Here is a 72,089-nt window from a genome sequence, read left to right on the forward strand (position 1 = left end):
GTAACTTACCCAAGGTTCTAGAACCTCGTTAAGGGCCAGAAAAGTGCATACAGACATACATGTGTTTGATTATCAAGCCCACTAAGCTATATTGAGTGCTTTAAATGTAACGTGATATGGAAGGGTCCCTAATTACTTCAGTGATCATACTGAGTCCCTGCAGTGGCCTGGCTGCACAAGGAAGCACATCATTGTAATATGAAAACACTGACAAAATGATCACTTAATGCTTAGTCCTCGACATCGGCATTTATTTCTGCTCACTTTTGGTTGCTAAGTATCACAGAATTGATACTTACATTGCAAATGCAATGTAGTTCACTTGTGAGAGTTAATTTGCTGAATGGTTAATGATGGAGGAAGTCAAAGTCAACAGCAGTGATTTCATGAGAGGGAGCCTCTTCAAGACAATAGTTTGTATATCTGAAAACGAAACTAAGAGAGGCCCTTGGGAAAATCACTGTCTTTATGATTCTGCGGCAGAAGTCACTGTTGAATTTTGTTCTAAGAAATAACCTACTGATGCATCGTATCCCAAATTTCTTTTCTATAATATAAGACAAATTTAGATTCAGCTAATTTTTTAACTTTTCAAGACTTAGTCCTAATAAAATCTCTTAAAATAACTTTTTTCTTTTTTACTGTTTGTTTTAAATGTCTGATTCAGTTTTAAGTGGATTCTCTTAAAGTAGTAGTTTTCTGGTGCCAGTCCTCTTCATATTATAAGGACCTTATGAAATGGCAGTGATAAAAAAAGGAAGAATGAAGGGATTACTGATGGGCAAGTGGCAGTCAACAAAAAAAGGGACGACTTTCCTGGTCCACAGATAGAAAGTAATGTCCTGCTTTTCCTCACTTCAAGATTCTTGGGCTCACTTAATCCAAGACACCCATGAAGATGCCACACTCTCTAGCTCCATGCCCTGCTCTCCTCACTGCATCTGTGGGGACATAGGTGAGGCATCATATGGCAAGTCTGACTGTCCATGTGAAACTAGACTGCAGTCCACTAAGCTCAGTGCAAATCCCAACTTTACAAGACTCACCTCATCCATTTCCAGCTTTACCCAGTTTCCTGATGATCTCTACTTTTTTTTTTTCTCCCCAGAAGACAAGGGTTTATAATCTGGAAGAATTTTGGCTTCTAAGAATTCATTTTAAAAAGGCACCACTGTATCCAAATCCTTCCCAATATAAAAACCAATATAAAACTAAATGGTTTTGAGGGCCCCTGGGTGGCTCAGTTGGTTAAGCACCCAACTCTTGACTTCAGCTCAGGTCTTGTGTTGGGCTCCGTGCTGACAGAGCACGGAGCCTTCTTGGGATTCTCTCTCTCTTGCTCTCTACCCCTCCCCCGCTTATGTGTGCGCATTTGTGTGCACACTCTCTCTTTTGCTCCAAATAAACATTAAAAAGAAGACATAGTATACATATATAATGGAATATCATTCAGCTATAAAAAAGGGAAATCTTACCACTGGAACAACATGGATGGAGCTAGAGAGTATAACACTAAGACTTTCAGAGAAAAACAAGTACCATATGATCTCACTCATTTGTGGAATTTAAGAAACAAAACAAATGAGCAAAGGGGGAGGGATCCCTAGACTCTTAACTATAGAGAACAAACTGATGGTTGCCAGAAGGGGGTGGAGTGGGGGGAAACAGGGGAGGGGGACTGAAGAGTACACTTACCATGATGAGAAAAAAAAAATACAACTAAATGGTTTGGGTTCCTGCAAATATCCTTCAATCATAGGTTCAGCAAAGGGCTATTTTGAGAATGATTTAATGGGATTTATAATATAAAACCTCAAATGCATATTAACTTAACCAGGATGACTCTGGAAACAGATTGTGGTGGTTGTGCTTTTTCTAGTGACCATAATGTCCACTTCCAAGAATCTAATAAGATAATGCCAGAAAGAAACCCAAGAAGGTGTGTGCTCAGGAGATGGAGTCTTAAGTTGGTAAACTGTGTCAGCAATCAGAACACACTAAGTGAGTTTTTCATCTTGCAAAACTGTTATCCTCCGTAGGGCTCTTGGCCTGCTCCTAAAGAGACAGCAGTTCTGCGACACTTTCAAATAGCTCCTTCCTTCTGAAAAGCAAAAAGTCTTCTTCCTCACTGAGAAAAATCGAGAGCCGGTGATGGACACATCACAGTAGAGATTCTTTTTTCTATGTACAAAGGATATAGATGCTCAGTAGTGCACAGTCAAAATTAATACTTAAGTACATACAAGGGCCCTTCTGGAATTCGGCAACCTGAAACTGGGGAACGGGGCTGAGCAGAAGTGGGATGGGGGGGAAGAGGAGGCAAGACAACAGGTCTGGACTTCTGACTATGATTCCCAAAGACGTTTAACACGGGAATGGTTTTCTACACAAAGTTTTCTAGCACTGATCCCAAGGGCAGCATAAGGATGCTGCTGCAGAGATTAACAAAGGCTGCTGATAAGGATATTCTCTCTTTTATGACAAACCAGAAGGCGAAGATGCAAGCGGACCATGCCCAGCAACGCTGCAGTTCCATTCACAGTCCTCAGAAGCAGCGAAGGCCGTGCTTCGGGAGCTCGGGATGGAATGCTTGTTTTGGAGCACGTCCAGTGGAGAGCATTTGGTTTCCTCCATTTAACCAGGTCACCCAGGCATGGAATGCGCAGCTCTGCCAGACAGAGAGCGTTTGGGATGCCTGAGAAACAACAGCTTGTCTGGGCTACTGATGCGAAGAGAGGCCACGGTTTCCTTTTTCTCTGCTCTGAATGGCGGCCTTGACGTCACAACAGTGAGGAACCACTGGAGGGAGGGCTAACAAGGCACAAAGCCAAGAGCGCCCTGCTCCATTTGCAGGGTGGCTTTAATCTCATTCTGGGGTCTCCTCTGGCCCCAGAGCGTCAACATGAGCAGAGATAAATGATTGGAGGTAAAAATAAAGGCAGTCTCTGCGCTGATGAAACAGGCCTCTGGCCACGCTCCTCACCACCTTCCAGAAACCTGGAGAACTTAACAGTTCCTGAGTTAAACGTGTTTTGGACAGAGGAGACTTCTCAGGGGAGTGTCCGCAGTGATTTTGCTGAGGGTTCGGCCATCCGCACTTTCCCTCCAGAGCTAAACTTCCGGTATTTCAAAACCGAGCTCTTCTAGGAGGGACTGGAGTGCTAGGTCCTAGGAGATGCATGGAGCTTGTAAGAGCGGGCAGACAGTCTCTGCAAGAGACTGGTCTTGTTTTCTGGGATAAAAACACCCTTTAAGGGATTTTATAATTTGAGTTCAAGCAATCAAACATGCTCATTAGTACCTACCTGCAGGTGTCTGAACAAATGGCAAGCACTGTTTCAGACGCTGCCAGGTTCAACTCACCACTACTTAAAGTGAGTGGTCTGTGTTAGTCCTCAGAGCTATCTGAAAAGCATGATCTTTCATGTTTCAACCTTAGTACCAAAATTATAATTCATATTTAGCTAGGTGAGTGTTGGATCATTTATTTCCATTATAAATGCAAGGCTAGCTACAGACATACCAGGCAACGCATGGACAACAGTCTTCTGTTGTCACACGCTTGCCCTAAGTTCAGTCCGCTGCCTCGGGAGCACTGTCACCAAACCCAAGCCCTAGCCTAAACTCACATGGCATGGGGCCCTCTGGGACAGATGAAGCTGGAAAACCAAGGGCTGAGGTTGCCTGTGAGGGTGTGAGTGCACACGCACGCATGTGAGATGTGTGGCAAAGCATGACGTGGACAGCAATGGGATACCTGCTCCCGTGACTTTTGTGCTCACATTTGGAAAAGTTCAGCAGAAGAAACAACATTCCTGAGCTACTTGTCCTTTTTAAATCAGCTATTTCTTTTCTTCCTTTTTAAAAATTTTATAGTTTATTTATTTATGAGACAGAGACAGAACATGAGTGGGAGAGGGGCAGAGAGGGAGGGAGACACACAATCTGAAACAGGCTCCAGGCTCTGAGCTAGCTGTCAGCACAGAGCCTGATGCGGGGCTTGAACCCACGAACCACGAGATCATAGCCTGAGCCGAAGTCGGACGCTTAACTGACTGAGCCACCCAGGTGCCCCATTTCTCTTCTTAATTAAATGAGTACTCCCAATGTGGTCATAAGGTCAATCTTGCTTTAAGAGAATAATCTGCTACAAAAATTTGCTTACTACTTTCAAAGATAAAAGAGGGTACAAGTCTGATTCCAAACTCTCTTTTAAGACCCCCCTACACCAATGCCACCCTTCTGCCTAAAGGCTGTCCTGATCAATCCTCACCCTTGACAGGTGTCTGAGGCTACTCTGGTGTCAGATGATCTTACCTGGGTAGACAACAAACTCTATGTTTTGTTCCTACTGTTAAAAAAATCTCCCAAGTTACGTTCAGTGATTAAATAATGGAAAAATAATGGAGAAGATGCAGCAAAAATTGTTTAATACATTTTCTTTCAAATGCTGGTTACACTCAAGAGGTGAAACTTATTCTAGCTCTACCTGTGTTTTTATTTTATAAGAGCTTTTTATGGTTTAAGAACTATAATTAAATTTCTCCGACTGATTTATGAAACTTAAGCTTTCAAGAAGACAATGAAGGGATTTCTCAAACTTAAGGAAGACAATTTATTTTTGTCTAATGTAAGAGATGAGGGAATGAGAGGGAAATTTTTTTTCCATCCGGATCTTAACTAGAATTTTCTAATGTTCAGATTTCTGGTTATAAACCATAGTAAACAATCAGTCATTCATTAAGGAGCAACTATTGAAAAGGCGATATTTAAAAGAGGAAAAAATAAAACATGATGTTGATTAAAACCCTATGCACGTCTTCACTTCAAGGCAAACGCTGCGCCCATCTGGGTATTTAGAAGGTGCCAAATATCATTGGGATCTAGATTTTAATTCATGTCATAAAAAAAGCACTGCATTTAATTTGCTCAAAACAGACCTAGAACCTCATGGAAATGATGGTGGTGATAAGGAAAGTGAAGTGAACTATTATTAAAATGAGGTGTTCCATTTTTCAATTATTTAAAAATACAGGATCGATCACAAACGTGAACAAACTTTCAGTGATCTAGTGTCCCACTACTATTGCTCCTGTTAGGAAATATTCAAAAATTAGTCGGTTTAAAAATTCTGGCTCTGTTTAGTTGGGAGGTGGGGGGGGTAAACATTTGTCCCCAGGGGACTCCAAGGCAGGCCTAAGAATTAATAGACTGTAGACCCATTACCTGAACTGAAGGCACTGTTTTCTGCTTATGTTAGTGGGGAGTGAGGGCTGGGAAGAACCGGGGTCCACATCCCTCTTCCAAGTGACAGGAAACTGGAAATGCGCAGGGTCAGCAGCCCCCAGCACACGTGCAAAGGTACCCGTGTTTAGAAGGGGATGTCTGTGCTGGACGACCTGTTGTCCAGGGCGGCCACCCTCAGGGACGGTGGCTTCCTTACGTCCATCCACGCTCTCTTGCCCATTGAGTCTGGCATGAACAGCAGATCTGATCCCTGTTTTCAGTCTAAGAGCATTGACAGGATTGTTGTATGAATTTTCTTCAGAAAAGACAGCTACTGTACACACCACAGAAATGACCCCTGCTTTTTCCAATTTCTCTTTGAAAATAGTAGAGAGTGTGTATATCCTAGGTCTAACTATATTTGTGAAAGAAAATTTAAAAAGATTTTTCTCCTCCACTCTATCACAGCTCAACCAACATCATCATCTGATCCTATAATGTGCATGTGAAAAGCTAAGTTTCCACATACTGTCACTTGTGCTTATTAGAAAAAACTCTGTAAGTGTCTATGTACCAATGTACGTTTACATCTGTGTATCAATGTATCTGCCTATGTATTCTTTACCTATAGGAAAACAAACTCCTAATACTAATCTCTAACAGTGTTTCTTTACTAGCTACTTTATAAAACCAAGGTCTTTATGCTTACAAATCTACCCTCTAATAGGTTAACAACAGATCAGCTCTGTCCTTATCCTGAGGTTCTGAATCTGTTCACAGAGAGTGACATTCCAGTGTTCTCTAGATTTGTCACCATACATGGTCTTGTCCTTCATGGCACGTCATAACCTGCAGCTGCCTTTGCGTGCTCGCATGCCACTTGCTGCATCCACTAGCTTGCAAACCCCATGAAGGAGTAATGTCTGTGTTATCTTTCTATCAACACTGTGGATGGATGGAAGGTGGGAAGGGAAGAGGGAGGGAAGAAGAAAGAAGTTTTAGGGAAGGAAGGGAAGGGATGGGACAGGATGGAAAGGGAGGGGGGAGGGGAGGGGAAGGGAGGGGAAAGGGGAGGGAAGGCAAGGCAAGGCAAGGGAAGGGGGAAGGAGGGAAGACATATCTCAACAGGAGCCATGCTGGTTCCACCGTCAGTAAACAGAAGGAGGACTTTCACAGTTTCATCAGATTTTACATTCATTGATTTTTAAAGTCTTTGTAACTATTACCTCATCAAATCTCATAACCCCAAGGGATCTTTTAGCATTAAAGTAAAATGATTTTTTATGACACAGAAGCACAGAAGTGAGGAATTTGCTCCTACATCTTTTATGTTGTGTCTATACAACAGCCACTTAAAGCAGGACGGTCTGCTTACTGACCTTTCAAGTTACCTGTTTGTAAATACAGAGCCATTTCTCCAAGTGGATAGTTTAAGAATTGTGTGTGATAAAGGTCCAGCATTTCTTCCCTTTTTATTTACTCTACATACTTGAAAACGCAAAACCCCACTTTTAACTTTGGATAGATTTATGTGCAGGAATAACTAGTTCTCCAGAAACTCTTCTCAGGGCATGTTGGGTGGCTCAGTAGGTTGAGCATCCAGCTCTTGGTTTCAGCTCAGGTCATGACCTCATGGCTCGTGGCATCAAGCATCGGGCTCTCTGCTGACAGCTTGGAGCCGGCTTCAGATTCTCTCTCTCCCTCCCTCTCTGTCTTTCTCCTACTCTTTCTCTCACTTTCTCTCTCTCAAAATAAATAAACATTAAAAAAAAAAGAAAAGACGGGGCACCTGGGTGGCTTAGTCGGTTGAGCGTCCGACTTTCGCTTAGGTCATGATCTTGCAGTTCGTGGGTTCGAGCCCCGCGTCAGGCTCTGTGCTGACTGCCAGCTCAGAGCCTGGAGCCTGTTTCAGTCTGTGACTCCCTCTCTCTCTGACCCTCCCCTGCTCATGCTGTCTCTCTCCTAGAAATAAATAAAAATATTAAAAAAAAGAAAAGAAAAAATCAATACTGTCACTCAGAAAATATAGAAATTAAAAAAAAAGAAGGAAAGAAAGCCTTCCCATTTTTACCACTCACATAAGACCTCAGACAATAAGCAAACCATTTGCCAACAATAAGCAGGGTCTCTGGGGTCAGGACAACCTAAAACTTGACAGCTAGGAAGGCGAGTGTGTCACTAAGAGGATTCTTGTGAACCCTGATCACCTGGCTCCAAGAGGGAGCCTCCAAAGTGCTCCTCTTTGTACAGCAAACCCCAAGTGGCCAGTGTGATCCATGCAGGACAGGTAAGGACTTGCCCAGGCTCACACAGCCCCAGGTCTCAAAGGCTGCGCATGCCTCCCTGTGGGCCTCACTGCTCAGTCTTTGCAGGTGACACGGGCTGCAGGAAGTGGGGGCAAAATCATGTGCACCGTAGAGAAAGTATCAACGCTGACTTTTTCTAATGGAAAGGAAAAGTCCAAACAGACCAGTAAGGTTTGAAGCATCTTGCCCAGGAACAGTCAGTGACAGAAGATGCAACCTGCTGAGCTGAGGACAGTCCTCATCTGGTCTGCTTTTGCCACGATTGCCTGAAGCCCTTCTGTTGAGACAGAGATGGACATAACCTTCTGTCACCCACCTGGGAATCGTGAGAATTACAAGAAATAAGGCGTGCTTTTTGTACCTCAGTATGTGGGTCTCCTGTGGTAATCTCCCTTGTGAAAAATATATTCAATCCCAGCTCCCATCTGAACGCAGTCAGACTAACCTTGGAAACTCAGCTTTCATCTTGCTGAAACCTTTCTCTCAGGTGCTTCTCAATCAATTTATCAAAATCTACCTTTAGCTGAGGGTCCAGAGTATGTCTAGCAGTCTTCTGATGACAAAATAAATCCCCCCTTCACTCTCTGCATTCAAGTCATTTATAACTCAGATGCTCCTCTCCCTCCCTCCTCCTGGATGCCTACACCTTTTCCTTGACGGATGCGGCTCTAGAAAATACCATGCATTCACAAACACAGGAAGCTAACAGTACGGCACACAGCAAGAAAGGCAGAGAGATCTCTCTTCTGACAGCTAGGCGAATTCACCTGGGTCCTGACTCTACCAGCAGTGTGCCAGGAAGGTAACCTTCACCATCACGCCCTCCTGTGAGCAATCGGCTGTGACCTGCTGACTCTGCGGGTAGGACACTGTGCATTCCAGCTTCCTGTGCAAGAGTATTTCCTGGTCCAGCTGCAGCCTGTGGCTGTAGCAGAGGTCTTAACCCCTGTAGCAAGCCCCGGAGGGAGATGCAATTGAAGCCAACAATCTATGATCTAACCCTAGTGACAATGTGGTTTTGTCAAAGGCCCTCAGAGCAAATCGTGTTTTCCCTGGCTGGGGCTCGGTTTCCTTGCTTTAAAAAGGATTCTTAGTATTTATTGCAGTAAAATTAAGCACTTTCATAGTTCTGCCAGATCCCCCTGGAGAAACAGGTTTATTAATACCAAACAAATGTGATGCCTGAAAGGCAGGAGACCCAGATTCCAGTCTCTGGCCCACTACTGACTCACTGGGTGGCTGCAGGCAAATCACTTAAATCAAGTAGACATCACATTCGACAGGCACAGAATGGACACTCGGTAGGTGGGTGGTGCTCTGTGAGGTCTGAGGCCAGGGTCAATGGTGAAGCTAAGTCAGTATAGACAAAGCCCCGTGCTAGGAGCCACTGCCTGGAGTGCCATGCTGTCGCTGGGTTCTAAGTAGCCACCCTGAAAGATGACCCTAAAATTTTTTACATTTTGAAGCTGAAGGAACTGGGTGAAACTTATTTCAAAGAGGGGCAGTCTCACATAGTAACTGAGAGCCACAGTTTTTAGGAGCCAATTCCAGGGATTTGATTCTTGGGTCCATAATTTATGAGCTTTAGTTTTCTCTTCTGTAAAACAGGAATGAATAGTATCTATTGGTCACATGTAGTTGTGAAGATTAGATGAGTTATTACTTGTACTCAGGAAGTGAATATTAGGTCATAGCCAAAAGTTAACAAGGCATAAAAATCAAGTATAGTTAAGCGTGCATTTTTCCGTATTACAAAGCAAATTTATATATACAGTTTCATTTGCCCCTCACGCGACCTCTGTGAGCGACGTAATAATAACAGCCCCTAACCTTCATGCGGCCATTCAGTTTGCAGAATGCTTACCCTATTTTCTCTGAAGCTCCTATTCACATTCATTCTCTTACAAGTCACACTTTAGCAAAGAGACCAGGCAGACTGGGGAAAAAAAAAAAGAAGCTTTAAGAAAAAACAAAATCTCTTAAGTAATATTGCAATGGAGATTCTAGAACAGCTGGGGAAGTAACGATTTCAATACCATCCATGTGCTGGCATCTCTAGCTCAGACCTCTCTCCTGAATTACAGGCTTCCACATCCACCGTGTGTCTACCCGGCATCTCCATGAGGATTGTGACAGAGGTCTCAAAGTCAATGTGTCCTAAACAGGACTCCTTGTTTTGCTTTCCTGACCCCCCCCCCCCACAAGACAACGGGTGGGCCAGGATACAGGGAGGTGCACTGGTATGCTGCAGCAGTGTATATGAAGAACAAGCTCCCCCCCAACAACATGAGTGAATTTTATAAACATGATATGAAGGAAAAACGTAAGCTGCAAAAGAAAAAAACTGTACATATTTACCTGTCTCAAAACACCTGCAGCAATGCACGTTTATGTGATAAAATATATATTTGTTCAGAAAACTCAAGAGAATACTAAATACAAATTTCAGAACTGTGAGGAAGCCAGAGAATGGTCGGAATGAAGTAGACATCCAAAAGTATCTGAAATGTTCTAATTCTTTTTTTATTTTTTTATGTTTTATTTATTTCTGAGAGAGAGAGACAGCGTGAACAGGGGAGGGTCAGAGAGAGGGAGACACAGAATCTAAAGCAGGCTCCAGGCTCTGAGCTGTCAGCACAGAGCCCGACGTGGGCTGAACCCACGAACCGCGAGATAATGACCTGAGCCGAAGTCGGACACCCAACTGACTTGGGACCCCTGAAATGTTCTAATTCTTCAAGTGGGTGGCGGTTCACTGGAGCTCATTATTATTATTATTATTTTTTTTGGAGCTTACCTATAGGTGTTACATATAATCTTCTGTGTATATAAAATAATCAACCAATCAAAAAGAAATACAATTTATAAAACTGAATTGTGCTGAAAGTTACATTTCAAAATGACAAGCTAAGCAGTGCAGGGAAGTCAATCTTGCTACCACTACAAAGAAATTAATGTATACTAATAACGTTGGTTATGGAATAGAATTACTTGATCAAGGATGACTAAAATGCACATGTAGTAGGTGGATCAAATGCCAAGGGGAAAACGTTCTGACCAGGTTTACAGGTCAGAACAAATTTATTCATCAGAAATATTTTCTGTATTTTGCTAGGCTTGTCTTCCTCGAAACAAAATGGATCGGCATTATTTGTTTAGCGTTACCTGTGGTGAGCAGACAATCCACAGTCGCTAAGGATAAGAACGTCTAGCTGACCTGCCCACACTCGAGGCTGAGGTTTGTGTAGGAGAAGCTCAGAACCCCACCTGTTGAAGGCCCAGGATCTTAGATTTACTCCTCTTTTCTGCATCAGCACTGACAGCAAACGAAGTTTGTTGCAGCTAGACTTAAAATACACTTTCTTCTTTCTAATACATCTACCTTACAAGTCTTAAGTGAATAGCAGTATCAGAGTCTATTTTAGAAGGAAGTGACCAAGCTCAGAGCAACACGAAGCATGATGTGCCTTGTTTATCTATCTGTTCAAACAGGCTTAAGAGGCCTGCACATTTCTTGTCCTTTTCAAATATGAGCTGGGTCTATTTGAGTGGCCAGGGAGGAGACAGTAGTTGGATTTCGATTTGGCATGGGTTTAGGGGAAGAAATGTCTTTGTAGCTGGTCCTAAATATTACAGTAACTTGGACCAAGTTAGTCTCCAAGGGAGAAGTCACCACATGTTATAACAGGAGCCACTGGGCTTGGCAAGGAAGGCAATGAAAGAGTTGCAATTAAAGCAACGCCATTTCTCAAGGCGCCTGCGTGGCTCAGTCGGTTAAGCGGCTGACTTTGGCTCGGGTCATGATCTCACAGTTTGTGAGTTCGAGCCCCACGTTGGGCTCTGTGCTGACAGCTCAGAGCTTGGAGCCTACTTCAGATTCTATGTCTCCCTCTCTCTAACCCTCTCCCACTTGGACTTGCCTTTCTCTCACTCTCTCTCTCAAAAACAAACATTTAAAAAATCTGTAATTTGAGGATAATATTAGATCCTATCTCACTGGGTAGTTGTATGGATAAAAATCACAAACAGCTATAAAGCAATTAGATTAGTACCCAACGTATAGAAAATATTCCAGAAGTGTTAGCAACAATTATGTATGGCAAACCCAGTAACTTTATGATCTTGCTAATGAAAACAGGAAAGCCAAATAGCAAGACAACAACTACTACACTAGAGAAAAACAAGTTCTTTCTTTGTCTCTCCCATCAAGTTTATGTATCACACTGAGTACCCCACATCTTTTCTACAATTCACTTTCCTCACCTATACAACAAATTATATATAAATAAAAGTGTATATATGTATACATACATATGTGTATATATGTACATGTATGCATACATACATATATGTATATATGTACATGCAGCCACATATACACCAAGAATACCTAGAGAGACCTGATGCAGTTTTTTGCTAATATCAACAGCAGCTGAGCAATTTCAATTTCTGTATCTTCCTATCTATAATAAAGGTTCTCCAGAGAAACAGAAGCAAATAGGATGTGCACATGTGTGTGTAAGTATGTCCTGACTCAGTGTGCCTGTATAGTGGAGAAAGAGATGGAGAATGATGGAGATTATTTTAAAGAACTGATTTAGGAGATTATGGGGGTTGGCAAACCCGAAATCTGCAATCAGCCTGGTGACCCAGGAAAAAGCGGTGCTGCTGTCCAAGCTGGAAGGCTGTCTAGAGACAGAATTCCTTCTTCCTTACTGGTGGGGGTGGAGGGATGTTGGGGGCCAATCTTTTTCTCTTAAGGCTGTCACAACTGGATGAGGCTAATTACAGACAATCATTTGCTTTACTCAGAGTCTATGGCCTTAAATGTTTAACATCATCTAAAACTAAGTGACATCTATCTACACTGGCGACAGGCACACTGGGGTTTCACCAGATCGCTGGGTACCATGACCTGGCTAAAGCTAACACATAAAATTGACCATCATACTATCCTTGCAAAAGAGATGATGTTCAGCTGGTTCTTTCCTGTGGGAAAGTTCTCTAAAATACACAACAACCTCACTCTCTTGAGATTAGATTAGAGGCAAGACATTGTGACAAGGTCCCCACTTCTGTGGAGGTGAACTCTAAGTCTGAATAAAACCTACAAAGGAGATGCAGAAGATGATGGCCTCTGGACAGCAGGAGGAGTCAGGGGAATGAAGGCACTCCAGTCACAGAGGGGACCAAGCCTTTAGAATGAGAGCTGCCAACTCAGTGCCCGTAACAGCCAGGCACATAACACAGATGAGGGACACCATCGGGAAGGGCACGGTGCACGCCACATCCCAAAGAGCTGCCCCTCAGCTGCTTCTGGGCCAGCTCCAGGTCCAGCACTCTTCCCGCAAGAGCCCATGGCCGCCGCCTGGCTCAGTGCAAGGGCCACTGACTCCAAGTCAGGAGAAGGGGGCTCTGTTTCCCAGGAAGACCGCTCGTCAGCTGCATTACCTGGAGTAGGTTTCCCACAACCCTCCGGGCCTCTTTCTCACTTATATTACAGAATTACCAAGAACATTCAGGGAAAAGTGCCTACGATGTGATGGCACATGTGTGCATGTTATATGTTACATACAACATATATGATCAATTACTATAACATATATATTTAAAAAAATTTTTTTTAAATGTTTTATTTATTTCTAGGAGAGAGAGCGAGCGAGCGTGAGCAGGGGTAGGGTCAGAAAGAGGGAGTCACAAACTCTGAAACAGGCTCCAGGCTCCGAACTGGCAGTCAGCACAGAGCCTGACGCGGGGCTCGAACCCACGAACCGCGAGATCATGACCTAAGCGAAAGTCGGATGCTTAACCGACTACGCCACCCAGGCGCCCCTATTATAACATATATTTTGTTTCCTTCTTTGCTTCTTTTTCACCTTTGTGTATCACTTACTGTGCCCGAGGCACTGCTTTACAACCCATTTACTCGTCACGACAGCCCTATGAGGCAGGTACTCGTGCTACAAAGGAAGCAGGAAAGGGTGAATAGTTTGACCAGCAACACCACACACAGTAGAGAATCCTAGAAGACTGTCAAAGAAATAACAAAATAACAAGACTCATCATTAGATGCCACAGTAGATTCACTCCTCAAGCTACCGTACACCTATTTCTCTTTTCTTCTGACCAAAAATGTGTTGCATCTGGGGGTTATACTTGCCTGTACTCACAGATTCCCTTAAGCTCCTTAAGTCAGCGAACGACTCCAGGCCCGCCAACCGGAAGGCCCCTCCCCAGTCCTTTCCTCTTGAGCCCTGCGTTAGCTGCAGCTGTTCAACACCTCCTTCTTTGGCACTGACCTCCTTCGGCCTTCCGAACTCGGAACCTCCCTGTTTTCCTCTTTAATAACGCCTCCCTGATCTCCCGCCACCACTAAACTCCTCTCAGAGGTCTGGCCCTGGGTCCCACTCACTTTGTCTTTGCGCCCTTGCTGGTCTTTGCTCACCAATGCGGTCACACGGCCTGTGGCAATCACATGTTCAGGGCCCAGCCTCCGTGCCGCCCCAGCCGACCTACACGCTGACCCTCTCTGCTTCAAGTCTGGTCGACAACCTCTGTGAACTCCACCTCCACGTGAAAAACGTGTCCAGCCCAGGACAGAGTCTCTTAGTTCCTCAACACCCTCCTCTCCCGCAGCCTCCGTCCCCACTTCACCCGCCTGCTCCCATGACCTCGCTCTCTTGTCCAACCTTGAGCGGCTGCACCTGTGCAATAACACCTCGGGACGTCCCGCTCTCTGCCGCAACCCCATCCTTCAGCTCTCCATTACTTAGGATACCAGTTACTTAGGATTCTAGATACTCAGGATAACCAAACCTAACGATCCTCGACCGTAAATCTGACCCTCCCACTGTGTCCCCTCAAAAAGTACCAGCAACAACACAGCTAGCTGCCCGTCAGAAACTTGCATGTTGACCTTTGTTCCTCTGGGCCATTTCCTAACCTAGCTGCTGCCCACCTCACTAACCTTCCCTGGTACACTCCTCCCCTCGTTCCGGCCATATTGTGTCCGGTTCTTCAGATGGGCTGTGTTTCTCTCTTGCCTCTGGCCTAGTATGTTCTAGTTCCCCTGCCTTGAATATGCCTTTTTCCACTTTCTCTTGGCACTCACCATCGAGTGTCATGTTAAGTAGTACAACCTCTTCAGAGACCTTCTGTGTCTCCAGACTTTGTTAGATTCTCCTCAGTGGCTTTTCCCATGGCAGGTCTGCACATCCGCCTGCGTTACACTCAGCCCACAGGGCAGCGTCTCACTCACTAGCCTGCAGTTCTGTGATCAAGACTACGGCCTGCTTGCTTCCCACTGTATTCCAGCCATGCAGCCCGGGTCCAGAGGACACTCGACTGAATAAACAAACATGCAGGTGATTCTTAAGCTCTGGTCTTCCCGACTTTGTCCTGGAGATTTGGTTCTGCATCTCCAGTCACCTGACGGACATCTCCCCAGCATCTATACTGAAGTTGTACAAAATAACACAGATCACCTTCTCTCTCATGTCTGCTTTCTTCCCAACCCAGCAGAGAGAACCAGGCGTGGAAATCAGGGTCGCCTGTGATTCCCTGTTCTATACCCTATTAGCTTCTGTACAACTTTAGACAGATCTTTCTCTGAGCCTTGGTTTTCTACATCTCTGAAATAAGGACAGAAATACCAACCTTATAGAATTAGGGTACAACTGAATGAGATGATCTATGTGAAATGCCTGGTGAATGGCAGAGAAGTAAGAAACAGAGCCTGAGTTCTACAATCTGGAGTTATTCTGCTTCCACCCTCCCCACCAGCTAATCTCTGTTACCCAGGTAAAGCCCACCTCTTGAACCTGTCTAGTTTACTCCATTCCAGTTGTCCCCCCTCATCTGGACCCTCCCCCTCTGTCCTGGACTGTCTCACCAGCTCACATGGCTTCTGCTCGTATTCTCTCACTGGCCAACCGTCACCCTGCCCACCCGCCCACATTGACATCAGACAAGGCTTCCTCCAGGAGAGATCCCACTGTTACTCTCCTGACCAGAACACTGCTACTGCTCCCCGGTGGCTTAGGATTAAGTTTAAAGCATTTCGTTGTTGGACATACACGGTCCTCCCAGATCTGGCCTCAAGGGACCTTGGCTGTCTTATCTTCTCATTAGTCACTTTTACACACACGGTTGCTTGGCAACAACAAATCAGTTACTGCTTACTGGGTACACTGGAATTTCCCAATGCTCTCTCTGCCTTTGCTTGGCTTTCCTTGGACTGGGACACGCTCCCTCTGAGTCTTCTTCAAATGTCCAGCTCAAATGCTCCTTAATCCATAAATCCTTTCTTGATCATCCTGGCCACAGACCAGCTTTCTTTTCTGTAAACGCGGGGCATGTTTAGTTAGCTCTCTATATTCATGCATTTATCTCTCGCTCTCTGTTCATTCTGTCACCTGTGCACAAAATCTTACTCTGAGCTCTATGAGGGCAGCCTTACGGCGATGCCCACACTGCCATGTTCAGAAAAGCACCCAGGAAGTGGTGGCTATATGTACAGCCCTACAGAGTCCTCCTGGGTAGCACCAGAATCCAGGGCCTATAGCTTATCAGCTCAGCTTCTGATCAGCTTCCAGAACTGTGCCCGGCATAGAGTGACACTTCATTAAGTAACTGTTAAATGAACTTATCCACAGGAAGCTCTACTCTTGGATACAGGACAGAAATTCTGTCCCCATGGCAGGAAAAATGAGACAGGACGTGAGGAAGCCTCTTCTCTCCCACGATACACTTACAGATGCTGCAAGCTTCATGTCTCCTACAAGCTGTACAGCTCATCTCGGCAGTAACCATGGCTCATCCACAGTATCTTGAGTATTTCAGAAGCACCCGATTTTAACATGTAAATAAGAACCATTCTTCAAAACAGTCTCCTTTGGAGAATAACAGAATTATTCTTACCATGTCCAAAAAACCTTTTAGACCTCCCCTTTTATATAGCCACAACATCTTCTGGTTTAAAAAAAAATAGGCTTGCTACAGAATGAAACACTTTTTCTCAAAAGGCTTTCAAATGGCTGAGAAGTTATTTCAGAAATAAATTCCAAGCTCGTCATCCTTAAAATAGAAAAGTTTTTTCCCCCAGGGCTTTCATTTCCAAAATCCTATTATGTAATGTCCTTTATAAGTCATTTGTACAATTCTCATTTTTCCACCAAACCTGATTTTAACCCCCTCTGTGGGTCCTCGCAATGCCACGTGTGCCTCTGTTACAGTCCTTGTCAGTAAGTAGTGTTACCTCCTTATACATCACTTATTCCACCCAACTGTGTCTTCCTGGAGGGCCAGGTCCGTGGTGCACCCATTTCTGACTCTGCAGAATGCAGTAGGTGCCTCAGTAAAGGTTTACATGAATCAATGACACAAGTCAGTTATGTGATCTTAAGTCTGTTCATCAGACCTAATTACTGTCTCCTTACTATCCTCAAAGGACAGAGAATTTCTGCCACAGTGGGTAATAAAAAAAAAAAAAAGGAGGGAAGGCCCTTAAGGCAATAGCAAACAAAACATTCTAAGTGTGTCTCTGGCAAAGACGGCATCACTGTAGTAGAGGCTTAAATTCTTCCCAGCTGACACGAACTTTAGGGAGGCAACATTCATTTGCATGTCTGTGTGTCTTCTGCTAGTGCGTTAAAATATTAATCATGTTACTTCAAAGTCAGTTTATAGGTGTGATTCATTTAATTTGTTTAACTTAGATCCCCTGAAATAAACACAAGATGGGTTAAAACCAAATTGGTTTTCAATCACACCTTAGAGACGACAGTTAGCGAAGTACCTTGCTGAGTATCTAAAATTGTGACATAAAAAAGATGAAAAGACCTGCCTCTTTGGCTCTGTGTACCCGTCAGCAACTGGGAAATGGTCTACTTTTCATGATCATCCAATCATGCAGACTGAGGTCACTGTCTGCAGAACGTACATGTTGCTCTTCCCAGACTCAACAACAGAAGTACATCGACGAGAAAACTCATTATAAGTTGATGACAAATGTGGGGAAAAAAACCTTTAAATAAAATTACAGACATGACTCTCATATTTGGGCTTTCCAAACATTGAGGGCTTAAGAGACACCACAGTTCCTTGTCACAGAAAGTTCTAAAAACCAGCATATTCTGGGAAGCCCAAATCTACTGCCTGGGCAGCTAAACAGAGTGTGTCAGGACTGAATCTTTTTAAATAACAGTTGACACTCTGCTTAAGTACATAAGAACGGAAACCAGAAACCACTGCAGATTTTAGAATTTTTCAGTTATATTAAAGTTTTTATCGAAGACAAAATGTTATTTCATATTCTCTTAACTATTTCTGAAAGCAGCACATATTTCTTCCAGGTGGAAACTGAGGCAAGAAAGCTCAATCATTTGTTTAGAGCCCCTACATTTCAAAAGCAATTAAAAGCCATGACCCCAAACCAAATTCTCCAGTAATCTATTCTCATGAGAAAGGGGCTAAAAGGCTCACTGCCTAACTAAAGGATAAATACGGTGAATTATTTCAATGACTGGCCCAGTAAGCCTTAGCAGACCACTCAGTACCACAGAAATGTGTCAACACCCTCGTCCACAACCTCCCTTGGGATGACATGTGTATACAGGGGCAACAGGTAGCCCTGATTCTGCTAAGAACAGTATTTCTGTACATCCCCGCCGGATAGTCACAATGCTGCCATCTTCTGATTACGTCCAGTGAAGTGTAAAAAGTTTTTTCACGAAAAAAGCAGAATCAGTAAAACTAATAAAAATCCCTACTTTTCTGCCAGGAGTGCCCTCAGTAACAGGAGCAAAGACACAGACCCAGAAATTACAACACTCCCAGACAATTCAAGCAGAATTCTAAATGGATAATGGATAAGCACACGTTATAAACTTTTTTTTTTTTTTTTTTTTGCAAGTGCCTTGCATGCTTATGTTACTATTCAGTCTGAGATAGACAGATCATCAATGACCTTCTGGGTCACTGCCTAGGGAGAAAGCAGACTATTAAAAAGAGTGGGAGAAAAAACTAAAAGGGGGGTGGCTTCCTTCCACCACAGGCCCCCTACTGCCCTGAATGAAAGAAGACAGATGGCAGGCACCTTCGCCTTTAATTAGGAGGGCAGCTCAGAGGCGGACGGCCCGGCTCACTTGGCACTAACTTTAACAAACCATTTCGAGGGTAATGCTCTGCTCATTCACCCTTGTTTCAAACTGTTCTCAATCTTTAATTTACAAACCAAATCTCAGTAAGTTTAATTGTGACAAACTACAGCTCCGAGTATAGCATTCTACAAAAAGGTGTTTAAAGGAAGTTTGCTGAATAATCCGTAGACATTCATATAAGGAGCCCCGAGTGTTTTAAATGAAAAACAGACACCCCACGTCCTACCCACCACCACGTTGAGAGTAAATGTGAATTCCCATGGTACAGGAGCCCTAACTTAGATCCACACAGCATCCCATGCTAGACTGAGAAATCAGACTCCTGATTTCCACTCTCCCAAGGACACAACATGGTTACACGGCCTCCTTCTACCTTCAAAGCGTTACTGTTGGAGTTGAGAGAAGTCCAGAAAACTCTACGGGGAAAAACAGTCCATTTTATGAGGAGGGGTAATCTAATTACAAATCACAAACTATTCTACATTTCCATTTGTTCTTCATTTTCAAAACCACAGAGCATTGTATTAATTTATCGAGCCATGCCACAGCCCTGGAGCTAGGATCAGATAAAACACAAACAAACAGAAATGGAAGACAGGGGTCAAGTGTCAGAATGAGGCTGGTGTCCTAAAATCTCCCACACAGGTGGTGATGTCTCTTAATTTCTGAAAGCCACACCTTTTCTATAAATCCACATGACATGAACCTTTCTAACATGAAGGAAAACATCAGTTTCTTTGACAAGTTTAGGTCTTTGTACATTTTATCCCATTCTTATAGAAAGACTGTGGGGGTTTTTTTCAACATCACCAAATAATTTATCTTCTTCAGCCCCTTTCCATTTCCCAACAGGTTTTTAAGTTACAGCCTCTTGTTCAGGCCCTGCTCCCAGCCAGTGTCTGCAGTTCCTACAGGGAGACACTCTGCTTTCACCTAAGTCCCATACAGGCACCCTTTCTGCTTCCCAGTGGAAATAAGGACAGTGAACTGGGGCTGTTTTGCTAGATGTGCCGCTGGCTGCACTATGTAAAGAAAGCTTTGCCTGTGTCGTTGTCCTTTAATTAACGGCAAGGTTCTTGGACTGTTTAAAAAAACAACAACAACAACGTTTTGTTTTCTCATTGATAATAAATTTCAATCTCTTGCTATCTCCAGCAAGGAAGCCAGCACACTAGACATACGAAGAGAGACAGAAAAGATTTAAAAAGCAAGTGGCTATCTAACAAACTTTATATCCTACTTCCCAATGGCGGGGGGGGGGGGAGGGGGAAAACTTGGCGTTTGCCACATACAGAGTGTCTAATATAATGTTAGCAAGAGAAAACATGTAGGAGCGACTGACTAACAAAGAAACAAACAAAACTTACTTTGTTTTCCAGCACAGTAGGCAGTTCGGGGATGAGATGAGGGTAATTCCTTCCTCGAGGCCCCTGCTTTCACTTTGAAAGCTGTGTTTATGCCGACATCCAGATCTGCTGTGGAACACTCCAAAACGCCTGCACTTCTCGGGATGCCCCAAGTTCACAGTTCAATCTCAAAAGCCCCGGGGACCAGGAACCCCCAGGACAGATCGCGGCGACCTCTGGGCACCACGTGGCATCGCTGCTGTTGTTAGCACACACACGCCCAGGACACCCACTTGTTACCTCAGGAACCAGGCCACCAGCAGAAAGCTGTGCCGACGAGTGTCCAGAGTCTCCAGCCTCTGGTATTCTCAGGTTCAAGGTTGGAAAATGCATTAAGACGAGAACCACGCAGTCAGCAGTATTCCGTGCCATTAACTTTCTGGTACTTAAATGCCTGTCTAGAGAAGAGCAGAAGGCACAAAATTACCAGGAATATTTTACTAGTGATTGTGATTGGCGGGCGCTGTACGCTGGGTCATAGCTTGTTCTCTAAAACTGCATTTAAAAATCCTAGATTGGGGTTATTTTCATTTCCTCTGTAAAAACCATAGAAAACCATTTTTTTTAAAAAGGGAAAAAGTGTCATGTTGTTTAAAAATGTAACCCTTACTAGACCTCATCTGGTTAATTTTTTAAAACCCAAAAAGTAAAACAAACAAACAAAAAGCATATAAATTTGGTTTGTTTTGAAAAATTACTTCATCCACGTACTGTCCAGCTCATAAAAACAAACCTTCTTCCAGCAAAACTGGGACACTTTGACCTTGTTTACTGCAGCGTTTTGAAACCACTGGCTCGTAACTCCTGACATCACTGGACGTGCATTAGCACCTTCATTGCTGTCGGGGGCACATGCTGTGATCTCCAGTCGCCCCTGCTTGAACAAATACTCCCCAGGACAGGAAGGATCCCGGCCTCAGTGTTAAACCCCCAGAGCTCACATGATACCTTCTGTGTTCACCGCTCTGGTCACTTTTACAAGAAAACAAAAGCATCGACCACCAGCTAACTCTCTTAGGTCCCAGCTTCCACACCTAGTACGGATCGTTTTGTCTTCTGACCCTCCGCCTACCCCTTTCTCGCCAGTCACCACAATGGCAAGGATTTCTGCCACAGAGCTTTACGAATAGAAGATCATGACCTACTTTCTCCTGATAGAAGGTTCCCACAGACTATTTCCTAGAGGATACTTTATTTGAGTCAATTTCAGAGTTCCGAAGAGTATTACTGCGTTTTTAATTTTGACAAAGTCGGATTATCCCTTTCTTTTTTCCTTTTGTGGAATATGCTTCTGGTGGTGTATCTGAGTATTGCATTTTTAAAGAAATAATTTTCTCCTGTATGTCTGACACATTCCCCCTTCTGTGTTCCTCAATTTTATTTTAGATGCATCCAAATCGAACCAAAGGACAGCTGTAATCCCTAGAGCAAATCACCATTAAATCTGGGGGAATGTCTCCCATAATCCACCTCTTTAAATAAAACTAAATTCTAGTCCCATAGTGATAGTGCAGTTTTACAGAGGAGTAACTAAAACCCCAGTTTAACCTGAGTCAACCGGTGACATCCTTGTTCTTTTCCTGAAACAGCTTAACAAAACACCAAGTCCTCAAATGGTAGTCACCAAGAAATAAAGAACACGAAATACGTATTTGAGCAATTATGACCCGTTTGGCAGAGAGAAGTAAAAAAGAAAAAATCCATAGTTAATAAAATTAATTAACTCTAGCTAAAGAACTACTTAAAAGACCCTTCAAATGTCATGCTGTTACTATGACAACTTCAAAACTGCTGTGAGAAAATGTGAAGGATTTTAAGATCCATGATAAAACAAGTGTCGTCCAGCCTTCTGGAAATTACTTTCATTTCTATCAGACAGCAGCAAGACTAAATGGCCATTTACAATTCTGAAACATCAGATCGTTACCTTTTGAGAGATGCAGTACCCTTCACTCAGATCATGAAAAGAGTAATAAGCAAATGAACAGCTCTCTCAGTAATGGGAACCATTTTGATTTCAGTCCTGCAACTACACCACTCCCACGGTCTATCCAGTTGCTACATTATTTTTATAATGAAAGCAAAGTCCGATTCAATGTGAAAAGGACGGGACACACACACAAAATCCCTAACCGTCTCTCATTTCCAAGTACAGATAGGCAGGAACACATTCACTCTAATTTTTTAAGCATCAATAAAGAAACAGAGAAAGAAAATATCTTTCCCTTAAAATTCCTGCTTTGGGGCATTTAGACTGATTTACATTTTATGTAATCTTGATGGCTCAATCAGGAAGTAAAAATTTTAAGTGCCTGTGTTACTGACGGGAAGGATCATGTGACCCGTGGCAAAGAAAATTATGCAGCATAAGAGCACACTAAGAAAAATAAACTTAACAGGGCTTTAAAAATACTGTCTTTCGGATTCATTGAGCCATGAATACAGTATGGCTTTTGAGAAGTAATAATCTGTTTGGAAGCCTTGAAAATAAGGCCTCGGGACATTTGGAAAAATATCATGAGATCAAAGCAATGTACAGTGAGACGGGAAAGTTTAATTAGTAAAGGAACAGTTTCTGTGAAGATCATATCCATTCAAGGTTTATTTTAAAGGCTATTTTTCTATGTTATTTGAAGATCAGGCAATAATTGTAATTGAACAACACATCATCAGCTGCAGCTGTGTATAAGTACATAGGCTTTACTTATTAATATATAGTGTTCTGGGTTCCTGGAGCACAAAGGAGAAAGCTGTCTGGATTCATCCAGTCCTACAGATTTCAAGCTGTCAACTGTGTTTTCTTACAGCAAATACATCCTCCGGAGGAAAAAGCCAGGGCACTGAAATTTTCATCTGCAGCACTGAAACTAGTAAAAGATCACTGGTAAATAGTATCTGAATTACCTTATCTGCTAAAAAAGTTATGCTACACAAATAAGACCATGTTCGCTTGCTCTGGAAATCAATGGACTGATTGATAGATGACTCTTTTAGACAAGAACTACCACTGCTTCTCTAAAAGAAAGTGTGGTAATATAAAGATTTTGAAATTTGAAAGGTTTGGCCTGTGGCTGTTTGTTTCTCAATGCAATTTCTGTTACTGATATGTTAATAAATGATTTATTAATACCAATAGTAAACAATTAACATGATTGAGAGTAGGTATTTGTATCTCATAGGTATTGCTTGAATCAGTTTTCAAAATGGTTTTCATATTTGTATTTCAACTTTTTAGCAAAATGTGTACCACAGCTCCAGCCAAGTGGTAGGGCGAGGTCAGTGACAGGAATCAGTTCTGGGTACTTCTAGATTACTAGTGCATCTTTCTTTAACTCTTAAACACAAGATGTGGCTGGGCAAAAGAATAAATTATTAGGAAAAACAGATGTCTTTCAGAAGGGAAGCCTGAGGTAGATTCAGGAACAGTAAGGAAAGGTAAAAAGCACAAATTTTCCAAGGGAGAGTATTAAGTGACATTGTTCAAGGATACTGATCTTTGGTATCACACTGGTTGACTGAATTAAGGATGAATCAGTTACCAAGAAATATCCCCCAACAGATTCAGAACACAACCTAGCTCTGCTGTGCGCCAAGACCATAATTTATTGAGAACAAACCTCAGAGAATATATACCTCAACTCTGTAATTCTATTAGGAAATTAGAGAAGTTAAGAGACTTTATTAAGCTGTACAGTTGACTGACACCCGAAACTGGACCCACGCTTTCTGGCTTTCCTAGGTCAGGGCTCTTTTTCACTGTGTGCTGCCTTCCATCTATAATCGGAGGTTCATGTAAAGTCTCTGGCAAGCAGAGCCCTGGTCACTTATCTTAGATGTGAATAACTGAAGTAGGGTCAAGACTGAGAGGGGCTCACTCTGGGCTACCTAGTCCCTCACTCATGGACCCATGACCATTGTTACCGCAATCTCGGTCCTCCACCAGCGTGTGCGGAGTACCCTCCCGAGCTGGAAAGAGACGGGGCAAGTTCTGGGCTGAGGGGTAAAGCTCTAGGAGACAGTCCCAGGCCCTCTTCCTGGCTCCTTCCTTCCACAGGTAAAGAACACAGCCTCCCTTTCTTTTCCACTGGGAAGATCAAGGCACTAAAGTAAGAAAAAGCATGTGTTTTGGTTCACGTCGCAGCTTCACTGGGATTTTGGGCAAACATGAAAGTAAGAGGATATTCTAGAAAAACTAGTATTAGCTCCTACTTTATAACCTTCACCAAAATTAATTTTGTGGAGATTAAAGAGTTAAATGTAGAAGGGGATAAAGAATACAATTAGGAGACACTTCTAAATTGGAGATAAGAAAAGAAGTAATGGGGGGCGCCTGGGTGGCTCAGTCGGTTAAGTGACCGACTTCAGCTCAGGTCATGATCTCACAGTTTGTGAGTTCTAGCCCCACGCCAGTCTCTGTGCTGACAGCTCAGAGCCTGGAGCCTGTTTCAGATTCTGTGTCTCCCTCTCTCTCTCTGCCCCTCCCCAGCTCATGCTTTGTCTCTCTGTGTCTCAAAAATAAATAAATGTTTAGAAAAAAAATTTTTTTAAGAAAGAAGTAATGAAAAAAGTAACGAAAGGCAATAACATACTAGGAATCGATCTGACTACATTAAAATGTTTATATAAACACATTTACGTAAAAATGTACGACCTGTAAGTCCAAAAGCAACTGAAGTGAAAGGTGAAGAAAAAACCAAAATACTTGCAACAGGGCAATAAACCTTGTATCATTTATAAATGTATAAGGTAAAAGGTATTAACAGGCTATTCAGTCCAAAATCTAAAAGGCCAATTAACATAAACAAGCGTTGAATTTCACTAGCAAACACCAAAGAATTCTTTCAACCACCATCTTCACAAAGATGGACAAGAAACAGTTAAGCTGGTGGAGTGAGGTGAGAGCATCATTTCAGGAAACGGGCAGCATCTTTTTATAAGCCTTAAAACTGCTGTGACTCAGAACAGGTCTATAAATACCACCTCAAGAAACAATCACAGATACACAGGAAGATAACTGTACAAGGACATACTTACAATAACCTAAAATTGCTATTAAACATGGAGGGGAGCATGTGACTCAGTAGGTAAATTCATGTGTTTAATGGAGAGTACTTAATGACATTGGAAATAACAAGATACATAATGTTGGATGAAACAGGTGGATATAAGATTGTGTATGGGGCACCTGGGTGGCTCAGTTGGTTAACCTTCTGACTTTAGCTCAGGTCACAATCTCACAGTTCGTGGGTTCAAGCCCTGTATCAGGCTCTGTGCTGACAGCTCAGGGCCTGGATCCTTCTTCGGATTCTGTCTCCCTCTCTGCCCCTCCTCTGCTTGCTCTCTTTTTCTCCCTCTCAAAAATATATAAACATTTAAAAACATTAAAATAGTGTATGAAGATGATATCAATATTGCTTAGTAAGAAAGGAAAGGAGAGAAAAGGAAGCACAGACAAATGGGTGCACAAAAGCTCATCTCAAAAAGATACTAGAAAAGAATAATTTAAAAAGATTATGAAGGGGCAGGAGAATTTAGATTTTTTTGTCACTTCTTTGTAATATTAAGATATTTAGATATGACATTTTCTAAAGAAATCTTATTTTTATAACTGGAAAAATGTTATTTATGCTAGTGAACACCCTACAAATATTTTTCAGTCACTAATTATTTACAAAGATCTTTTTAGCAAAAGAATGCTTATATCTTATTATTGTGTGCAAAAAAGAAATACAAAATAATATGATCTTAAATATGCAAAAATCCACATTAAAAGACAAGAAGAATATGCAACATGATGTTAATAATGGTCACCTTTCGGGAGTGCTTCTGCATGTGATTTTTTTTTTTCTATATCTTACAAGCTTTCTACCATTATCACATATTGTTTCCAAGACAATAGGTCAATATCAGTATCGCAATTAGAAGACTGCTATATTGGGGCACCTGGGTGGCTCAGTTGTTTGTTAAGCGTCCGACTTCGGCTCAGGTCGAACTCAGGAACCGTGAGTTCAAGCCCCACAATCGGGCTCTGTGCTGACAGCCAGCTCAGAGCCTGGAGCCTGCGTCAGATTCTGTGTCTCCTTCTTTCTCTGACCCTCCCCTGCTCATGCTTTCTCCCTCTCTCTCAGAAATAAATAAAACATTTTTTAAAAAGGCTGATATATTAAGAAAATACTACTATTAACAGTTAAATTTCAAAATACAGAAGGTCTATAGTCACAAAAACCTGCCCTATAACTAAGAGACTTTTACTTTTTTCAATTTAAGAACCAGCAGTACACCCTTCAGAAAACAGCAGGAATTGGGGGGTGTGGCAGAGGTGGGAACGAATCCTGCGTCTTACTTGTCGAACCGTTTCTCCATGCAGCGGTTCTGTGAGGGTCATCCTGAAGCACGAGGAACCCAACAGCAAGACAGTAGTAGGAAAACAGTGAAGAAGGGTGATGGGAGAGGGGTAGTTTAGTGACCAAAAGAGGAAGGGCAGGACTTCATGAAAACAACAGAAGCCATCGAGACAGAAAGTTCAAGAAATCATTAGATCCAAAGTAATTCAAAGGGCCTTGAAAAGCTACATGTGTATCTACATTCACAGAAGCATTACTCCTAAGAGCCAAAAGGTGGAAGCAATCCAAGTGCCCACCAGCAAATGTAGTCTGTAAACGTGACGGAATACTATTCAGCCCTAGAATAGTAAAGAAAGGCTGATGCATGCTACAATATGGGTGAACCTTGAGGATACTGTGCTGAGTGAAAACAAGCCAGTCACAAGAGGGCAAGGACCATGTGAATCCACTTAAATGAGGGACCTAGAGGAGTCAATCCACAGAGACAGAAAGCAGAATAGTGGTTGCTATGGGCCAGGGGAGGGGAAATGAGGAACTAGCGTTTAATGGGTATGGAGTTTCAGTCATGCAAGATCAAAGGGTTCTGGAGATGGATGATGCTGACAGCTGTTCAAAAATGTGAACGTACTTGATGCCGTGGACCCGCGCGCTTATAAACGTGAAGACTGTGAATTTATGTTGTACATATCTTACAGTTAATTATACATATATACATACTTGAGAGAACAAAATCATTAGAATCAGAAGTCCTGAAGGAGGCTTCTGATATGGCATGAAAGAGAGTTTAAAGGCACAGGTATCGAAATAAAATAGACCTTATTTCTAATATTAGATTCTTCAGGGATAATTACAGAAGTGAGCTCCATAACACAGAAGATCAAAACTGAAAATAAGAAGGGACATCATGTTTCACTTGAAGAGAACATACCAGACCTTTCTGTGGTTTTTTGAGACCCTCTCATTATAGCCAGCTTGAAAAATTCCCCACAACTAGGAAAGAACCTGCAAGCCCAAGCAACACAATGACGTCTTCTCATCAGCTAACGGGAAGGAGCACAGGAAACTGAGTGCCCTAAAAACGTACTCGATCCTTACTGCGAACTGCATTCACAGACCTGAAGACTTCTGGACCTGGACAAAGCCCCTTACATAAAGCTGTTCCAGGGACAGACACCCAGAGAGTTTGCCCAGGCTCACTCAGTAATGCAGGATTTAATGACAAACCTCTGGAACACACTTATGTTTCATTTGTTGGATCTTATTTTTTAAAGAGCGCCTTATTGGAGCGCTTGGGTCGCTCAGTTGGTTGAGCGTCCAACTTCAGCTCCAGTCACGATCTCGCGGTTAGTGAGTTTGAGCCCCACATTGGGGTCTGTGCTGACAGCTCAGAACCTGGAGCTTGCTTCTGATTCTGTGTCTCCCTCTCTCCATGTCCCTCCCCCATCTCTCTCTGTCTCAAAAATAAACATTAAAAAAATTTAAAGTGCACCTTATTAATGGTAAGAATAGCAGAACTGGAATGCTCTTTCTGTAAGTCATTTTATTAAGTCTTTTCAAGAAGTATTTATGGCGTCCAGTACATTCTGTGTATGCCACGCCAGGCACTGGGCTAGGTGCTGGACGGCGAGCAGGATGTGATCACCTTTCCCTCAGTGAACTGGCGATTATGGTTTAAAGGAGGCACAAGGTGCTACTGGCATACACAGAAGGGGTCTATAGGTCTGGAAACCTGTCGGAAGTGATACTTGCAATAATAGATGTCATTATTATCTTTGTGGAAAGCCTGACTGATTACTGCTATGAGTCAGACAGTTTTAGGCACTGTCCATAAACAAATTAATTAGAATCCAGTCTAAGACAGGGATGCAAATCAGATCAGAACATTCGGCAAAGGGCAGAGCTGCTCGGAGTATGAAAAGAAAAGTGGGGAACGGCAGGAGAGCTGTAGGTCAGGGGAAGCTAGGGCTGGGAGGCACAGATGGGTGGGGGAGGGTGGAGGGCCTGCAGCCATCAGGAACTCTGCAGGGTGGAGGGACTGACACCCAGCGGGGGTTTTCATGAAGTTCTGCTGTGTGGAGGGGAAAGTAACTCTCTTCTCTGGCTCCGCGTGAATTCTAAGTGCTTCGATGACTTCTTTATGCACGGGGTGAGAACGCAAACCCTGCAGAGGCCCCCATCAATTTGGGGACAAGAGATAACAGGAATGGGGAAGAGTTCAGGGAATGAAGTGACACAACATGGACGCTTTTTAGAGGCCTCACTCTGGATGTAGTCGGGAAGACGCAGAGCAGATTGGGAGAGAATTCCAATCGCAGGGAGATGGGTGCAAAGGCACACACCCTGGTTAAAGGTGATGAAAACCAGGAAGGACATACTGCAGACAAGGCGGACAGATTCAAGAACTTGACCAGATTTGGTTTCTTTGTGGATTTGGAAGCGGAGGAGAGAGAAGGGTCAGAGAGCCACAGTTTCAAGCCTGGGTAACTTGGATCCATCTGGAATCTGCTGGCTAGGAGATACCGGCGACATCAAAGTGGAAATGTCCCACTGGCATCTGTTCGTGAAGCACGGGGCTTAGCGACGGCTGGAAAGAACCTGCAAAGGGCACCCGGGAGAATACGCTGAAGGGGCAGGGCAGGGCCAGGGAGGACAGGGAGGATGGGACACCAAATGCCGTCACTGCCACAAGGTCATGGAAGGAACGAATCCAAATGTATCTGGTCTACGTGGCAACAGCAGGACAGGAAGGCCCCTGGCTCGGCCTGGAGCAGTACCAGTTTGGTTACGGGTACGAAAGCCAGCCTAGAGCACCCCGAGGAGGGGGCAGCAGTGAGAGGGAAGTGGAGGCAGCAATTCTTCCAAGAAGTCTGGCCCTGGCAGGACAAGTGAACGGAGAGGGGACCAAAAAAGCAAGGCAATACTGACATTGTGTGTGTGTGTGTGTGTGTGTGTGTGTGTGTGAGAGAGACACACACACACAATGTGTGCTTAATTAGTGAGACATGTGTAGGTTTCAATTTTTTTTTTAAATGTTATTTTTTGAGAGAGACAGCATGAATGGCAGGTACTAGGTCAGAGAGAACATCTCTGAGAAGGTGTGGGAGGCTGGGGCTGGGATCTGGAGCCATGGGCATAAGGAAGGACTCCTCTTCCGCTGCAACCGGAGGCAAGGCAGGCACACACAAAGTGTGCTGTTGGGGTGAGAACCCGAGTGAACTCGCCTCTGTGACGCAGGAGCGGCTGCAGCTACTGAGAGAAGGAAGTGAGGTGGAGAAGCCAGCAGGAAGTGCGTGCAGGAGCTGCTGGGGACGAGACAGGGCAGGGACGGCAGGCAGCAAAAGTCACCCTGCAGAATGTGAGCTCAGGAGAGCCACAGGCAAGGATTCTGTGCACCTGTGGCCTTTCCCAAACAACACTGAAAACGTAAACAAGAACTCATTGAGCAGACCTCATGAGAAGTCTCATCTTCAATATCGTAAGATCAGGTAAGTGAGCTGTAACGGTATCAGTTTTCCTCAAGCCTTAACCACACATGCGCAACAAAGACAAATGCTTCACATGAGCTACAGATGGCCAGCCTGTGACCATGTGTAGAAGGCTCGCACTTCCTTCTTTGGGCAAACCTGGGGTGTATGTGTAACCAAAACATCGTTATCTCACCTGGAATTACATCATCGACAGTGCATTAGCAACTTTCATGTTTAGCCTGAGCTGGACTGTACTTCTGGGCACCACCAGCCCTGCTACGTGTGCACACAGGATTACAGTGAGGGTCAGACACCGCCCCCCTTCCAGAGTCCTGTGGGGAAGACGAATGAGCAAAAAGGCTCAGCTCTAGTTCCCGCTCCGGCCAGGAAATTGCTGGAGAAAGCAAAAACAGGGGCCAGGAGCTGAGCACAACTGTACAAGTCCAAACACAGAACTAGGAAAGGTGGTATTTCAGGTGAGTGGATATGTTATACTTGAATTAACTGAGAAAAGCAGGAAGAGAGGAAGACATCACCTTGAAAGAATACCTTTCCTTGTAAAGCTTTTTTTATGGAGACAAAATTAATTCTAGCTATTAACATGAAGTGCCACTCGTACTTTCAGGGCAAACATCTCTCAAGGAGCTCAAAAGGAAACCCCCTGGTTCTAGACCTTTCTGGGGGAAAATGGGAATTAATAGTAAAATCTGATTAACTCAACCAACTGGCAAGTCTACTATGAATAGTGAGGTATCCGAACCACAGGATAATGTAATATACTTTTGCTTTCTGGCTTTTTCTTTGTAAAAATATTTCCTCTTTGCATATGTTTTTATCATAAAAGTAACATAATGTTACTGCTGGCCAAAAGTTACGTAGTGCTCACTATGAGCCCACCCAGCTCTTAGCCTGTCCCTCCTTCAGACACGCTTATTCTCTGAGTTTTAGGGCAAAACACAGAGGCTTAAGTCCTTTGCCTGTGATGACTAGGAGAGCTGGTGTCCTAACCCAGACAGGCCAGAATCTGTCATGTGCTCACACACTGCACTACAGTGTCCACACCAGGAAAACACGAATGCTAAGATTCTAAAATTCAAGGTGTCAAAAAGAGATGATCACCTTTTATTCTACCTAACTGAGTAACTTTGGTAGATTTCCTCTATTCATCCTTTGGTTTTCAAATTAAGGCATTTTTGAAAAGAAAATGTTTTTTTACTATATCAAGTAAAAATACTATACAAAGCTGTTTACCAAAATCTTTCCAGGTAGAGATTCTACTCATAGGAAAGACTTGTTTAAAGTCAGCAAATCTATTTTTTGCACACAATGTGCACAAGTTATTAAAACAAAATTTTCTTCACAAGCTTCTTTACATTATGAAAAATTTCCTTCTTAAGAGTAATGTTTTTTTAGTCAGACTCACACTTAATGATAATGAGTTCCAAATCAGTCATGTTGAATTCATATCCAGTTTTCAAATACTATTTAGTTTTCTGCAAAGTTGCCTGCAGGCTGAGGCTGGATCCCACAGACTTGATGGTATTACTTCTCAGAAAAGAGCATTATATTTAATGTGGGGACACTGAGGACTTCTGGAAGCCTTAGCAAGCAACAAATGCCCCCATACATATGTGTCTGTCAGTGACCTTTAATGCAAATGTTCCATGATATCGAAATTTAAGACTGATGAGGGGAGGGGGAGGAGAAGGGAGGGTGATGGGCATGGAGGAAGGCACTTGTGGGGATGAGCACTGGGTGTTATATGTAAACCAACTTGACAATAAACTATTTTTAAAAAAAGGAAATTTAAGTCTGTCAGCCACTTTAGGCTTATTAAAGCTGACCGATTTGAACGCATTTCCTAGACTTAAGTGCCTGCCACACATGATCTAGGCTAACATTCTTCAGGTTCCTTTGAAACAGACCAACACATACGGACATAACTGATATTCAACAAAGGCGCCAAAGTAATTCAATTAGGAAAGGAAACTCTTCCCAAAAATCATAGGGAACAACTCAAGAAACATGCAAAAAACTGAATCTTCCCCTCTACCTTAAGACATTTTTAAGAAAAAGAAAAGTAAGCCACAGACTGGAAGCATATATTTGCATCACAGTTTTCTGATATATATATATATGTATATGTATATATATGTATATCTATATACATATAATGCATCTGTATATCTCCAAATTTTATGTATATAAAATCTCTTACCACTCAATAGTAATAAGATACACAATACAAAAATGACCCCCTTGAAAATTTTAAAAAATGGGTAAAATATTAAAGATACTCCAAAAAGGAAGACCTACAAATGTCCAATAAGAACATGTTAGTAGTCAAGGAAATACAAATTAAAAACCACAATGAGAAATCACTTCATATCCAGAAGAATGGCTAAAATCAGAAAAACCAACAATATACAAATGCTGAAAAGGAACCAGAGGATGTGGCACTCTCATGGACTGCTGGCTGGGCCATAAATGGCACAATTACTTTGCGAAGCTGCTTGGAAGGTTCTCTTAAAGACATACATTCATGGTATGGCCCAGCAATGAAGCCCGAATTGACGAAGGGATGTGACTGAGCTGCTCACAGCAGCTTCAGACTCCTCACAGCCAAAAACATGAAGATAATCCAACCGTATGTCAATAGAAAAATGGAGTGACAAATTGGGTGTATTCATATGACAGGATACGACCCAGCAAATAAAGGAAGAATGAACACCTGATACACACAACAACATAAAACTGGGGTGAGAGGCCAAACTTGAAAAAGCACGTGTGGAATCTATCTATATAAAGGTCAAGAACAGGAAAAAAAAAATCTGTTATGACAGAAATCAGAAAGCATTTGTCAATGGGGGTGGAGCGGGACTGGGTGGGAGCACGAAAGAACCCACAGGGTAGAAATGTGCTGTATGTGGCAGAGAAGGACAAATACCATATGTTTGCACGTATAGGAGGATTAGGAGGAACTTAACTGAGGAACAAGGGGGAGAAGAAGGGGGGAAATGGTGGGGGAAAGGGAGAGAGGCAAACCATGAGAGACTCTTGAATGCTGACAAAAACTGAGGACTGATGGATGTCGGGGGGANGACAAAAACTGAGGACTGATGGATGTGGGGGGAGGGGGGATGGGCATGGAGGAGGACACTTGTGGGGATGAGCACTGAGTGTTATGAGGAAACTAATTTGACAATAAACTATTTGTAAAAAAAAAAAAATGTGCTATATGTTAGCTGTGGTTTGGCTACAGGAGGACACTTGACATCAGTGTATTTTACCACATGTAAATTTTACACCTATTTTTAAAAAGGAGGGCTGGGAGCGTTCCCTAAATGTCTTCCGATCCCCAAGTCCCCCTGAAGAGTGGGATTTGATTTGGATCCCTTGGCCCCACCAAAGGAAGACTCTATCTGAACTACTCTCAGTAACAGAAAACCAGTTTGATAACCATCATGGCCGTCTCGTTTCTTTGGGACCCCCTACATAAGATCTTTTCTCCAAAGGAAAAAAGGAATTTGCTGGGTTTCCTCTCATCCAACAGTAATAGCCAATCAATATTCCAGGTTCCAGAAACCAAAGTGAGTGTTCTAAATGCTCACACAATGTCCTTTTCCAGTATACAAATGATAACCTGTATTCAACACATTCTTTGCCACCAGCAGGCGAAGGGGGATAGATAAAAGAAAGTAAATTTGGGAAGAAAGTTACCTAGAACAGCCTGATGATACTCATTCTGGCCAATACCAGAAGTAAAATTACAAGTATGTCCTGCTTACCTGGGAGCTCAGGACATTTCAATATTCTCCACATCTGTTTCCAGGGGCATGGCCTCAGGGGAACTGCTCTAGGACTGTCCCAAAGGCTCTAAGCTAAACAACTTATTGTTTCCCGAAAGTAAGGACTTTACTATCTTCATCTACCTCTATGCCACTACACAAAGAATAATTCGTATCTAACTGTATGTACTCCTTTGAAACACCAGAGGTATATTTGGGGCTCCTGGTACTATTCCAGAGATGAGATAGGTCTGAAAAGATTCTGCTTCAGGTTCAATTATGTTGGGGCCACTATCCCTAACTATAGAGGACCTCTGGGGAAGATCTCCAGGATTTTTCACAAGAAAATGGCTAATTTTTTTTCCCAAGTAAAATGAGGAAATGGTAAGATTGGAAACATCAATTCAGAGTTTCTTCTAAGACACAAATGGACATCACTTATGTCAGGGAAGTTAAAGGACTAATTAGCGAACATCTGATTTTTCCCATCTTTATTGTTTCTACTATGCATTTGCAGGCACTACACAACAAACACAAGAAAGGAATTATCAGTAAGAATTTGTATTTTTTTTTCACAAAGGAAATGGGAAGAAGACTATGAGATGCTTCTTACAATAACGGGGAGAAGCAGTAGGAGGGTCTATCCCCTAAGGAATAAAAGTTCTAGAAATGAAGGAATAAGAGATTCTCTTGGGCAGAGAGAGAAATTTAAAAGTAAGCATATCCACATTTATATTTGCACTATGATCAGGAACAACTACCACTACATTTATAGACTGTATTTTTAATGACGAAGTTGGATGTTTGACAAGATGCATCTTTTCTTCTGGCAACAGAGCCAGAAGAGCCTCTGAGAGGGCTCTGTGACTAATGGTGATAGCCTCTGTGGCTGGAAAGCATGTCTGTATGATAACTTCAGCTCATTTTTCCTTCCCAGTCAAGTTATTCTAAGAAGTAGTTTCCCCAAACCCAACACTCACTGCAGTTCCAGTGCCCCCATCAAATCTCTTCCCGGGCTAATTTAATTTTTCAGATATACTTTTCTTTCCTTTTTTTTAAGTAGGCTTCACGCCCAGGGTGGGGACCAAGCGGGGCTTGAACTAACGACCCCCTGAGATCAAGACCTGAGCTGAGATCAAGAGTTGGACGCCTCGTCTACTGAGCCACCCAGGCGCCCCATCTTCAGATGTACTTCTGACAAATCAACGAATGAAAAGACCTTCCCATTTGTTATGGACTGAATGTCTGTGTCTGCCCCCAAATTCCTAAGTCAGAATACTAATCTGAGGTCTCAGGAGGTGGGGCCTCTGGGAGGTGATTAGGCCATGAGGGTGGAGCTTTGACGAAGGGATTCCTGTGCTTGTAAAGATCCCAGAGGGCTCCCTTGCCGCTTCCACCACAGGAAGTCACAGCAAGGAGACAGCGGTCTAGGAGCCCGCCTCCAGAACTGTGAGGAATCAACTTCTGTTGTTTGTAGGCCACCCAGTCAACAATACTTTGTTGTAATAACCTGTACTAAGACGCCATCTCAGAATGGTGGTCAGGGCACATGAAAGACTCCACTGCAGTTATAAAAAAAATTATATACACCCACAATAATAAAAAGACTATCAGGGGCTTGAGAGATTTCAATAAATGTCTGTAAGTCAGAAAATGACGGAGAAGTACTGAGTAAGAAAGCTGAGCCGAGGCAGCTTACCGCCCAAAGAGTTCTCAGAGGGTTGCTGCTGAGAAGGGGGAGAACTGACTTCCCCCAGTGAAACCCAAAGAGGCTCTGGACTCAGAAAACGCAAGAGCAGGAGCACCTGGGTGGCTGAGTCGGTTGAGCATCCAACTCTTGATTTTGGCTCAGGTCATGACTTCATGGTTCTGGAGTTTGAGCCCCATGCTGGGCTCTGGGTGCCCATAGCTCGGAGCCTACTTGGGATTCTTGCCCAAGAATCTGCCCCTCTCCTACTCATTCTCTCTCTCACTCACTCTCCAAGTAAATAAATAAATTTTTTAAAAAAAGGAAAGAAAAAAGGCAAATACAGTATGGGAAAGAAACAATAAGAACGGGAGAAAGGAGAAGATGAATGGAAAAGTCTGGTATCAACAATCGTTCCTTCCATGCCTAATTCCTGTGTTTATCAGAAACAACAAAACGTATAGGCCCCCAGGCAAAAACTCAAAATGAAAAATTAATTCTCTAAAGAAACTAAACAAAATGTCTGGTGAGGACTAAACCGCAAGTGTGGCTCAGAGAACCCCAAAGTCGAGCCCTCTTGACTCCTACGCTGGGTGGCTCCCCGATATGAGGGCTGGCTCCGTGCCGCCAGAGGGGAGGCTTCCAGGGGCAAGATGTGCCCGCATGCAGAGCCCCGGTCAGCCTTCATGCCACCTCATCTTTATGTGAACAAAGTGTCAAGGGCAGAAACACATTTAAAGAAAGCCTGCAGCGCAAAGTGGAAACTAGATAAAGAACAGAGAGGCCCCAGAAATAAACAGAAAATTCAAGGGATTCTGAAGACACTTTATGAAGAACACAAAAGACAACTTTATTAATTATCAGCATCCCTGGAAATCCTGAGAAGCAATAATTATATCACGTCGACATAACAAGAAAAATGACGACAACGAAACACCACAAGGACTAATGATCCAAGAAAAAGAGCTACCAAATTAAAAGCATGGCACCAAACAACAAGCCCACGTGAACGCCACGGGCCTGTGCCCCGGGACCCTAACCTCACACCTGGGATTCCGGCAATTTAATTCTACCGCACTGACGGCACGTTCTCCATGACGTGCTAGATTTACAGCACAGTCAGAAATTAAAGTCGCACACATACAGCGTGCTCATGGTAAGGAGACAATGAGGCCACGACCCTCTGTGCAAGAAAACCAGAGTCTGTTTTTAACTCCTCCGCTAGCCTGCAGCGCGACTTGTAACCTCTCAGTACCTGTCTGTCCTTTCCTACAAAAAGAGGGCAAACCAAAGGTCGTGTCTTTCCAGTGACATAATGAAGACTCCCGGAAACTATTACTAAGGAAGAACTAGCTTAGTATGAAGACTTCAAGATACTAAAACATATTAATGAGGTACACATGCAATCTTCCCTGGGGAACTTCACAGAGAAGGTAAACATCCCTCCCACCTGGGTGACTTGCATGCATACTGTCCTTCCTGAAAGGAGTGAGAGGGAATGGGCTATTGGTTCAAAACCTTATTAGACCCAAAGCCCTGTTTTTAGAATCAAAAATTCTGTAATGCCCTATTTACTATTCTGAAATAAAATTCATTAGTAAATAGTAACTAGTATACATGTAACCTTTAAAACATCAATATAATGCCCTAAATGTAATATAAAGGAGAAAGTAAAAGAAGAACAATTTATAATAAAATACTACAGATTCAGTATATAAATAATATGTAAATAATTTTTCGGTCCAATTAACTATGTAATGAAATGCTTAGAACTTACTTATAAAGAAGCAGCTTGGGAGTCAGAAGAGCCCATTCAGAAGCCTTCCACCTTAAAAATACTGGAAAACAAAATAGGAGAGGTATGAGTGGGCCAAAGGATGAAAATGAGTATACTCCGTGTATATTAAAAACATGCAGGGGCACCTGGATGGCTCAGTTAAGCGTATGACTTGGGCTCAGGTCATGATCTCACCACTCATGAGTTCAAGCCCCGTGTTAGGCTCTGTGCTGACAGCTCAGAGCCTGGAGCCTGCTTCAGATTCTGAGTCTCCCTCTCTTTCTGCCCCTGCCCCATTCCCACTCTGTCTCTTTCTCTCTCAAAAATTAATAAACCTTAAAAAAAATTAAAAATATGCAAAAGTTATCTTTTGTTCTTATATAAAATGGAGTTAAGTCGAGGCTCAGGTAATTATAAACAGATTTTTATATCCAAAATGACAGTTGAAAGTCATGGGGGATAAAGGACAATTCTTTCTGTCTTTTCCACAGTGGAACTTCTAAAATCTCTGACTCCCATCCATTAAAAGCCCTTTGCTGCACAACCAAGCACCATCTCATTCCTATCATGTCCCCTAGGGGGCGGAACTGTTCCCAAGAGAACCCCTGGCTAGATGAGCTATGGGAGTTTCCTTCTAGCTTTCAGGTTCTACCACACTGAGAATCAAATCCTGAAGGACAAACCAGCAGCACACTTAAGGAATATATTAATTTGATATGGAAAATGACTGTGAAGAAGTTAATTTAGGTTAGGTGTACGCCTTTAACTAGTGCCATAGTCCATATTATTTCCTTTTCTTGAATTCAGGAAAATTGGTTACTCCGTATAGAAAGAATATGGAGTGAAAAACGATATTTTTATGACATTTATTTACACAGCAGAAAGGGATTCAGATTTTAGAATTTTTAACACTCAAATCGGTTAATTAATGATAAAAAGGGAGTTTTTCATAGAATTCTACAACTCTCATTTCCTCAAAACAAGAATTAATGCATTCTTTCACATGTGGTCATTACAGGAAAGGAGGGGAGCCATTTACTGTAAATGCTTTTCTGATGCAATTCTACCACCTCTTTCAAAGAGAGAATTCATCCAAGAAGCCTTAGTCACTTTTTCAAGAAAAATGCCACTGCACTGAATGTACACAGACTAAACCACATGTCCGAGCAGAGGAGCTGAGTGGATCCCACCACCAGGAAACATGGAGAGAGGAGAGCCTGGGGGGGAGGGGATCTCATATCAGAACAGACTAAGCGGTCTGTCTCAAAATTTGGCCTTTAATACAAGGAGAAGTCTGACACAGATGCAACACCACTGTTTCATAAATCGAATGTCAACCCATCTATTCCCCCTGCCCAACCTTTAAAGCATACTTTCTAAAAATATAAGACTTCAGCTCTAAACCAGGAAACTATGTGTGTAATTAGTATCTTAGCAACTATAGTTCTTTCATTTAAAAAAATTTCATGCACAGAAAGTAAAGCGGAATCCTCACTTTAACGTTTGAAAATGAAACTATGTTTTGAAGAGGGTGGATTTCACATTAAAAGGATGATAATACTGAGTAACACTATACAGAAATTCAGAAGGAATGACTTAAGACAAACAGCTCTGAGCTCTTCTCAAAGAGAGGACTAATTCTTCTAAAATCTCAAACCCACCCGAAACAAAAGAAAGGAGTACCTTCTCCAATTTATCCTTACCTCACCATTAATTCTTCTAACAGCCAGATGCACCTGCTTGATTCTATGGCAGAGTTAATGCAAAGCCCCCAAAGCCCAGCATTCACCCAAAAACTCAAAGCGGTTTGCTGCTAGAGCCCGAAAATCCCCTTGATGAATGAAACTGCACATTGTAATATCCACGTTCTGAGCAAGCTATTGGCTAGGAGAAGGCAACGCGTGTGGAAGTCTGATTTGCCCTCTCTAGGGCATGACTCTTATATAAAGAGTAAAGAGTAACTCCCGAGTGATTCAAAACTAGAAAGGGTTCGTTTTTCTGTAGCAGAATCTCTAACACTACGGAAACCATGAGGAGAACAAACCACAGTGAGACTGCTTCACAGGCAATGCCAACGAAACAAAGAATTATTATGTCAACACTGGCAATTTACAAATTAATCTCAAACCACTGCCAAAGTTTTTCCTGTTATACGACTGCCTAAGAGTTATACATTGGTATAAGCATGGTACACATTATTTTTAAGCCAAGAATTCTGAGCCATGGTTGGAGGCTCAGAATTACCAAGGAGTGGTGAAAATTCTGAAAAGAAACTTGATCTTTGTGTTACAGTATGATCAACCAAAGAACAAAAACAAGAATGGAGCAGTAGTGTAAATGGATCTTTCTAGAATTAAGAGGTTTTCAGCACGTAGTCCATGTACATTAGAATGACCATTAGAATGTACATTAGAATGACCTCAGAATCTCTGCGGGCCCAGGAATTTGCATGGGATGTAGATTCTAGGTGACTCTTACCTACTTTCAAGTTTGAGGACTAGTCTTCCTGACAATGTAACTGAACACCTGATTAGAGGTGCTGCCACTCTCCTTTCTTAGTCAGTTATTTTGTCTTTGATTACTGCTGAAACCAGAAGCAATAAGAACACTAAACTCTCCTCGGAACAAGCTGTGGCTTGTTCTCCCGGAAAAGGAGAGCCAGTCTGGGTTCACCTGACCTCCACCCCCCCGCACCACCTCTCTGTTGCTCTATTAAGAGAGAAAAGCTTGAGCTTCAGAACCTGAAAAATGCAGTGCTCAATGCTGAAATGAACATTACATTAAAATGTGCTGCCACTGGAAAACAAAATAAAATGCACTGCTAAAAACCAAAGGAAGAAACAGAAGACGAGAGGACGCTAATGTTTACTGATCGCTAACTATGCTCCAGGCACCAGATCAAGAACTTTTTACCAGTTTTGTCCACCATAGAAGTCTCACGAAAAAACAATTTCTCCAGAAGTGTACGAGGAACAAGTTCAGGAGTGTACATCTAACAGGAGGGACACACCAGCAATGCATTCCCTACGACTGACTTTGCATTGGCCCCCTGTGCCCACTTCCACCCCCATTATCCTCTGCACACAAAAGTATTTTAGGGGCACCTGAGTGGCTCAGTCAGGTACCCAACTCTTGATTTCGGCTCAGGTCATGATCTCATGGTTCGTGAGACATTGACAGTGCAGAGCCTGCTTGGGATTCTCTCTCTCCTCTCTCTCTGCCTCTCCTCCCCTCAAAATAAATAAACAAACATTGTTTTAAACAGATTTTTTTTTAAAAAGAAACTGAGAAATGTATTTGAATTGATGCTACACTTCCACAGGTCTCGTTCTTGGTACCTTCTTTGTCCAACCTAACATTGTGGGACTTTCAGAATACTTACAGTGGTTTTCAAATCACCTGTTCTCCCATTTCGTCCAGTCAATTTACTTCAGGCTAAAGTGCTGGGGGGCAACCTTATCATTACAGCATGAACAAAAAAATAAATGTTTTGAACACCACCACCAAGTATGAAAATTATGTTCTACTTTAATAAAAATGGTCTTTACCTTTTCCTCCAATACATATAAAGTTTCTAAGGAAATTTTTTGAATATGGGGGCCCCAATTCAGAAAACAGAACATTTAGAAATCAGTTCTCCAGTGCCTGCTCCCGCCTCCGTGTCTGACATCTGACAATGAGGAAGTCGACCTTATACCTTTACTCTTTACTATGAGCTGGTCTAGCACATCTCATATTCCAAGTATTTTGCCTACCAGGAAATTCTGGATCTGTCAGGACAGCGGTTCTCAAACTAGATGTGAGCACTGTAACTACTTTTCTTGCACCGGATGAAAGAGCAATGTCCTTAGTAGATGTGGCGGACTTGAGGGTGCAAAGCCCCTCCCTGGGGGCTTTTTGGGCCCATTACTCATCATCGCCCCCCAAGGTGGCTACTGAGGCAACACTGCCAAACCCCAAAGGCTCTATTTTATCTCTTCTCATATCTTGGTGCCTACATAAAACTCATACTTTATTTTATTCCATGTATGCCTTTGTGTCTCAAAGTTGGGCACAATTTTTTAAACATCAAGTCATATTTCAAATGCTGCTTACTACACTAAACTCAGTAACTCTATTTCGTAACTCTATTTTATATGTGAACCCTCACAAAAATTATGGTTTCTATTTGTATCTCTTTGGCAACAATATCCTTAGCATATTTGCAAGTTTAAGGTCATTTTATAAACACAAAATCTTGTCAAGATAATGCATTATATTTTATTTTACTTTTTAAAGTTTTTAAAAAATGTTTATTTTTGAAAGAGACAGAAAAAGAAAGAGACAGAGAGTGAGCAGGGAAGGGGCAGAGAGAGAGACAGACAGAATTGAAGGAGGCTCCATGCTCTGAGCTATTCGCACAGAGCCTGACATGGGGCTCGAATCCACGAGCCATGAGATTATGACCTGAGCTGAAGTCGGATGCTTAACCAACTGAGCCACTCAGGTGCCCAAAATAATGCATTTTAAATGTATAAGATCATCATCAGGACACATAAGATCCCCTGCCCTGATTCTACTTTCACCAGTGATCATTTGCATGTGACATATGGTATGCTAAGTTTCAGACTATATACATAAAACTTAAGCCAAAAACAAAAACAAACCCACTACCTGCAGATTTAATATGAAAATGGATCTAAAGTGTTGCTAGGTAATCATTATTTTAAAAAGTGTAATACCAGATCAGCACAGAGAACAAAGAGTGAAATGCCTTTATGAAGAGCCAATGCTTCCTATATTCTGCTAACAGGAAAATGTCATAGCCTTTTCTATTTTTAAGCATTTTCTGGCTGCTGCTCTCCAGTCTTATTTAAAAGGTTAATGTGTCTCATCAAGCAAAGACAACACATTTCCATTGTTCATGTGAGAAAATGGCCAGTCACCTGGGACCACTATTGAAATTGGGGGAAAGCCTTCAATTTCTGTCCCCCAGAATAAACACAGTGTTTAAAAGTTCAAACTCTATGTCTAAGACAGTGTCCTAAACATTCACGTACATATAAGAGATAAAAATGACTTGTCATTTCAAAATCCATGATTAACCATATTTCTCATTTCAAAATATGTGATTTTCCCCGATTTTCATTTTAATTTATTATTAAAAATAATTACAAAATCACTCTAGTAGTACTTAGATGATTTTAAAATAGTCAGCCACTTTCCAGGAATAAAAAGCACTTTATTTCCAGGCTAAGAGAAATAAGGACAGTAAATAGTCCTCAAATACCTGGTTATGTTACCCAAATGTACCTATGTTGGGGTTCAGCACTGGTGCTACTTTTCCCTTAGGAATGATGCTGTTAGTGACAATGTGCAGGCCCCAACACAGAAACTTATTTCACTTACAATGTATCTGTAATACTACATACCTGAAATGAAATGTATATTGTAACTATGTTACAACAGTAGTAATTATACAAGGAATAAACTAATACAACCAGGAATGATTTTGATTTTTCTGTATGCAATGTGTAAGAAATTTTAATCAGAAGAGGATGGCCACACTAAGACACTTAAAGTTATTCAAAAGTTGATGACATTGGTTACTATGCCTTATTTTACTGCTATATGTACTACACTCTTTTCCCTTGATAATTATTATATGCCTGCCCATGAGCTTATAGCTATGACCAGCATCACTGGGGCCTCTCCAGAAGTGAACAGAGAGAAGAAAGAAAAAAAGCTTAGAAAAAGAGAGATTTATTTGAAATACAGGGAAAACATGGTAGCATGAATGAGTGGAATTAATGAAGACTATAATCTAAAAAGGGGGTGGGGAAAGAAGAGAATTTAATAGTTAAAGTTCCGCCAAACAAGATGGAAAAATGTTGGATTAGCTCTCGCCAGCTGACCCAGGACAGCCTGGCTGTTATGTGGAGCAGAAGGTATGGAAGGCTGACCAAAGGCAACGTGCAACTGGTCATGGGCATGGCCAGAATGTGTGCAAAGCAAGTGTTTGCAATCTGGGAAGGCTTTGCATTTTCAATCTGGTAAGAATGTGGTTGTCAATCTTTCAAAAGAAGCAGTTATTTGGCCTGGCTGGGTGACTCAGTCGATGAGAACAGAGTCAAGGCTCAACATGTGGTAGCAAGGGGTATGTGTTCAGCTATGTGGTCACAGGGCATGAAAAGCTCTAAGCAGTATGCTCCCAAACAAACGATGCTGGCCAAGAGAAGGATCAAACAAAGCCTATCGACCATACAGTATAACAGTTCTCTAGAGCTCTGTTCTAACAATAAAATCATCTTTCTGTAGGGCACTGTTAATTCCTTATTTAACTGGAGAGGGGTGGGATGGAACAGAAGTTACACATAACCATCTGAGACATCTGTTACTATCGTCATACCTAACCTAAACTGTCTCCTGACAATGATTATTGGACCCTATCTTACAGGGGTAAGATCTCCATGCAATTTCTTTCAAGTAAGCTCTACACCCAGTGTGGGGGCTCAAACTTACAACCCTTAGATCAAGAGTCGCGCACCCCACTGACGGAGTCAGTCAGGTGTCCCAAGCTACATGCCTGTTTAGTGTTATAAATGTGCTAAAAGGAAATCTGAAATTCAATATTTAAAGCCCTTTCTTATGACAACACAAAATTTGGACTTACTGAGTTGACTGATCGCATTTTTGAGTGTGTGTGACTGTGACTGTGTGTCTAAAGCTGGTGAATTCCAGTTCCATTATTGGGCAAATACAGAAAGAGAATGAAAAGGAAGGGAACATTGGCTACAGTCCCCCTTTGGCTCTGGACAAGAGTCAAACTGGTGTAATGCAGGGTTCTTCACACTGCAGGGTGACCCATTAGGGGGTTGTACAATAAATCAGATGCATTATAAGCAGCATTTTTATAAACCTGAAAACAGAACAGAATAAAATAGAAAAGAGATTTTTACACTTGGTGTAACTACTGCTTCATAAAATAGTTACTTTTATGTGTGTGTTACGTGTTACTTTTTCATGAACATAATCCCTTCTGTCCTAGGAAAGAAAATGGTTTATTAGGAAAGAAGATTAAAGATCACGTTTGAAAAGCAGTGGGAGAGATACATGTGCGGATTTAACTTAATCAGTGCTGTGCTTACATGACTTCATCTTGGAAAGTGACCCACAAAGAAAGATGCATTTACATTACTAATCAACAACTGCAAAGATACCATTCAAATCATTATTTACTCATTCATCAGTTTAGTGTCTATTCTCCCCAGGCAGAGGCCATGGAGAGAGGATAAAATTATTTTAAAAAATTAAGTAAAGCCATATCGGAATAGCTAACACATGCTGAGGGCTTATTACGCACCTGATAGTGTTCTAAGCACTTTACATGTCGTTAACTCATTTGATGCTCCCAAGAACCCCACAAAGGTAAATACTAATACTATCCATGTAGAGTCTGAGACTGAAGTCATTTGTCTTTGAGGCAGAGCCATATGTGAACCCAGAAATCTGGGTCCAGAGTCTTTACTCTTAGTTGTAGAGTATCCTTGACAGTTCATTCCACAATCATCCCTGACAGAGGTAAGTCTGTGACGCTGGGGAGGAAGCAGGGAACAAATATACCCCAATGACAAACTGATGCTACAAACACTACTGCCTACACTTTGCCGCCGTCCTCCTTTCTCCCACGGTTCAAGTCCACCATAAAGGAGTGAGCCTCCTTTATACTCTGATACCCCGAAGCATCTGAACATGCTTCTCAGTAAAGTAGTTCAAACTCCATCTCTTCTTTCCCTCCCTAGGAAACATGTAAAAATGCAATTGAGTGTGTCCCTACTTTTCGGTAATAAATTGAACTCTTTACTTATTTAAAGTTAAAAAGAATTCATTCTTGGATGCTTAAGCTTTCCTATTAGCCAATCATTTCTTTTTTTTTTTTTTAATGTTTATTTATATTTGACAGAGAAGGGGTAAGGGGCAGAGGGAGAGGGAGACACAGAATCGGAAGCAGGTGCTAGGCTCTGAGCTGTCAGCATAGAGCCTGGCATGGGGCTCGAACCCATGAACTGTGAGATCATGGTTTGAGCTGAAGTCGGATGCTTAACCCGATGGGGCCACCCAGGCGCCTCTAGCCGATCATTTCTAACACATCCCTTCTGTGTCTTATCTCCACAAACCAGTGGGCAGCCGGCAGCCCTCGTGTTTATGCCAGTCTGGATTACACAGACCTTGGAGGAGTGCTTCTTTCGTTGCATCCACTTGTGTTCCTCTCCTCATTGATTTCAAACAAGATCCAAAGATACAGCAGGTATAATATACACTGTGACAAGCACACCATTGTCTTCAGAAAAATATGAAAGGATTATGTACCAAAGCTTTCTTTTTCCTCCAATTTACCCACCCTTGCCTTCAGGTTATATAGCAAGTCGTATACGCAGAACCTAGACAGACAGTAAAGTAAGTAAAAATCAACGCTATTCTTGGTAGCATGGTTAGCTTTCCTGGCTACCATGTCCATGAGCAAGAAACTGACACAGCACTGTTTAAGTGCTGAGCAAACACAAAGTGCTTCTCCCCACTGAAAACAGGAGGAAGCATTATTCCTCTTCTGGTAGCATCCGAATTCACATGGCCCATGCAAATGAATCCTGGAACCAAAGGGAAATCATATTTACATCTTCGTCTGACCCCCACGCCTTGGCCACATAATTTGAAGCTTTCCTCATAAAAATGTCTTGTGGCCAAACATATTTACCTTTCAAACTTACAAAAAACTATTAAAAAATTAATGCATGATGATGCACTGTATGTGGAGAATTCAATTATTCAAGTAACTCAGGATTCTTTCAAAATGCAATGAAATACTCTGATAACTAAGGCAAAATCTGAGGCTTAAGTATGTTGTGACAGTGCTTTCCACACTTTGCTTACATATACACACTTCAAGAAGTCTATTAAGAGTAATACAATTGGGTCACCTGGGTGGCTCAGTGGGTTAAGCAACCGACTCTGGATTTTGGCTCGGGTCAAGATCTCACAGGTTGTCTGTGCAGAGCCTGCTTGGGATTCTCTCTCTCCCTCTCTCTACCCCTCCACCTCTCAAAACAACTAAATTTAAAAAGAAAAAAGGAAGAGAACAGTAGGGGTGCCTGGCTGGCTCAGTGAGAAGAGAGTATGACTCTTGATCTGGGGACTGTGTATTCAGGCCAGGACCCATATTGGGTGTAGAAGGTTACTTAAAAATTAAATGAATGAATGAATGAATGAATGAAGCAAACTGAGAAAAAAGGTAAGGCAATGTAACACTTTTTAAAAATATATATAAGATAGAGTTCTGTCAAAATAAAATTTCTAATTGAATAGTAACTGGGTGCATGCCTGTGTCAAAGTCACAGCAGAAACCAAAAAGAGGATTTTACTATTTATCACTGTAATAATTTTAGGTTATTTTTAGGTACATTTAAAGTTACTTCTTTTCTAGGTCAGATTATACTGTTTATTTCTAAGAGGTATTCGTTGTGTCTAAAACCAATACTTTTCACATGGGTTAGGGTACATTTCCTCTAGTTAAAAAAAAAAGGATGATTCAAGTATGTACCAATCTAGTTGAGCAGTTTCTAAGAAAGATACGGTTTATGGATAGAATATGACACTTTTTACTAGTGATATTACATGTCAGGACTTTTTTTTGACGGTGATGCTCACTGTGCTGCCCATTTACTCTGTTTCATTACTTGGGACTGAGAGCATGCATTTTCAAGACGGCCATCCAGATGCTTCTATACCAGTAACAAATAATCTAGATAAGAACCTTCTATACAGGAGCATTTTGTTTACTGAGAGGACCTGCCAGACGCCTCCCTAGAATACAGGAAGTAGGGGTGTTGTCTGCTAGGTTGAACAGGGGTACACACAGTGAGAGAGACACGGAACTTCTCAGGGAGCAACCGCTGTTAGAAAAGGAAGCAGCTCCAGGTTTACAAGCTATCCCACAGAAGCTTCCTGGTCACTGAGGCAAAGCTGGGGCTTCTTTCTTCCAGTCCTGTCTCTGTCCATGTCAGGCTGCCCTCAATGTGGCAGAGTGGAAAACCCCAGCACGGGGCATATGAGTAGGCTCTGCTTTCCAGGACATTCTGCTAAGACACATACTTTTCAAGTAGTGTGTTAAAGAACAAAAAAACAAAAGACAAAGGAGGCTGAGTTAAGTAGCCATTTTTTAAAATTATGCAAGTGAAAGAAATCCTTTGACCAGGTACACTTTTGTCAAATCACTGTGGTATGTTTTATTTTACCATATTATTTGTCAACCATACCTCAATAAAGGTGGGGGGGAAAGTCCTGCTGAAACTTCTAGTTGAGTAAGTCCTACCTATGTGTCAGGATCAGTTTCACCTCGTACTCGCTCTGTGGCCTTGTGCAAAGCCCCAGGGACTGTGGGAAACTCACTTTCCTTATCTGCAAGTTGAAAAGGTTAACGTAAATGTCCTCTAACCTACCTTTCAATTCCAAATTCACAAGTTTAAATTTATTTAGCAACTTATTTTCCCCTTCAAATATCTTTGATCTTAATCCTACACTAATTTCATCTTAAAAGAGAGAGAGAAAAAAAAAGATGGGAATAGGAGGGGAAGGGGGCCCAGGAGAGCTCCTCAAGCAGATTCTCATTAACTTCCTGCTTTGTCCTGGACATTCACAGTTTTAGGAAGAGGCAAATGAACAGGAAGTGTAATAAACTCCCAGTGCATTAATTCTAACATCTGGCAGTATCTGCAACATATTTTTAAGTTACTGGGATAGTCCTTGCTTTCACAAATACATACAATACTGAGCCACTTCTCAATCCACTGCCAGTTCCTCTGGACTCCAGGAAACAAAGAACCCCAACGCAAAAACAAAACAAGATAATAAGTTATTGCAAAAAGGAAATTTTTGATTACTCATGCTATTGCTTCTTCCCATTAAGGTGGTAAACTGAAAATTGGTTATAGATACGTATTTCTTTGCCTCTTCAATCAGAGGTCCTAGATTTATTGTCTTCCAATTACTGATGTAGACCTACCCCAAATACTGAAATCCTTTGGAATCTGTCTGCCTTGAAAGGGCCATTTCTTATTGAAATAGCAAGATATACTGGGTACATCTGAAAATAGCAGGATATTCTGATTACACACATTTTGAAAGAGAATGCTACTTTTAATTCTTAAAAAAAAACAAACAAAAAAAACATTATACAGTCTATTCCCAAGGACTAAACAGTAGACTGTAAACTGCAAATATTTACTTTAAAAAGCAATGCTCCAAACTTAGACAAATCTGACTTACTTTTTAATTCTATTATTAAACCCCACTTTCCTTTTAATAACTGGTATTTTCCCTTCTGGCTATCACAGCTAATGAACAATGTAAAACAAAAAGCTTTTTTTTTTTTTTTTTTTTTTTTTTTTTTTTTTATTTTTCAACTTTTTCAGAGCCAACCAGTAATGGTTCTGATGACACTGGCTAGTGCGGATTTCCAACAGGGGCCAGGGAGCTGAGTTCTTTCACATGCTAGCCTAACTAAGCCTTCTTGTGACATGCAGAGTGTGAAACTGAGATGGCAGGAGTGCGCTCCTTCCTGCTTTTCACCCAAGGCTTAGCACACAGGAAATAATAAATGCTATTAACATTATTGTTTCCTTTACCATACGGACTGTCACAAAAAAATATAGGCTAGATCAAAACAAATCCATCCCTACCTGTAAGAAACACAACGAAAACAATCTACGGAGGCTGCCACTGAGTGTCTTCGTACATGGCAACAGCAGTGGCCGCTACACACTGAGCACTTACTAGTGAACCAAGCGCTTCACTTACCTTATTTCATGACAATCAAATAACCTAACCTAGGCACTGAAGTTCAAAACTCAACCCATAACACACTTTGTTTCCTATCTTGTTGTTTACGGTCTCCTGTTTCTTCTATTCACACTTTTAGAGGAAGTGCTTGTCTATCCGATGTGACTTCTCCCACTTTTCATGATCAATCTAGGTGCCTTGATAAAATGAAATATGGTTGCTATTTTCTTTTTGGGTTTTCCCCTCAGAACAGGCATTAAGATGGCCAGAAAAAATTAGGCAAGTATGAAATATTTTAAAAAATACATTTTGTTCTTCTTGTCTTGGGCTGTTAAACTCAAACATAGTATTTGGTATTCCCAAATACTATTTATAGATTTCTGCCATAATTTGTCCCCTTGAACCATTAATACCATCCTTTTCTGCCATTCCCTGAAGCCGGTATGATCTTGTTCGATGACAGTTTATCTTCTGAAACGGAAGGGAGAAGAGACAACTGCTAGGAGGTGGAGCGATGGTGGGCTAAGGTTTCAGCTCCCTCTCCTGTACACTCTTCAAAGTTCCTGCCTAAGGGGGCTGACATACAAATTTTGGTGTGGTTTTTTACTGGCTTCCAGGCATGGACTGTGTACCAGAAGCAAACAAGGACAGAAAACTGGAGCACGCTGCTTCATTTATTGGCTACAATATTCAAAGATCGGTGAATATCAGTTCTGTTTAAAAGGACCACTTTGCACATTATATAATCTTTAAATTCTGTTGTTTGCACTGAGTAATCCGAGGTGTATATAATTATGATCATAAATAAACTTGCCTCTGAAATGAACGGAAATTGTGCTAATATAAGCATTGCACAGAAGTCACTACAATATTCCAATTAGAGCTTCAAAATAAACGAACAATAGATTTTAGATTCCTGTGTTCCAGCACAAGTCTTATAACTAGAACCAAATGTACTGCTCCTATAACAAACCAAGCTGCAAACCTAAATCACGTACAACTTAGGTTAACTATCTGGGAAAAGTGAATTATCATTTCCAAAAGTTTTAAATGGATCTCCGCTTACTAGGTGCTTTAGTAAACTATCAGTTTGTGGTCCCATTAAGATAGGAAAGGAAGGAATCTAGTTTGGCCATGAAATCTTTCTCCCTATTAGGTATCAGCTTCTTGACTGGGTGATATGATATCGATACTTTTCAGTTCATTATATGTTGAGCTGGAAATCCTATAAAACGCTTGAGGGGATTAAGTGAATCACTTCAGTGCATTCCAATACGAAAGCTTACCTGTGCACTATGAAAGCTTAAGGTCATAAAAATGACACTATGATAGACTTCAGGATAGAAAAACAATGCAACACTACATTTGAGCCAGCAGGTGTCTCTCCGTAACCCATGACACCAACCAAAGATACCAGGGTATAGACGACTCCCGCATTACTAGAATTCTGTGACCCCTGGACCATGCAAGGGCATGAATTGTGAGATCAGACCATCAGAAAAGTTAGGTTTCTGAAAAACTGGATATGGGGATCTAAGCAAATACAGTAATTAATGAAAAATAAGTGTTACTTTTTGAAAATTTCATTTAATATGCAAGATCTAATTGTACATAGGAATCTGTTTCATTCAAAATGGTAAAATGAGGGGTGACTGGCTGGCTCTATTGGTGGATTGTGTGTCTCTTGATCTCAGGGTTGTTGAATTCGAGCTCCATGTAGGGATTACTTAAAAAGTATAAAGGGGGGGGGGGGCACCTGGGTGGCTCAGTCGGTTAAGTGCCTGACTTAACTCAGGTCATGATCTTACAGTTCGTGGGTTCGAGCCTCGCACTGGGCTCTGTGCTGATGCCTCAGAGCCTGGAGCCTGCTTTGGCTTCTGTGTCTCCCGCTCTGTCTCTGACCCTCCCCTGCTCATGCTCTGTCTGTCTCTCTCTAAAAAGAAATAAAATAAAAAAATTTTAAAAATGGTAAAATGATTCTTGGCTATGGGTCAGGAGAGGAAAGTCAAAGTTCAAACAGAAAGAAAGCTGAGAAGTGAGTAGTATGTGGAAAATAGAAACAGAAGCTTAGTTACAAAAGGAAGGAGAGAGTTTTGCACATAAAGAACGAAAATAAGGCAAGTCTGAAGGAGTGTGTAGGGGTAAAAGAGGTCTGTGCAAATTACTACAGAATACAGCCCGGAAGAAAGCATGTGCCCCTGCCACCGCCTAAAAAGACTGCGAGCCTGTCAAAGTGCCACTGACCAGCAGCTGTAGGTTATGAGAAGGGTTAAAGAGAAAAGAAGCGAGAAGGAAGAGAAACTGATCAAACACAACAGACTAGGAAATCCTATCACAATTCACAAACAGCGAAGGTAGGACTTCGGGAAACCGTACACCCACAGCATGAAGGTGCGCACCGGCTCCTCGTGCAGTGCGTGGTCCTCCCTGTGGGCTTCTGACGCAAAGGTCTGAAAGCCACGGACATACCGAGTGCCTCACCAGCGCCCGCCTCTCTCAAGTTAACAGTGTCACCTGGAACATCTCCCAACAGAAAAGTTAACTTCCAAAGGTGATATCCAAAATCCGCAGAAGGGAGACGTGACAAAACAGAAAACGACGGAGGATTTAGAGTAAACTACAAGGTGCCTGCGGGGGGCTCAGTCGGTTAAGCATCCAACTTCCACTCAGGTCGTGATCTCATGGTTATGAGTTTGGAGCCCTGCATTGGGCTCTGTGCTGACAGCCTGGGGCCTGGAGCCTGCTTCGGATTCTGTGTCTCCCTCTCTCTCTGTCCATCCTCCCTCTACTCACAGTCTGTCTCTTTCTCTCTCAAAAATAAATAAGCATTAAAAATTAAAAACAGGGGCGCCTGGGTTGCTCAGTCGGATAAGTGTCCGACTTCGGCTCAGGTCATTATCTCACAGGTGGTGGGTTTGAGCCCCACTTCAGGCTCTGTGACAGCCGGCTCAGAGCCTGGAGCCTGTTTCAGATTCTGTATCTCCCTCTCTCTCTGATCCTCTCCTTCTCACACTGTGTCCCTCTCTCTCTCTCTCCCTCTCTCTCTCAGAAATAAAAAAATTTTTTTTATAAATAAAAATAAAAAACAAAAAGTAAACTATGGAAATTGCAAAACAGAAGCTGGGGCTGGGGGAGAGGAGGTGCAATATGAAGGCCACCTAAAGAAATGTCTCTCTCTGCCCAATAAGACCGTGGGCCCCTCTGCCAGCGTTTCTTTCCGGTCCCAAACAGAGCTGACCTGTGGAGGGGGGGGAGGGGAGGGACAGAGGAGCTGGTGAGGCGAGGCGGGATTGTAGAGCTCCAGGACACCCAGGTCTCCCCACAGCGGGCAAGAAGGCAGGAGCTGTACATATCCAGAAAGCTGGGCAGAGGGGACGAGAAGGGGTCAGTTCAAATTTCACGATCCCATTCCCCAAATGATAACAAACTGCTCCTTCAAGAATGTTTTAAAAGCTTGTTTTGTTTCAAAAGTGAAACGAATCTGACACTTCACAGGTCACCATGAATGAACACTCAAACTCAAAACTCAAAGTATGTTCAAATGCTCTGGGTGTTCAAAGATTAAGATGGTAAGTTTCTCGGGCCATCATGACAGGTCACAAGGAGACCATGTCAGAATTTACCAACGATTTAAAAAAAAAAAAAGAATTTACCAATGAGGTTCTCAGTTGCTTTAGGAGCAAAGGCTTGCTTTTGTTGGGTACTTTCTGGTTGTACGACTGATTTGCTTTGGGCTCAGTTACATTTAAAAGAACTTCCTCAGAGCAAACCGTTACATACAGTATTGACGATGTGCCGGGTCGTCTAGTAAGGACTTCACAAATACCAATTCATCCAGCTGATGTATACACACCCCTGCTATTTGTGGTTATCTACCTGTTCAGTGGCTCGTTCTGCTCCATCTAAAAGTACCTCTGTTTCTTCCATTTTTCTCCTGAAAAAGATGAGGAAAATATAGTCAAAAATGCGCACATGTGTTTTATACCATCCTGTGACATGAGGAGCTCCCAAAGGGCTTCGTTAAACCTTAGTCAATTATCGCAGCTGCCTGACTTCCCGGAGATCCTAGGTGGAATCATTCAAACAAGTAGCATCAGAAGTCTAGAGAACGGAAGATTGGAAAAACAAAAGCTTTAAGTTTCAGAGAAAATCAACATGCCGTAATAAAAAGTTAGGTGCATGGGGAAACGATTTAGAACAAGGTTCTCCTTGGCTCTGAACACTTCTACATTTAATATGCCTTTTAAACAATCAAATTCTCTCTAAAGTTCTCTTTTTAGGTGGCACCTTTCCGCAATGGGTGGAATAATTGTGATTCTAAAGACAGAAACAATTGGTGGATATAGCTATCAAAGGTTCACTTAAAATTTTTAAAAAGTACAATGGAAAAGCATTCATCAAAACAGACAGCACTGCCAAGTAAAAGTAGCTGTTCAGAGAGTCTCCACCCGGTGACATTTACCTCGGGGAATTCAGGACTGACAGGTAATTCAGCACGTCTTTCAAATCTCTTGGCTCCAAAAGTTTATCTAAGATTCCAGAGACAATTATGTTTCCTGGTACTGATTCATGCTACCACAAAGCTCTAAGAGATTGATATATAAAGCTATACTGCCTTTATATTCACTTACAATGAAAAGCATAATTGCCAGATGGTCTGGACACCTGTTCCATCCAGCTTGATTAATATATTCACATCTCTCTAGTCAATGAGCATTTCCTGAAAACCCAGGTACAGGCACCTTACAGGTAGGTTAAGATCAAGCCAAATTAACCGAAGATTGTTCCGTGAGCGTACCAGAGCAGTCACAATCTCGGTCCAAAGGCCTCCAACATTCTCCCCGCAGACAAGTGTTCCTCGCTCCCGTACCACCACTATCCTGGCTCTATCCTATTCTCCTAGACAAACACAAGGTATTTTCCCACCTCTACTCTCTCCCTTCCAGTCCATCATCCACCCTGTGTCCAGAGTATACCTCCAAAGAGAAAATAGGTCATAGCTCAGCCCTACTTAAACCCCTTTAGTGCTGCACACTGGGCTTGGGGTAAAGAGCGGCAAGTTGACTCCAAGACCCCGTCTGGCCCTGCTGACCTCCCCGGCCTCCTCCAGCACCACCTCCCTGTCATCCTCACCCACTTCAGCCATGCTGGTCTCCTTTCACTCTCTTGAATGCACAAAACCCCTCAACGCCTCAGATTTAATACACCTCGTTTCCTCTGCCTAGAAATTAATGCACAGAATCCTACCCCTTCCCCCCACCCGGCAGAGAACACATATGCCTAGTAACCTGCAGGTCTGGGCTCGCATGTGACCTGACCCCAAGGCCAGGACAAATGCCCCTATTTTAAGCTTCCACAGCTTTACATCGGTAGCATTTATCGCAATACAGAATTCCACACTGATGTGATTATGCTTATTCCTCTCATTAAAGTCTGAGAAGCTCCATGCAGGTGGGTGCTGTGCTCATTTTATTAGCACATTCCACAAGCGTGGATATTCGAGAGATAGTTTATCGAAGGGAGGATGGCTTTGGGCTGTTAGGAACTGTTGCATCCATCACCGAACAGGACTCACTCTGCCAGGTAGGACAGACGGCTCCCCTGACTGGGCTCTGTCCTCCCACCCCCGTGAGGATGATGATCACATGGGCGCTGTCTACAGTCACTTCTGTGACATTACGGTCTCCTAGACTTCCACAGCCACAATAAGTCTTAAGATACTAAAAGAGAAATAGCACAAAGTTCAAGATACGTTTGGGTAGCAACTGTGCGCAGAGGGCTTGTGGCAGTGAGTTACTAAGAAACGCCGTAAACAAAAAGGAAAACATAAATTGTGGCCAAAGGAAGTCGTCGATGAGACAGCACTGGCAAACAAATACACATACACACCCGCGTGCACACAAACACCCAAAGCCTGGTCCTTGGAGGAGGGGGCACGAGAGACTCTGAGGGGGACACCGCCACAAGGAAAGGGCCCACGGCAAGAAAGTGTGAAGACTCCAGGAGGCCCGATACTGCTCCTCCCTCCTACGCCCCAGGCGCTAGCACCCAGGGGACCTAATGGTGCTGGGTTATTCTCCCATGTGCCTTACAAAGCAACAATTAGCTGGCATTTCCCAACTCACTGTGTAGAATGCTTTCAATGGCTCACAGCTGTGGTTAATATTTTAAAGATGTTCTCCTAACATTTTAGCTCTCTTGTGTGAGGTGAATGAGAACAGAATGGGTAGGAAGACGTCCCACATTGCCCTTAGATCTAAATTCACGTCTCATCATGTAGCTGGAAGGAACCAACTTCACTCATTCAAACCACAAATACAATGCATTCTGAATAAGTCAGGCATCATTCTAAGTGCTGTGAACACAAGATGAACAAGACAAAATCCCTCCTTCTCAAGAAAGTAATATTCTAGGAGGAGACAAACAGTGAAATCTATTAGTCAGAGAAAGCCTCGCTGAGAAACTGACATACAAACGAAGTCCCAAAGAAAGTTTGGGAGGGGTGCCCTGGGTGGCTCAGTTGGTTAAGTGTCTGACTTTGGCTCAAGTCATTACCTCACGGTCTGTGGGTTCGAGCCCCACGTTGGGCTCTGTGCTGGCTCGGAGCCTGGAGCTTGTTTCGGAGTCTCTCTCTCTCAGAAATAAATAAAACATTAAAAAAAAAAAAAGTTTGGGAAAGAGTTACGTAGATATATTTAAAAAGATAGTTCCGGACAGCGTAATCAGTAAGCGCAAAGGCCCTGAGGCAGAAGTGTGGCTGGTCTGAACTGGGATATGCAAGGGAGATGGTAATAGGATATGCGGTCAGAGAGGTAAGTAATGGGTCTCTTAGGGCACCATAAGGCCTTTGGTTTTTCTTCTGAGAGCCCTAGAGGGGGACTGTTTTGGGCAGAGGCAAATATGCTCTGGCTATGGTGAAAACAGACTGAAGACGGAGCAGGAGAGAAGCAGCAAGACCAGTGGGTGGGTGACAGAAATAACCCAAGTGAGACAGTGCAGCAGCTGCAACAAGACTATGGCAGTGGAGGGGCTTCCAACAAGTCGATGGGCTCTTTGTGGCCCTTGAAGGAAATGCCCCTGGATTAACTCTAACTCGTTTAATTTGATGGATTCTAGTAGTCTTTTTTTTTTTTAAAATTTAATTTTTTTTGAGAGAGAGATAGAGACAGTATGAGCAGAGGAGGATCAGAGAGAGACGGAGGCACAGAATCTGAAACAGGCTCCAGGCTCTGAGCTGGCTGTCAGCACAGAGCCCGACGTGGGGCTCGAACCCACGAACTGTGAGATCATGACCTGAGCTGAAGTCGGATGCTTAACCGATTGAGCCACCCAGGGGCCCCTGGATTCTAGTAGTCTTAATGCTTGTATCACTATGAGGGTGTTTTTTTTTTTTTTTTTTTTTGGTCTTAATTCTTACTTTTATCAAAGAAAACTTAGTAGATTTCTATCTATACAGAAGCAAATTTGCATCACAGTGTGAAAGAATGAGAAACAGATGTCCTTGTAAAATCAGACTTAGGTCAACATAATCTAACCTTGACGTGTGTCAGGTGTACCAATTTGAGTTCAAACCAGAAAAAAAGGGGCGCCTGGGTGGCTCAGTCGGTTAAGTGTCCGACTTTGGCTCAGGTCGTGATCTCATGGTTTGTGGGTTTGAGCCCTGCATCGGGCCTGTTTCAGATTCTGTATCTCCCTCTCTCTCTGACCTTCCCTTGCTCACGCTGTCTCTCTCTCTCTCAGAAATAATAAAACATTAAAAAATTTTTCTGGGGAAAAAAGGGGAAAAAATGCTGGGCACATCACTAAAGAAGCCACACTCTTTTTTGCAAATTTTCTCCCCAAGAAACCCATGAAGATTACCTGATGTAAAGTAAAAACTGGACATGGTGACTTCTTTAAAAAAAAAAAATTAAGTACTCTTTATTCTCCACTCTATGGTTAATGTTGGGGGCAGGGATGGGGGGGAGAGCATGGCTTCACTGTTGTCATGGAAACCCATGGCCCCAGGGCAGGGAAGCAGCTCTGCAATGGCTATCATCAAGCCTGGGGCAGTCATCTGTGTCATAAACAAACCCCTGTCCTTCCCTAAACAGAGCTCTGCTGTTTAGTCAAACAGGATCAGCAGGCCTCTCTCTAACTGCAAACAAAATTAAACTTTGATTGTCAGCATTTAATACCGACAGTTGACATGCCTCATTTGTGTAGCATTTCTCAAAGTGTGCTAGGACAGGGACCTTGCTCGTGGTCTGTCAATCAATTACGGTCACTGCCCCCTAAAGCCAAGGGTTGTTGTTTTTTTAAACTTCAAGGTACCCAGGAATTGCCGGGGGTCAGTTAAAATGCAGGTTCTGACTTGGTACCTGTGGGCTGGCATTTCTAACAGGCTCTTGGGTGAAGCTGAGGCTGCTGGTGGGTGGAGCACAATCTGGGTACCCAGTGGTAGAGCGGTTATCGTCCTTCCCCTCTCCCTCCTATTCCCTTTATACGCACCAACGATAGAGACTGAGACACTGGCATTTAAGACTGTTTCACTCTCGTTGAAAGCAAGCATCTGCCCTCCGTGGTATAGGATAATGCAGCTCCAGCAACTGTCTTTCCTGGGACCTCCTGGGCTAGCCCATTCGATCTGAAATTCCCACGTGACCAACCACTTAAGGTTCTCCTTCTCTTCTCCCTCTTCTTCACTCATCCCCTCCCCATGGGGAAGAATGGTCCCCACAACGGACCACTGCTTAGGTAAGCTCCCAGCTTCGGCAGGAGGTGAGGGTGTGAAAGAGCCAAAATTACTCAACATGTTCCAGGTCCTCCTCTTTTTGTAAAGAGGCTAATCCACAGACAATGTGGTGCTGGCTGAGAAGGCCGGGAAAGCACACGTTTATCAAGAGGGAAAGCGGGTGGCCAACTGATTGCTTCAGGTACCGGCCCTACTGGTTTCTATCAACCGTGAGCCCTGGAGAGCCCTTCTTTGGACCCAACCCCTAGACGGTCAAGCAGATGGGTCCCCTACCACACACATGGCCAAATCTCTCCTTCGGAATACAGCTGATATTTTCGAATCGCAGATAATTCATGTGAAAATGTAACCTGAGCTACAGCATACAGCATACCTCTCGCGACCCTCAGCCCTGCGCTAGTATTTTTGTTCATCTTCAATAATTTTTATTACCATTTCACAGGTACGTATTTGTTAGTTTGCTTCTAAAGTATAAGATAAAAGTGGTAAGACTGGGGGGAAAAAAGATCCCCAGGACATGTGTGCGAAAGGCCTGCTTGCTGTTTCTCTGGAGCCCTAAGATGCCCCAAAGGAGAGCAGGTGCTGGAAAGAGGAGACCGTACTGACGCAGAGCAGAGGCCGGACCCAAACCCCTGCGTGCCCCCTCTCTGGGATCCTGCACAACCACAGGGGGAGGAACCCGGCAGAAAAGTGCCAAATGACAAGAGGGTGTAGCGGCAGATGTAGGAGACCAATGCAGGAGATCGCAATCACTAGTTCGCAGGCTCTGAATCAACCAGAATTACCGCTGGCTTATATTAAAGAAATAAACTATTAGCCAAAACCTATTTATATGTCTTTTAAGTTTTTTATTTATTTATTTTGAGAGAGAGAGAGGGAGAGAGAGAGAGTGAGTGCGCACAAGCAGGGGAGGGGCAGAGAAATAGGGAGAGAGAGAATCCCAAGCAGGTTCCCCACTGTCAGCACAGAGCCCAATGTGGGGCTCAAACTCATGAACTGTGAGATCATGACCTGAGCTGAAACCAACAGTCGGACACTTAACTGACTGAGCCATCCAGGTGCCCCAACCAAAACCGATGTAAAAGGATACATGAAAGGCGACAAGGCTTGGGGCAAGATTTAAAGAAGCGAAACATCACCTACACAGAAAGGCATGTGGCAAAGAGCAGACAGGGTTCATTCTGTGCTGGTTCCCGAGGCTTGAACCCAACGGTACAACAGAAAAGGGGACGAACTTGGCACAATAGGAGGTAAAACTTTCTAACACAATACACTTCCACAGTCATGGAACCTTTTTTGTTTTGTTGTTGTTGTTGTTTGCCAGGGAGTGAGCTCCCAAAGTCACTGAGCTCGCCTCACCCTGCCACGCCCCCATGTCATGCGTCACAACTGAGCCAGGCTGTGTGCCGGTCCCCAAACACGGTTTCGCGACCCTGTGCATCCCAAGTGCTTCGTTTCTAGGCCACCTCTTTGGACTGGAAATCCCAGCTTCCATGTAACCTCTGTGAGTCCTGTGCCGTCTCTCTTCTGACAGACAGCAGGTGCAGAGCCTGCCCCTTATCCAGAGAACGTCACACACCTCCTCCCCGTGCAAGCTCACTCTGCTGTTCCCATTCTCTACCGTGAGGCCTCCAAGGGCCGCATCCTGGCTACTTACCTATGTCTCTGCAGTGCCGACCACAGTGACCTGAGTCCAGTGGAGGGACGGAGGGAGGGAGGGAATGGGAGGGAAGTGAAGAAAAAGAATCTGATGCCTAGATGATTATCTGTGACGTTTATCATAGAGGGACTTCTGACACTGAGAGGGAAGGCAGTCTGAATGAACCTATCCTATGTAGAGAGAAATTACTGCAACATGCATTAAGGAGTGTCATTTCATGCATATTTTCATCTAATTATTGCTTAATCTAATAATTGTTTAGAAACAGTACCAAAATGTTGCTTTTGCTTCTGCATATAAATACCCATATATATTTCTTATTTAATAATACAAATAGTTTTGCCCAAGAATTTGTACATAAGAAACAATCTTTCATAATTACTGGGAAGCTTGGAAAAAACATGCCCATGGCATTTCCCTGAAGTCAGGAGTAAGTTTGTATCATTAAAGCAGGTATAGAAGCCACTACTGGCAAAACACCTTGGCAATACTCTGTATTTATGAGCCTTTAGGGGCTCCTGGATGGCTCAGTCAGTTAATGATCTCATGGTTTGTGGGTTCGAGCCCTGCCTTAACACTCTGTGCTAACAGCTCAGAGCCTGGAGCCAGCTTTGGATTCTGTCTCATCTCTCTCTGCCCCTCCCCCACTTCCTTCTCCCTCTCTCTCTCAAAAATAAATAAACATTAAAAAATATTTATGAGCCTTTGTGCTAAAACTCTGTATACCACAAAGCAAACGGTGTCACCAAACTTTCCTGAATTCATGCAAGCCTTTACCTTAATTACTAATTAACACAAATAAAGGAAATTACATTTCACCTCTTACCCTTTTCTTAAGAATCTTCACCCTGGTTAATCTGCTTATCCGACCGCTGGCTATACTCAAATCATGACAAGTACGTGCTCTGTGGTCACTCTGATGAAGGGCCATTCTGACTGGGACTTCTCAGGTGAGGGACAGACAGGTAAATAGTTCGGGCAACCATGGAACCATTGCTAATAACAATAATTATTATTTGGGAGAATTTCCATAGACCTCATCACACCTTTCTCAAAGAAGAGATGACGACAGGTAAACCCACACCTGAAACCAGAGAACTGTCACACAAAGCCTGGCCCGGGGCACTGGTGGCCCCTCTCAACGCTTCCTGCTCACACAGAACTATCAACAATATATACCCTCACCTCCCCAACAGCCTTCAGCCTGTAGTCCCTGTTTCCTGTGGGGCTGCCCTGGGCTCTAGGGTGCCACACAGACAATCCAATCGGCTCTGAGACAAGGCCTGAGGAAGCCACTTCCGCCTCCTCCTAGCGCGTGGTGGGGCCATTTGCATGGCAACTGCCGCCCCCTTTCCTTATTCCAGCGCAAAGCACGGTGGGCCTTCTCCATAATGAGAACGTTAGAGTCTAGGAGTTAGCGAAGGTCTTTCGCTCACTTTGTGAGGCTTAAAAAACAGCTTTAAAATAGATATTTCAGAGATGTTTGCAGAAGTCTTCCGGCCTCACATCATGTCACACAATCGGATAAACTTCTCTCAGCATCTCTTTAAAACAAAAAGTATCCTAGATCTGTAAAACGGAAAGGAGCAGATAGCACAGCACACTGGCCAGATGCCGATGACCAAGCTGACTTTTGATCCAACAGGTTGTACAGCGGCAGTTAAGAGGTGGCCTGTGCTGACTGATCAGAACGTGGACCTGTTTCAAGTCCGATGCCGCGGCGGAGCCCTGAACGCAGCAACCCCCGACAGGTCGGCGTGTGCGACAGGATGTCTGGTGGTTACTCTTGATCTGCGGCTGTTTGTAGATAGGGTGTAATTTCCAAAACAATTTTTCATTTTTCATTTTGCCGGTTCTTCCTTACACTTGAGCAAACCAGAGGGGATATAAAGGGGTAAAATTCAAAAGGACTTGCTTCTGCCAGTCCTCAGCCAGCCACCAGGGAAAAGGATGCTTCTCCTTAGGTGGGCTCATCTGGAGTCTAACTACAGGCAGAAGCCCCCAATCCCAGTCCCCCATGTTGAAGCCGGTTAGGTTATTAGAAAAAAAACTGACCCTGTACCTACCTATCCCTACAAGAAGCCTGCACTCCATCATCTGAGAAGGAAATGGAGGAAAAGGAAGGACTCATCCCTGGGAGCTCTCCACGTTTCCCATTCACCTGATGGGCGAGGTGTTATCACATAGGCTGAAAGGTCACGTGCCTTTCTAAGCTCAGCCCTGATCAAAGAGCTTTACCCAAGCCTGAGAAGCCCTCCTTCCACCTCATCCCAGACTGCCTCCCACAGGAGGGGCCCTGGTACACACCCGTTCTCATACTCAGAGAGAGAGCATACCTGCTCTAACAAGGGAACTTCACTAGGACAATGGGTCAAAAAAAAATAAAACAAGCTAGGAACCAATACCTGAGGGTCACACAAACCACATGTCCCAACGTGGCACATTTCCCAGGAGCCACCCTCACCCGTCTCCTCAGGACGCAGACAGCAGGTGTCCCCCAGACACTCCTGGCAGGCAAGAGCACCTGTGATACGTCCCAGTGCAAAGGCAGGGAGGGGTTCTCTATCCCTGGCTGCAAGCGCCAACAGAAATTTCCAGGGCACTTCTGGGAGGGCCCTGCTGCAGACCCGGAAACTGGGGAACCATGCAGGGACCCTTACAGTGCATCGTCAGACATGGTATGCTGCCTTCCTGGGCTTGGGAGAACCTGCACAAATGCAAGACCTGGGGGCAAATACAAAGCCAAACTTTAGAGAAAACGCACAAGCAGGGAAGTGGGGGGGAGGGAGGAGGAGGGAGTGTTTCCTTGGAGATGGGGAAAGAGAAAATGAGAAAGGAAAATATTTGTTTCTCTGTTTCTTCAACTGAGGTTCAGAAGAAATGACCAGGAAGCTCTGGTCAGCAGAGGGGGAAGGATGACCCCCGTCTCCAGCAGGAACACAGAGTTCACATAAGCCTGGGTGTGGACTTGCTTCCACTCCCGCCCACCCACGGTTCCTGGGGCAAACAAATTCTTGGCTGAGCAGGTATGTGTGGGAGGCCTGATTTATTTTCCAACCATTAGAGCTTTGCCCAGAACTACTTAATCAGAAAATTTCAAGGTCATACATTCAAATACGATGTTACAGCCTTCCAAAACAAGTTAACTCTGGGGTCTGTGAAGCAGGAGGGGGGTGGGTGTGAAGAGGGGAGAGAAGGAATTACTCATCATCTCTTTATGCACTCTTCCTCTATAGCCATTCTATGTTCTCAGAAAAGGGGCAAACTGGAAAAATGCATAGCTGAAAAAAAGAATAGCTAATTTAACCTACTGCTTACTGTACGGCAGGCACAATTCTAAATGCTCCATTAACTTATTTGACCCTCAGCAATCCTTTGAGGTGGGCACTATTACCATTATCATCCATATTTACAGATGCACAGAGGGGTTCGGTGACTCACCCAACGACCAAGAGCCGGGCCATGCACCCGCGGGCTCTGTGCTCCTGCCACTTTGCTACTCTCCCTCTCCCTGTGTTCTGCAATCCTGCCCCTCAAGAAAGGGCTCTTTGCCATTATGGTCTATCTCATTGATCTCCCTCCTGCTGCAGAGTTGTCTTTAGGCTACTTTCCTGAGAGGAATATTATTAGAGCCGGTTTTCACCTTAAAGTACAGATAAGACAGTACCAACCTTGCTGCCTCAAAAAGCCATATAAACTGGAAAAGTCCCAAGGCTCAAACCACAATTCCCCTCGCATGTCGCCTGATTAGAAGTAGTTTGAGGCGAAGCTTTGATCCTTGTTAAAATGTAAAAGCTCTGTGATGTGTACATTTTATGCTGTTATCGGTTTGTGGGCAAAGTTGCATTGTTATCTTTTTAAATGCAGTTTGACGATAAGAACTTTAGGTGGTTTCCAGGCATCCAATTCACCAGTCCAGTGGTGACTTGTTCACTGCTGGGTGCCTAGAACTCTCCAAGACCTATGCGTAAATAGCTGCTCAGTATACCAGCGTGGGTGAATAAATGGATGAATGAATGGCTAGAATTCTTCCAGAGGCCAGGTTCATTGTAAATTTATGATGCATGGAGGCATTATAGGGGCAGCCAAGTTGGGCAAAGTATCACTGGAAAGGTCTGAATCTAAACAAATGAATCACTGTCTGACAGTAATAACTGTGAAGGAAACCTCAGGCATGTGTAAATCTATGAAGATGATCCCTTTTTCACCTTATCATGAATGGATTCTATTTTTAAATGCAGATAGAGCTAATTTACTACTGAAGGTTATCTGTTTAAGAGAAGAGTGACATCTACATTACTTTTTGTCTAAAATCATACTCTCCAAAATGGTGAAGTGCACTAGAACATCATTTCCTCTCCCTAGTTATTCTCATATCCAAGACCTAAATATCCTCAAAAGCCTCATCAGATAAATGTCTTCTCTTCCATGAAGCCTTCCCTAATTTCCCGGCCTGAAGAGGTCACTTCCCCACTTCTACTCAACAGTACTCTGTTCTCTGTGTACACAAACTCACTTTCTCACTGTGGTATTTTTCTCATCTCACCTACTTGTCCCCAACTTTATCTGTGTATTCCACAGTGAGAAAGTGAAATTTCCAGGAAACCAAACATTTTCCCCAACATGAATCAGTCAATATTAGATCAATGTTTTTATTTGTATTTTTTAAAATTTCATTTACTTTTGAGAGAGATACAGCATGCGTGGGAGAGGGACAGAGAGAGAAGAGGACACAGAATCCAAAGCAGGCTCCAGGCTCTGAGCTAGCTGTCAGCACAGAGCCCGACGCGGAGCTTGAACTCACAGACCGTAAGATCATGACCAGAGCTGAAGTCAGATGCTTAACCGACTGAGCCACACAGGCTAAATCAATGTTTTTAAAAAAGAGCACTTCCATGGAGGTGCTCCAAGGACACCACCATCTGTTTCTAACGTTTCAATGTATTTTCGGTATTTTCAAAGCTGTAGTTGTTTTAAATGACACCAAAATGGTTTATATACAAACTCGTCACCCACCACAGATACAAAGGTCATGCCCCAGGGGACCTCTATGTGCACACGTGGCCTTCTCGTAAGTGTGACACTGGGAAGGGAAGTTGTAGCCCCGCCTTGGTCTCAGGAGAAATACCAGTGTGCACAGTCCACTCTCACGAAGTTGTCCGAGTGAGCACACACATAAAAACCCACACCCAAGTGTGGGCTTCCATTAATGCCAGGTGAGGTTCAGGGGCATGTGTACGGGCCTTGCTTTCATCACAGTGAAAAGTCCTTTGTGATCATATCCTATTTGAGAAAGAGTAAATATTTACTCTAAGGATTAGATGTTTCCTGTATGACTTTAGATTTATGATAAGGAGTGTGAGCAATTGTTTCCATAGGTTTCATGACAGGGTTGCAGCTCTGAAACAAACATTCCCTCCCTTAGGTTAGGGGACTTGAAAAGCATCCTGGAATTCCAAGGCAAGTCATTTAAAAACAAAACAAACACACACCAAAAAGACCCTGTTATAATTTGTAATTGTTAAGAGCATATTTCTCTTTAAAGCAAAGTATACAATTTTATTAAATACAGAAGCTGATGTGAATGCAGTTATTATACGGTTATCATCAGCACCTGATTTAAATTTTTTCATTAATAGCCTCATTGTTCTGACTCTTCAGTAAACATTATAAACACAGTGGTGCCTGGGTGGCTCAGTCAGTTAAGTCTCCGACTCTTGGTTTTGGCTCTGGTCATGATGTCACAGTTTGTGAGTTCGAGCCCCAAATTTGGGCTCCATGCTGACAGCACAGCGCCTGCTTGGGATTCTTTCTCTCTCTCTCTCTTTTCCACTCTCCCACTTGTGTGTGCACACTCTCTCTCTCAAAAAAAAAATAAACTTTAAGAAAAATTATAAATGTAAACTTCAAAAAATTTATACTAGGATCATATGTCATTTTATTGGTTTTATATGGTAGAGTTCTCAAGTGCCAGTCTACAGAACAGCTACGATGGACCTGGATAAGCTTTTTAAACACATGGATTTTTGGGCCCTTTTCTCAATAATTCTCTTCCAATAGGTGTGGAGTAGAGATGAGAATCTATTTCTCAGGAGGGAGCAAAAAAAAAAAAAAGGAAACTACTACTGATCTAATCAATGTGTCACCATCTTTATAGAATTCTCTGTCAAATGCCTTTATAAAATCAAGACAAAATACATTGACCACATACCCTTAATATGTGGACTCTTTCAAAACAGGAAACAAAGTCAGTTTAATATCTGTCCTCTAGCAAACTATGCTGGGACCTCCTCACACCACCTACTCTTCTAAAGCTTTAGAATCATCTCTCTGACTCTATGTCCCACTGGTGATCCACAGTCAGAGCATCCATTTAGCTTCCGATTCTCTTGCTTCATCTCATATTTGGACAAAAGTTGTTTTTCATCTGTATCTGACCCCTTTCAAATTCGCTGTGATTGTTCAAAGGCAGTCAGCACTGGGGCCTCTCGAGGTGACCTGCAAAAGCTCCTTCAACAAACTAGATGCTGCAAGCCACTAATTTGTAACTGCAGTCACTGGGTGTCCTCCCACGCCACCCCACCTGAGCTGCCCTTCCCAGGGGACTGCCGCAGCCCTCTATGCTTTACTGTGTAAAAGGCATTTTTCTTGCTGAAAAAGACGGGAGGTAAAACAGCAGTTATGCAGAGCCAAAGACTGTTTAGATGGAAGGATGCTATGGACTATGGCCACCCTATGCCAATGTGTTCAGGTACGGGAAATACACTTAAACATATGCAAGCTGAAAGAGCCACTGGCAACCTGAGAGCCCAACCACCACATTTCCAGGGGTTCATAACCAAAGATCTCCACTCACATTCCGATGCTTCTACTCACTACTCACTAGTGCTTCATCAAACCCAGTAAGCCACAACTTCCTTCTATGTAAAAATAGGAGGAGTACCAAAAGAATTGTTATATAAATTAAAATAATATATTACCTAACAATAAATAAAAGTGAATTTGTTTAATAATAAATTTATATATCATTTAACAAAAAATTTATTATTAAATAAGTAAATATTGCTTAATAATAAAGATATTTACGGTCTTCTGGAATAATAGCATAGGACTCCAAGTAAACACACTAATATCAGCAATGGTGAAATTTTTTTTTTTTTTTTTTGGCTGGTGTTTTAAAACAAAAACAGAGAATTCTCTGGGTAGCTAACCTGGGAATCTCTGAGTTTTAAAGGTGGAGACCAAAGGAATTCAAGTGCTAGAATCCCCCAAAGTTATGGGTATGAAGGCTCTGGGCTGGTGGGATTGCAAAAGTAAGTTATTCAAGTCGTAGGCCTGATTTCCCCAAACTGGGAGGGCAGAGGGTTAGGATCCCACGAAGAGCAAAGCCCTGACCCATTTACACACTGCTGGGGGCAATATTTCAGATGAAGATGTTGGCACAGTTTTTGTGGAGACGTGTTTGTAGTAAACACGTGGTTTGAGTGATGTACAAGGACCCCTTTGGTGAGCTGGCCATGGGGGAAGCAGAGCCACTAAGGAGCCTCCCTTCTGAGTGCCGACGGGGGTCCAGGCCAGGTGCACAAACGGTGGCAACCATGAAGAGATGGGGACCGAAGTCCTGCTCTCGTTCTGGAAAGTGATGGGTCCCAACAACAACTGAGAGTGGATTTCCCACACACCCTGAGAAGTGGGAACCCTCACCAGATTTCATTTGATTTAGAAAAGTGACTTAGATCAGGCTAGTAACAGCTGAGCTAGGGTGCAAATCCAAATGTGTCTGATTCCAAAGCCTTCCTTCCTATTATCCATGCTGCCTTTGTTCAAAGTGTGAGTTCCGCTATTACTATCTTCTCAGGTGAAGACTAGTACATAATTTTCCAATTAAAAATACTTTTTAACTGGAAGACAGATTTGGGGGTAGGACTATTTCAATGGGCTAGATCTCTGAGGCTGCCCTGCTTCCCTCTGTAAAGAGGAAGGTTGGAAGAAGGATATACTGTGAAAACTGTCTAGAAAAAGGCAGCTTGGATTTGAGTACCTCCAGAGAGATGTGTAAGACCAGAACAAAAAACAGAGTTCTGGAGAAATGAATGCGCCAGAGTGAGGAAGGATGGACACACCTCTAGATCCTGTATCTTGGGAGTGCTGGTGAATACACTTTGATCCCATTTTACCAGCTAGCACTTGACAAAAGCTGGCAGACCGAGTGTCTGGCCCTCTATATACCTTGGCTTTCGAGAAGAATCTGATACAAGCAAAAGTCTTGTTGATAGCCAGATATGAGGGCTGTGCTTAAGAAATCCCTGAGGGACTAATCAACTCAATGTAAACCAAGAAATCTTCTTTTTTCAGGTTACAGCCATTAACAAAGGCCAGATTTATACAAATAACTTAATGCCATATGCCAAAAGAAACTAAAAATCGACCCTTGAACAACTTGGGGGTTAACCACCCCCCACCTAAACAGTCAAAAATCTTATGTAACTTCTGACTCTCCCAAAACTTAACTACTAATAGCCAACTACTGACCAGAAGCTTACCAATAACATAAACACCTATGGACGAATACGTACTTTGTAGGATATACGTATTACATATTGTATTCTTAAATACAGCAAGCTACAGAAAAGAAAATGTTATTAAGAAAATCAGTAGGGGGGCACCTCAGTGGCTTAGTCAGTTAAGCGTCTGGCTTTCGCTTAGGTCATGATCTCGCGGTTCATGGGTTCGAGCCCTGCATCAGGCTCTGTGCGGACTGCCAGCTCAGAGCCTGGAGCCTGTTTCAGAGTCTGTGACTCCCTCTCTCTCTGACCCTCCCCTGCTCATGCTGTCTCTCTCTCTCTCTCCTAGAAATAAATAAAAACATTAAAAAAAAAAAAAGAAAGAAAGAAAGAAAGAAAATCAGTAGGAAGAGGGGGTGCCTGGCTGGCTCAGTCAGAAGAGCATGTGACTCCTGATCCTGGGGTCTTTGAGTTTGAGCCTCATGTTGGGTATAGACATTACTTAAAAATAAAATCTTAAAAAAAAAAGGAAAAAAGAGAAAAGCATAAGGAAAAGGAAATACATTTATACTCCTGTACTGTATTTGTCAGAAAAAAAAAAACAACATATAACTGGATCTGCGAAGTTCAAAGCCAGGTTGTTTCCAGAGCCAACTGTAGTTTTAAATTAACACCTATTTCCTAGTTGTGAAATACATAGCTTGAGCACATGTGATAAGATCTAAAAGGACTTCTGTTCATCCTGCTGGGGGTGAATGACGGAAGCAAAAAGTCACATACCTGTGTGTGTGGGAATTAAGGGGGTTTACCTGAGAGGCTCGGCCAGGATAGGAACCTCAGAAGGGTCGGATCTGCTAAAAGCCTTGTTGGTGGACCAGCACTACCAAATCACCCAGAAGCCTCAGCAGAAATGACCACCACCCTAGAACTACCGAATCAGAGTCTGCATTTTAGTAAGATCCCCAAGATTTGCTTGCACGTGGAAGTTTAAGAACTACAGGTGGGACGCCTGGGTGGCTCAGTCAGTTAAGCATCTGACTTCAGCTCAGGTCATGATTTCTTGGTTCGCGAGTCTGAGCTCCACATCAGGCTCTCTGCTGTCAGCTCAGAGCCCAGTTCTGATCCTCTGTCCCCGTTTATCTCTGTCCCTTCCCCCTCATGCGTGCTTGTGCATGCTCGCTCTCTCTCTCTCTCACACACACACACAAATAAACATTAAAAAAAAAAAAAACATTAAAAACAAGTACTACACATAAATAACCTACTTAAGTACAATCCGAAACACTATATTTTGGTATAACCAGCTTTCCGTTCTGTAATTGTAACCAGACCTTTCTCAAAATCTGTTAGGTCTTTCTCATAAATTAAAATGCTCCTCAGATATTTCAAAGGAAGGGAAAGGCTATGACTCTCCTTGAGAAAATGACCCGACATTCATCAATCTAAACGACTGACTCCACACAAGCTATGTCACATTGAATGCTTTCCTTCATAGATTTTAATACCATAGATGCTTTGGTTTTAAGTTTTGATTTCAGGTTTTCCTGAAGTGGCAGCAACTCTCAGAACTTAAAAAAAAAATTCCTAAACTTAAAAAAATTTTTTAATTCCCTTTCCTCTCTTATCACACTTTCTATTTCTTTTATCAAGCCATTAAAGGTATGTTATAATGAATTATTAAAATATATTAATGGGAAGTTTAAGAGGAATACAGTTTGCAAAACAGAAACATTTCTAACAAAATTTCATCCTCTACTCAATTGCCTCAAGCTCTTAATATTCATCCATTGTTTAGATTTCTAAATCGGAGCTTCCTTAAAGGACATACTTCATTTTCACTGAAGAAGAGTTGTGAACTATCCTGCACTGAAAATTTGAATCACTCATTTCATAAAAGTATGAAATGAGCTATTCCTCTATGATAATGTGGCATGTTACCTTAGCAGCTCCCACTGAACCATAGGACTTCCGGTGTTTGCGTCTTGCATCGTGCCCTCCCAAACAACTCCGGGCTGGGCTCATGGGATGTAAGCAAGCATGATGCAAGCAGAAGCTTCGTAAATATTTGCATAGTGGGGCTTGTCCTCTCAAACATCTATCAATATGCAGCTGTCATGGGTAGAAGACCAAGCAACCCAGGGAGAAAGAGATCAAAACCTACCAGATGACTCCATGAAGGTGGTGGACATGAGCAAAGCTGTCTTGGATCCCAGATACCATCTTGTTGCAACTGCTCTAGGTCATCAGAGAGACCAGCAGAAGAACCACACAGCTGAGCCCCAGCCAAATCACAGAGTCATGAGCAAATAAAATAATTGTGTTAATCCAGTAAGTTTTGAGATGGATAGTTTCTTATATGATAATAGATAAAGAACTAGGAACTGTATCTGGTTTATTGATATGTTATTTAAGTCTATTTATTTTGAGAGAAAGAACGGGCTCATGTAAGTGGGAGAGGGGCAGAGAGAGGGAGAGAGCTGGGCTATCAGAGCTTGATCTCATGACCGTGAGATCATGACCTCAGCTGAAATCAAGAGTCGGATGTTCAATTCAAGCATCCCTATATCTGGGTTAGAATGCAGGAGTCTTATAAAAGAAATCTAGGGTGATTTTTTTCAACTTTCTGTTTCTGGCTGACAAAAGATAAACTCATATTTTAAGAGAATTAAAAGAATATGTAATAAGTCCAAATGGCATAAGCAGCTGAAGGTGTGTCTTTTAAAGGATTAAATAAAAGAAAATTAGTCGTTTTTCTGTATAGACCTGGGGCTGAAGTGTCACTAATGCAGAAGCAACCAGAAGAATATCATGGAAACCAAAGACCTGAAAGTCAGTTTTAAATACACCAAATCACTGGCAGAAGTTGAAACAGAGCACAACCAGGGGAAGTAAGCCTGAAACTGGACTAAAGGTTTGACAACTGCTGAAGCCTGGAAAACTGTATGCAGGTTTTTATTCTAGATCTTCCACAACTGGAAAGAAGAAGAGATGAGGAGGGAAGAAGGAAGATATTACAAGAAAACAGGTGTTTACTGAGGAGTTTCAAAAGAGAGGAAATATGAATTAAGTGGTCTCAGAACAGTGATTCTAATCTATTTGAAATGATGTTTTTCGCATTACTAAAGCCCTTTTTATCTATTATCTTTTACTAAATTCACAGTAACTCCCAAGGCACAGAGATTAATGTGGGGGAAGAGGGGTTCACAGACTCCTCTGAGAATCCAAAAAAAGGGTAGGGGCTCCAGAAATACGTAACTACATATGTAGTTTCAAGGAAGACCATCTATGGATTCCAGTTTACAAATCTGTGTCCTCTAGTGAAATAGGTTCATTTCACCGATGAGTAAACACGAATATTTGGAAACTGAGTTACCTACGATCACACAGCAAGTGATTGACAGGAACATCAGCAGAACCCTAGAACCTGTAACACAAGGCTCTTGTTTCTGACTTTGTTTTACAACCAAAACAGGCTTGCTAAGCCTGAGGAAAAATAAATTCTTCCCAATTTCCAACTGAAACAGTCTAAGAAATGGAGAGGCATTTGAAGTGGCGGGGGTGGGTGGGGTAGAGGGTGAATAGCCAGGAGAGATCAGACCCTTCCTGGCCACAGGATCAGTAATGGGGTCAGTGGCACCTCATTCCTGTAACATATACCTGACACCTCCCAACGTCAAAGAAGTGCCTGAACTCAAATGCAGTTTCTGCTACACAGGTTTCTACATAGCGACGCGCCATCGGTTTTCTAGCTCTAGAGCAAATGGATCTATTAGATGCTCTCTCGGGTCCCTCTCTGGCTCCGGCTCCCTGGGAGCAGCAGAGCCCAGCTGTGGCTGAGGAAAGCAGAGGATGAACAGCACAACTCAACTGAGCTCAGACCACTCCTAAATTTTTCCTGAAGGAGAATGTGCAGTCACAGTGCCCTTAGGTAAGGACTCAAATACATTACTATTTTGAGTATGAGCAGCTTCTCCTCACTGTGAAGACTGCAACCTGTGAGGGGAGCAGATACACCTGATTCCACGACATAATCTGGTCAGCAGTCTGAGCAGGAAGTCTCTCTGCCAACTGGGATCACTAATGTTAACTTTATCGACTGCAGACTGTACGTTAAGGTCCACACTTGAATTTGGGTGGTAACAATACCCAATAGGCATAAAATATTTCTTTTTTTTGGATGGTCTAGTATTACAGGCTTCTTTTATCCCCTCATGTGC

The 72,089-nt window shown here is 42.8% G+C and overlaps 1 long non-coding RNA gene across 1 annotated transcript; it reads right to left on the bottom strand.

The window, feature by feature from the left end:
• Positions 1-1,790: 1,790 nt before the first annotated feature.
• On the bottom strand, positions 1,791-59,414 carry LOC120239567. Its single transcript, XR_005530463.1, has 4 exons — positions 59,366-59,414; positions 52,851-52,908; positions 20,059-20,495; positions 1,791-2,181 (listed from the first exon to the last, which is right to left on the bottom strand). It is a non-coding gene; the product is annotated as an uncharacterized LOC120239567 (long non-coding RNA).
• Between the last annotated feature and the right edge of the window lie 12,675 nt (positions 59,415-72,089).

This window comes from Hyaena hyaena, unplaced genomic scaffold, assembly GCF_003009895.1.
Source record: "Hyaena hyaena isolate Hyena2069 unplaced genomic scaffold, ASM300989v1 scaffold_8, whole genome shotgun sequence".
Lineage (NCBI taxonomy): Eukaryota > Metazoa > Chordata > Mammalia > Carnivora > Hyaenidae > Hyaena > Hyaena hyaena.